We start from the raw sequence: 72,089 nt of genomic DNA on the forward strand, positions 1-72,089 counted from the left end.
CTTTCCTTTAATATTAATTTTCTGTTTGTGTCAACCCCAGCCTGTCACTGAACCTCTGCAAACCAAGATGCATTCCCTGTCTCATATTAATGCTGCAACATAACTGATAAGATTTTGAGCAACTTTACGAGGTAAATAAATTCCACTGGTTGGCTCCTTCTGCACTGTAAGAAACATGCCTTGCTAACTCTTTCACTTATTTACCAGCTTGTCAGAAATTTCAAGAAAGCAAATTTTCCCTTTGGGAGCAAACATTCCAATATTTTGGTTTCAGGGGCATGATACCTTGTCATGACTTTTTTTTTCTGTAAAGATATTTATTTGGGCCACATACATCCTACACCAATGATGCCTCAACTTAAACAGACAAAAAAAAAAGGAATTAAAAAAAGGAACTTTGAAAATGTGTGATAAGTAACACAACAGTCTCCTTTGTCATAATTTCCTGGTTTGATCCTGACTTTGTTTGCCAGGAGTGATCACTCTTCATATTCATGAAAGCATTGATCACGCTGGTGTGGGAACTATAAAGCAATACTGAGGGGAGTCTCAGCACTGGCATTTTCACTTACATACCTTTTGAAACTTGAAATAACCTTATGAAGTCGGTAAGTATGCATTATTATTATTATTATGTTTAATTTTTAGAAAGACAGTTTAATTTTTAGACTCTGTTGCCCAGGCTGGAGTGCAGTGGTGCGATCTTAGCTCACTGCAACTGCGAACTCCTTGGTTTAAGTGATTTTCCTGCCTCACCCTCTGAGTAGTTGTGACTGCAGGCGCTCATCATCATATCTGGCTAATTTTTAATTTTTTTGTAGAGATGAAGCGAGTCTCCCTATGTTGCCCAAGCTGGTCTGGAACTCCCGGCCTCAAGCTATATTCCCCTCTTGATCTCCCAAAGCTCTGGGATTGTGGGGATGAGCCACTGAGCCCGGCCAAGTCATATATTATTATTATTATTATTATTATTATTATTTAGAGTAAACGGAAACCTAAGTGATAGATCATTTGTCCAAGGTCATGGAACATTTTAACGATCTTGGATAAAATCCAAGTTTTCAGATTCTTCATCCACAACCCCTTCTCTTCTTCCACGCTGCCATTGTGAGTTTCTCTCTTTCTTTGAGGTGAACGTGTAAAAGATTTAAGCCATTTTAAAAATTACTTGTAGCTCCTTATCTACTATTTCTTTCAAAGTCTTTTCAAGAAACATGCAGTTGTCAATGTGGAGGAGACTCTCGTTGCCCTCTTATATCTCATACCTGCCAAATCTTACCCTTTCAAAGTGAAGGACATTTTCATTTTCAATTAATATTAAGACTACCTAAAAAGCATTTTGCTCTCTGAGGCAAGCTTTTCTTCAGTGTTTCAACAAACCATTTATTTTTTTTTATCATTTTTTTTCCTTACAAAAAAGTCTCCCTCATTTAAATTGTCACAGCTTGGGAACCCTGCCTGGAATACATAATAACTGCTTGTAACACTTAAAATGAAAACAAATTTACCAAGGATGGTGGAATGACAACAAAGAACAAGAAAAATATAAGTACATGGAAAATAGTCTCTCCTACGCATACATTTTCAGTGTTAAGTATTTTTTATTGAAATTGCTGTTTCCTATTCTCCTGCTTAGCTCCTCTTCATCCAGATTTTTTTTTTGGTGGGGGGGTTGGGGGGAGTTTAAAATCAAAACATCTAAAGAGAGAGAAGAATGAACCATTATAATTGTTATTTGATTTCTTGGGTTCAGAAAGTAACATTTGATGAAGTAATACTGAGTCTTAGCAGAACACTGATGGATAGGTAGGTAGAGCAAGGTTTCGTTCTCAACCTTGGCACTATTGACAGTTGGAGTGGGATACTTTTTGGTAGAGTGGTAGGCTGTGATTTTTCACAGTATCTCTGGCATCTAGGCACTAGATGGGGGTAGCACCACCTTCCCCAGTTGTGACAACCAAAGGATCTTCAGACATTTCCCAAGGTCTCCAGGCTTAGAACCATAGACTTAGAGGCAAGACTCTTAGGACTGTACTTGTAGATGCTGGTGGGGGCTTTGACAGTCAGCCCACTCCCACTCACAGGCTATCTGTCCCCATCCAGGGAACGTCTCAAGTCCTAGAAATAAATTCACCTCCAAGAAGGCCTGCTTGCTTACCTAGCCTTAGCTTATGCTCTATGTCCAGTGATTCTGAAAGATCCATTTACTCTCTTTTGCCTGAACTAGCTGGAGTTGACAAAAATACTTTGAGAGCTTCCCTATCGGTAGGGAGGAGCTCCTGACATTTCCTGAGAATTCCATGCTCCTCTCTTGTCTTATCCTACTGCTCTCCCTTTCCACCCAGTGCAAGCTCTACACTAAAAAAAAGAACCCCACTGGGAACCAGCTGACCTCGCTGACCTTGGACAAGTCAGTCTCTGCTCTGGACTTTTGTTTTCTTATCCAACTGTGAAATAGTTGGACTAGACGATACACCTTCAATTCTACTTAATTCAGTTCTAGAGCAGAAAGGAGCTTAGAATATTATGACCTGAATGTTCTTGTTTTTCTTGGCTTCTTTAATCTGCCGATTTAGACTTCAGAGGCAACCCTCTACTCCCCACAAGGGCACCAATCTATAACTTGTTTTTTGCGAAAATATTGTTTAGGGTTGATCTGCCTGCTTGATTTCACCTGTACTTACTCCCCCTCACTCACCACCCCAAAGCCTAACTTTGTTAACCCATAAATAAGAATAAACTTAGCCACATCTCTTGAAAAAGACAACTCATTTGTCATAATGATTACATCAGGAAGTTGTGAGTTCAATCACACCTTAAAAGACTACACAGTGCATTGAGATTAAGCAGCAAAATGTGTGAATGAAACCATATTTCAAATACATTGTGGGAATAGGTTATTTTAAGTAACCTGCTGGGAAAGCCTTTTGGAAAAAAAGATGAGTACTCTAAAAAAATATAAATGAAGTAACTATTACTGGATTTATCTGGCTGTATCATTTCAAAAATTACAAAAATCTGATTCATTCCTACAAAGGCATGCAACTTTTGCTGCTACTCTTACCGTGTTGCTACTATTGACTCTTGTCAAGGTCATGCCTGACTTTTACCAGACATATCTAGTGCTGCCAGGACAGGTGTCGTCAAGGTGGTGAAGGCTTCTCTGCCTCCGACTTGCTAGTTGTGTGACCTTAGCAAGTCAATTTCCCTCTCTGAGCTTTAGTTTTCTTTTTTCTAAAATGAGGAAGTTAAATTGTATTTCTAAGTTTACTCTAAAATTCTAAGAACTAAATAAGAAACATTAGTTAATGACAGGGCTGGCTTGAGAACACAGACTTCAGCAAGGCTGGGGAGCTGGATCCCAGCAGAACTGTCTCCCCTGGGTAAGCAAACCCTGGGCTCTTCCTCCTACCCCAAAGGGAGAGGTGGGCTGGAGCTTCCTCCCTTCCACCAAAGAGTCTAGAGGGTTGCACACCACAACCTGCTCCCTGCCCCTAGCTCCAGACCTTTTGATAATAGGCAGTGGTTCTAGGAAAATGGATGGAACTCTGCTAAGGGAAATGCCAACAACAGGCCCAGGGGAAGAGAGAGGAAGACCCCATGGAGGATTCAGATGTTCTTCTGGGTGGAAGAGCCAAAAGCGAATGTACCAGCGTGTTGTTAGCACACACACACCCTGCGTGGGAAGAGGAGCAGCTGAGGTGACCAGGAGGTGACGGATGCTCTCACTCTTCATCACAAAATATTCAGAGAACACCATTCCAGCTCCTCGGGATCTACGGTGTCCAGAGCAACCCCAGATTCCTCCATCATTATAAATCCCTGACTAAGAGAAAGCAGCCAGAAGATTTTCCCCTGTGAAATGGCCCAAAGTCATCCCATCAGTCTTTCTCAAAGGTGCACTGGGCACCTTTCATCATTATCACATTATAAATGAATTTGTTAAGAAATATGTGCTTGCTGACTACAATGTGCCAGTCACTGCGCTGGATGCTTGGGATGTAGCAATGAATAAACAAACCTATCAAGATTCCTGCCCTCAGGGAGGGCACAGTCTGGCAGGGGAGACAGACGCACAATAAAGATAATAAGTAAATTAAATGGCATGTTAGAAGGTGATGGAACTAAGGAAAGAAAAGAAAGGAAAAGCCATCATTTACTTCATCATTCATTTTTTAGTTTTTCTTTAGCTCCAACATTCAGAATACCCCCAAATATTTTCTTCATATTATAATTTCTTATTCTTTAGTTTTTTTCGTTGCTAGCGTGACTACAGTATTGCTTGAGACTAATTTCATTCTATATGAATACACTTTATGCATTGCGTAATGTGGAAGTGCCTTGGCTCTGTTCAGTGAAACATTTTCTAAATTTTCCTTTCAATACTACCACAACTTGGGCAGAAAGAGCATCATTACCCCCATTTTACAGACAAAAAGCCCAAGGTTCATGGAGTCTTTGAAAAGCTGGGTGTCTTGATTTTTTTTCTCAGTATTCTTTTTCAGACTTAAATGGGAAGTATTTTTGTTTTGCTTCAATTTTTTTCAAAACAATTATTTGGAGCAAACCTGGCTATTTGTTGGCAACTTCTTTTTTTTTTTTTTTCTGAGAGGGAGTCTCACTCTGTCACCCAGGCTAGAGTGCAATGGCACGATCTCGGCTCACTGCAATCTCTGCCTCCCGGGTTCAAGCAATTCTCCTGCCTCAGCCTCCTGAGTAGCTGGGATTACAGGTGTGCACCACCAGGCCTGGCTAATTTTTGTATTTTTAGTAGAGATGGGGTTTCACCATGTTGGCCAGGTTATTCTTGAAATGGCTGGTCTCGAACTCCTGACCTTGCAATCCACCCGCCTCGGCCTCCCAGCGTGCTAGGATTACAGGCGTGAGCCACTGTGCCCAGCTGGCAACTTCTAATATAGTGATTAAGTAGGTTCACACCTGATGGCATATTTCCAGTTTCGGGAAAGTGGTGGTTAAAAAGAAATCTGCTTACATTGTGTGCTCGATTGTCACCACTGTGGTTCCTGATACCGGGTTATCCTTACAGGCCACCTGTGATTTCTTTAGAGAGCTGGCAACCTGCCCTGCTCATCATGGTGGGGGGACATTTTTCTCCACAGCATAAAATTGGTGAAGTACAAGATCTGTTTTGGTTTCTCCCTAGACCCTAATGATACTGGTAGATACCAGCCTGCCTTCTGGGATTTAACATCAATTGCATCTTCTGGAAATGGGTTGCATCGTTTGATATAATCTAGTTAAGCCTTCTTCAGAGGGCAAATGGGACACATAGAGACACGTACACACACAGAGACACACCTGCATGTGATTCCTAAAGTGCCTGGGGAATTTGTCTGTGTACATTCAGAGTATATAATTTGACAGGCTATAAAGGTGAAAGTTTTATCTCTGAATTTCTTTGGTCCCCTGTTCCTGCCGCCAGACAATTTCCTCCTAACATTGCAATCCGTGACAAAGCTTTTGTCCCTAGGTTGGCTTTCTATGAAAGCTCTTGGTGCCTTTTAATCAGTTGCTATGTGGTCTGTATCCGTGGTCCAATTTCAGTATTAGTACAATCAGAACACATTAGGGAAGGTAACTTTACTTAGCAAAAATATTCTTATGTAATGCATTCTAACATCACATGTAAATGATTTTTTTCTGTACCCTATCCAAAATAATCTAGAATCCTGCTCTTACCAGTGATGTGAACAACTGAGGAACTTCTAGCTTAGTGTCTTTCCACACTCTTCTCTTTTTTAGAGTATGCTTTTTAGAGTATGTTGTAATTCAGTACTAATACGGAATTACAACAGGTTAAAATTAGGCAGTGTGGTCCCTTAAAGGGAAGATGGGCTTTCAAATAAGGAATCTTGGGTGCAAAACCTGATATAATATTTTATTAACTGTGTGACTTTAGCCTATTTAGCTTACTCTCTGAAACTTAGTTTCTTTTTCTTTTTCTGTAAAATGGGAGGAAAAGTTACACCTTACAAATCTTTTTAGGGATGTAAAAGGGGTAATGGAGAAAGTGGTTGAAATTTAGATAGAATATACTCAGAATATGTCGGTTTCCATCTTTCCTCTCCCCCTTCTACATTCTCCCCCTTCGTTTGGTGATGATGCTTTCTTGGGAATGAAGTTTTTATGTGACTGGTTTATTTCTCCATTAGAACAATCTCACACAGTCTGCCATGTGTCCTGGAGGTGTTGGCTCCCCATGTGTGTTATGGTGGAAAATGTATTCTCTTTCCCACTGTGTTGATTCCAAGACACACTCATTTAAACCTGTGGCTAAAAATGACAGAGTCTGCCTTGTGGGCTGATCTCTTTCAGTATTGTGGTGTGACTGTTTTGCCCTTTAAAATCTGTTGGTTTGGGAATTAGGAGGTCAGGTATGTTCATCTAATTTGAAAATGTGCTGGAGAAATAACTGATACTCTTCTGATTTAGTCTCTCAATAAATCTTCCTTCAGCTTGAAACTCTGGTGCCAGAACTTTCTTTGCCATCACCACCACAGGCGTGAGTTTCTGACAAATAACCCATCCTATAGTCAACTGCTTCTCTCTTAATTCAATGCCTGGGAAAAGCACAATGATTTCAGTACTGAGAAAATAAAGCTACAGTTTGGAGGACTAGAGGGCACTTTGAGAGGGCACAATGGTGCCACCAAGATGCTACCTCTTTCCTCTGAATCAGGTGAAAAGGATAGTATTTGATATCTCTAGACAAGAGCTTCTCCAGGTGACAAGTACAAATTACTCTCCTGTTTTTGTAATCTGACCGGTCAGCACCTGGTCCCAAACAAGGGCTCTGGAAATAGAGAACATTCCAAAACCACATCTCACACTCCACATGTTGCCTCCCTTCTGAAATAAAGAATGACTCTGCAAAGAAAATAAAACAGAGGTGAGGAAAGCTTACAAATAATTAGGGAAAGGAAGGTGGGAGTCAGATTCAACATGCTGTACTATCAAAAACACAGTAGAGAACAGCTCCATTAACTTTGTGTGAATAACTAGATGAAATATACTCATAGGACTTAAATCACTAGCAAAGTGGAAATTGCCCAGAGATGTAAATAATTTCCTGATAGAGCCTTTCATAAATAATCATGGTCTGTCTGTCTCTGCTGGGTATTTCATGTCTAAATTGCCATTAACATAGTTGTGATTTTACCAACAAGACATGGGATTGTTTCTTATAATATAAAAGAAAGCTAAGTACTTAATAGCATCCCTTTGGAATTATTTTTAACTCCTATTTGCATCCAGAATAGGCAGAGGAAACCCAGGAAACCAAACAAAAACCAAACAGGAACAATGTTGTAGATAATTTCAAGGGACTTGTGCCCCTGCAATGGTAATAATGACCCTTTTGTATTGAAGGCTAGCCTTCAATGTGCCAAGAACACATGGGTGATAAAACCTCTAAGCTAAAAGTTGATCTGGTCTGGTAGGGCCCCACAAAGCAGGGGTGAGGGGACCCCCTATAGTACTGCTGTGGAGAGTAAATGTGTACTCAGGAATAAGTACTTGCTGGATACAGCGAAGAGCCAATCGTTGATTTGCATGTGTGATCACTTTTTCAAATAGCAGAAAAGAAACAAAAAGCATATGCAGAGATACTCTTTTCAGTTCTCTCCCTGATTCTAATTCATCGTTGATACACAGGGCAGAGTTGCTTTTCAATTTAAAAGCAGACCTGAAATGTTCGAAAGAACCAAGGAGTCAAGTCCAATGTCCCTGGACATTCAAAACCTCCCCATCGCTGACCCCGATTGGCAGAGAAGCTGCCACACCCATGCAGAGCCCGGTTCCTCCCCACACCCTGTTCTGGCCTCTCTGAGCTGCCTCTGTCCTTGCTGCTCCTCTCAGAATCCCGCTGTCTTTCCAAGACCCAGATAGGGTGCCCTCTCTTCTCTTCTGGGAAACCTTATCCCCCTCCCCTGAAGACTGGAGTTATCTGTCCTGCTGCCCTTCACTTTTATTCAACGTTTGGCACGTCCCATACTAAGACGTGTGTTTTAGTTACCTGCCAGCCTTCCCAACCAGGTACAAACTCTTCAAGGGCCAGGTCTTGGCTTATTCATCTTTGTAAGAGAGTGCTGCAGGCACTAGAAGAGTTTTTCAGCCCAGGGGAGGCAAGGTAAATGTTGGCTGATACACCTTTTCCTCTCTATTTAGAGTCTGGTGATTCACAGTTTGAAAAGTGGAGTGAGTCCTTTAATGTTTAAATCCCTTGCTATCCTTGAGTTCTTGCTGAGGTATCATATTGTGTCCTGGTCTTAGATTCCACAAAGTGTTTATGCTTCTGCCAAGAGCTTAGGCTCTGGAAGCTTGAGCCATATTTTGTCTTTCATTTCAAATCCTATCCATCAGATTATATTTTCCACATTGGCTTTTCCCTTACAGCCAAAACTAATTCTAAGTGTGTTCATATTCAGTGCTCACTTTGTAAGAAGGGCCTCCTTTGTGCAGGAGGCCCTGGGCTGGAGTCTGCCAGAGGATTCCAGATTTGTCACCGCTCAGGACTGGGCTTTTGGTTGGTGCCTAGCGAGGGTGGTTGCTCCTGCCAGCCAAGGACCCTGCTGGAGAACTTGCCAGGGGAAGTATTTGCTCTTCTTAGGATTTTTGCAAATGGATTTTTTATGTAGTTCAGGGTGGATCAGTAATTTTCCACAGTCAGAATTTCTCCACCAGGTGGGCAGTTTCCCTTAGGTTGGTAGAGTGCCCTCTGATAAGATTCAGGGGCAAATAAATTACTTGCCCATTCAGGATGTTTGGGTATCAGCCACAGAAGAGGAGGGGCCCCAGGGTGCAGCAGAAGACCCAAGAGAGCCAAAGAACCCAAACAGATAGGTGAAACAGAGTTCCAACCAAGAAGTTACCTACTGAACACCCAGGGACCCATGGTTGCTACACATACTAATGCTCTAATTCATAATATGAAGGACTGAGGGTTCATTGAAAACATACTTGTTTTTAATACTGAAGTTAGGGTGATCTTTTTTTGGGGGGGGGGGGACGGACTTTTGCTCTGTTGCCCAAGCTGGAGTGCAGTGGCACGATCTCGGCTCACTGCAACCTCTGCCTCCCAGGTTCAAGCAATTCTCATGCCTCAGCCTCCCGAGTAGCTGGGACTACAGGCATCCACCACCAGGTCCGGCTAATTTTTGTATTAGTTTTAGTAGGGATGGGGTTTCACCATGTTGGCCAGGCTGGTCTCAAACCCCTGACCTCAAGTGATCTGCCCACTTCGACCTCCCAATGTTAGGGTGATCTTGCTGGTGTACTTCCAACAAGGCAATAAACCTTAAGGAAGACAACATATATACTCACATACACACTACATACACAACTATGGTTCATAGTCATTGAACTCTTTTGAGGTGGGATGCTTTATGCTTTATATTCCATAGCTCCTTCAGTTTCCACAGCCCTAAGAGATAGACGTAATTATCACCGCTTTATCAATAAACAAAATGAGGCTTTAGGATGTTACATATTTTAACCTGTGTATCTTTTTTTTTTTTTTTTTTTTTTTGAGACAAGGTCTCACTCTGTCACCCAGGCTGGAGTGCAATGGCATGATCACAGCTCACTGCAACGACCTCCCGGGCTCAAGCAGTCCCTCCACTTCAGCCTCCTGAGTAGTTGGGATCACACGTGCACACCACCACACCCAGCTAATTGTTTGTTGTTGTTGTTGTTGTTGTTGTTTTGTATTTTTTGTAGAGTTTCGTTATGTAGCCCAACCTAGTCTCGAACTCCTGAGCTCAAGCGATCCTCCCACTTCAGCCTCTCAAAGTGCTGGGATTGCAGGCGTGAGCCACCGCCCCAGCCTGTATACCAATATTTTACCTGATGACTTCTCCAAATGTTCTTTTTCCTTTGTTTTTCCAGAGCTGGAAGAAGCGAAGAACCTCAACAATTTTTATTTCTACTTTTGATCAAGGAAATGCGTATTTAGAAGGTTTGCTAGAGAAAAATTTAGCAGTTTGGAGGATTGAGATCCTTTGGCAGAGATATGGGAGTGTGAGCAGGAAATATTTTTTTAAAGGAAGAGCTGGTGTTTTAGGATGTCAAAGGTACAAATTATGATGGTGCCATGATTGACAGAAATTTGCAAGATCTCCATATCTACATTAACTCTTTGCTCCTGACTATTAGCTGACTGGTCCAGAAATTCTTGATCCAAGCTTGATATGTAAGCTTCTCTCTCCTGTGAATATGGCACTGAGAGACACAAGATTAGAAGCCCTGGGTGCTGATCAAACTCATAGCAAGGAAGAGTGGTGGCTCAAGACTGCCTGCTCCTGAGACTTCTGAGAAGGGTGTCTCTCTGTCTGTGTGGATGCCTGATGCTTCTGGTATTTCACAAATCTTGAGCCTGGCCAGGAGTTTACTAACAGGCACCCCTGTGTCATCTGAACAAGGTATGTTCAGCTCTCTGTTTTAATCCCTCTTCTGCCTTGAACCTCCCCGTCCGCAGGAAGAGGCAGAAATCCATTCTGTCTTTGTGTGTTGCAGGGTGAGCACAGAGGCCCAGAAGAGTCTCCTAGGCTTGTTCATGTTACTATGATAGTGCTTAGCAACTGCTAGCTCCCCCTTCCCTATCTGTTGTTGCTGCCAGGCCTGAGGCTGAAAGGGTGAGAGGATGAAGTGAGGCTGAAAGCAATGGTAGCTGCTGCTAACAAAACTTGCAGGGTGGGGATGTTCTCTTCATGGCTCCCTGTTGGGTAAGAAAGGAAAAAGAGGAAGGCCGGTATACTGCAGAGCGACAGAGTGTGTACACAAGGAGTGTGGTGGGGGGGGGCGGTGCGCATGCCCTAAAGACTAAAAAGCTCCTCTCAGCCTTGGCGAGATTGCATAACCACCTGAGAAACAAAAATAGATGATTAGTAGAAACACCTTGTAAAAATATCTGCTCATTAAAAGTAGGTGTCTGAAATGTAAATGCTCGGAAAAATCTGCAAGTCTAGAAGATAAACTTTCTGAGTTTATTATCCTTTACAATGCACCATAGAGCTGGGAGGAGATTCAGGAATAAATTTGCAATGGCTGGAAAAAAGGTGTCTGGAAATGACCTCCTAGTAAATTAGATATGATGATTTCACAAGACAATGTAAGAAAAATTGAGAGAAACAACAGCAGTACTGAACACCTAGCTATTCAGGAGGCCGAGTCAGGAGGATTGCTTGAGCCCAGGAAGTCAAGGCTGCAGTGAGCCGAGATTGTGCCACTGTACTGCAGCCTGGGCGACAGAGTGAGACTCTGTCTCAAAAAAAAAAAAAAAAAAAAAGATAAAAAGAAAAAGAAAAAGATCCCCCCTGCCACCCACAAAAACAGTTCAGAATATCTTTGTTGATGTAATCAAGGGCAATAAATAACATAGATTTCGAAGTGATCAATTGCGGCAAGCCAAACTGGTGGATTTAAGGAGACTTACAAGACTAACAATTGAGTCCGGCCAAACAGATGTTAAATATTCAGAATTTAGGAAAGCACTTTGGGTCAGCTTTCAAAACATTTTACTTGCAAAATGAGTTCAGATTCATTTGGATATGAGCATGCTGGAAATTAGACAGCAAGCATGGGCTTTGGTGAGATCCAGGGTGCCCAGCAGAAAGGGAGATAGGAGGAGGAGGACAAGGCTGTCCACAAGGAATACTTCTTAGATTTATATTTATTCAATAATTATAAGGAGCTGATTCAATTTTCCTAAACTGTGAAGGCATAAAATAAAACAGAAACAAATATATGCCAAGAAAAAGAAATAAGCAGATTGGATTCTGTTTTTTCAAAAAGCAATCTGAATCTGTATATTTTCCATGTTGAAGGGAATCATGGGTTGCAGTGAGGCAATCCTAGTCCTCCTCTTAAGGAAATCATGGGATGCAGTGAGGCAATCGTAGTCTTCCACTCATCCCATGAGCATATGCTCCCTGCCTCCTGGAGGCCAGGCGCCATTCTAATGCTGGGCACAGGCTGAGTAAACACAGCCTCTGCCCTGGGCTGCTACTTGGTGCTGAGGAACCTCAGTGGAGTGGCTTGGAGGGACAGTGAAGCTCTCCAGAATAGGCTGGGCCTGAGTTGAGTCTTAGGTTATAATAATAATAACTGCTTATGTTGTATCGTATTTTGTATTTTAGAAAGCACCTTTATATATTTCTTATTTGGTCCTTGTCACAGCTATGTGGGGCAGTGCAGACAGTGCCAATCCTTTTGAGTCTACTTCACATAACCTCTTTACTGTGTTTGACATGACTGGCCATGCCCTTATTTTTGACATTCTCTCCTGGTGTCTGTGAGACTTTGAACCAATAGTTTCTTACTGCTATGGTCTGAATGTTTGTGTCTGCCCCCATCCCTCTGGATCCCCTCACTCATATGTTGAAGTCCTCACCCCCAAAGTGATGGTGTGAGGAGGCAAGGCCTTTGGGAGATGATTAGGTCATGAGGCCAGAGCCCTCATGAATGAGGTTAGTGCCCTTATAAGAGAGGCTCCAGAGAGATTTCTTACCCCTTCTGCCATGTGAGGTTAGAGGGAGAAGACAGCTGTCAATGAGGAAGTGGGTCCTCACCACCAGATGTGGAATCTGCCTTGATCTTGGACTTCCCAGCCTCTAGAACTGTGAGAAATACATTTCTGTTGTTTATAAGGTATCCAGTTTATGGCATTTTGCTATAGTGGCCCAGACAGGCTAGGCATTTACTGTCTTCTTGGATGCTCCTTGGGATCTATTGCCACTCTTTTCCTTTATCCTACCCCTTAAATATCAGTGTCCCTAAGGAGACTATCTCCTGTTCTCTATCACTGGTGTTAATGTACTCCACTGATGGCTGAAAAACCCAATAACTGGAATGGCTTGCAGTTAGGGGATGGGAGGAAAGGCACTGGAGAATGTCAAAGGGTTGGTAGATGTAGTTGGAAATAGTTTCCCAGGTAAATCTGACAGCCCTCATTCCTTTCTGTTTTGGGAACCACCTACCTATAGATGCCAATGGTTACATTCCTAGCCGATCTCTTCATTGAACTCTGGATCTACTACCTAATCTTCTACAGGAACTTTAGGCCTGGCTGTTTTACTAGAGCCTCAATCAAATGTCCCAAACAAAACCCACTAGTTCCTGCTCCCCCTACCATGGCCAGGATCACGGCTGCATCTTCCACTTCTCCTTCTCCCCTCACATCCTTACCCATGGCTTATAATCCACCTCAAAACCTTCAATTATACTTTAAAAAGTCTCTAGAATATGCCTAATCCTCTCTGGCCCCACTACCACTGCATCAGTCTCTGGACTTGTCTTCGTGGTTGTAAGCTCTCCATGCACGTACTCTATACTGCCATTGGGATAACAGTTCTAAAATAAAAACCTGCCTGCATTACTCATTGCCAATGGCCAGACAGAGAGGATGCTGTGTGCAGTTCTTTGGTACTAGTGTTACTTACCAGCCTCATCTTCTGCCATTCCCACTCTGCCTTTTCCTTGATGTCTGTGCTTCATTCTGTACTTCTTTCCCCAATGCCCCCATGCTGTCCCTCGTCTGCCTGCAAAGCCCCACTCTGCTTGGCTAACTCTTCCTATACCTGCACCTTTACATTTGTTATGTCCATCTGGCAAGATTTCCCTGACCCCTTCTAGCTAGGCAGAGTAAGTTTTCTTCTCTTTATTTGCTACCATAATTCCTTGGGTGTTGCAGCTATTTTATACCCCCTACTAGAGTATAAAAACTTTTTTTTTTTTTTTTTTTTTGACAGAGTCTCACCTTGTCGCCAGGCTGGAGTGTAGTGGCACAATCTTGGCTCACTGCAACCTCTGCCTCCCGGGTTCATGCCATTCTCCTGCCTCAGCCTACCGAGTAGCTGGGATTACGGCGTGTGCCACCACTCCCAGCTACTTTTTGCATTTTTAGTAGAGATAGGGTTTCACAATGTTGGCCAGGATTGGTCTTGATCTCTTGACCTCATGATCCGCCCGCCTTGACCTCCGAAAGTACTGGGGTTACAGGAGTGAGCCACTGCGCCTGGCCACCTTTTTTTTTTTTTTTAAATAAAGAAAAGACAATTGTTAATACATCATTTTACACTTAGAGCCCAAACTGAGTAGACGTTCAGTTAGTGTCTGTTAGATAAATACATGTTGCATAATGAATTATTTCTCATATGAAGAAATAAAGGTTAATTCACATGTCTAAGAGGGACAGAGTGAGTCCTCTAATCTAGGGTTATTCCTAATAAATCATTTATCTGTGATTAGAGAGACTCTGTACATATACATGAATTGGGGTTAAACCTTAATGTGAGATACTATTTGATAGGCTTTTCTAGTTTTCTTTTAAAATTTTGCTACAGAATGATAGCATTCTCAAAGACAGCAAGGGAATAAAGAGCAAATGTGACTGCTTAGAAATGGGGAGCCCACTGCTAACTCTCTGTGTGCTTCTCTTACAGCACTTAGCTCCTCCCAGGCCAGGCTCCCTCTCCATAATATATGTGGGTAGATTAGATGATGTTTAAAGGTCTAACTCTGTAATTCTATTATGCTGCATGTGTCACAGTGCCCTTTAAGCTACTTCCTCCTTAAAAGGCTCAGTGAGCAACCAGTGAAATACACCAGGAAGTATGATGTATCCTGAAGCTTGACACAAAAATCTCTTGGCACAAGTATCCTGGACAACATGCAACTGATGGGCACACCTGGCCGGTCTCAGCTCCAGATGTTTTCCTTAATCCCTGGCCTTTCATCAGGAATGTGGATTTCTACTGCCATTTAATCCCTATCTAAACATACACCCACCTGAACGGTGTGGAGGACTGGATAGTAGATGGAATCAGTTCAAAGTGTAGATGGTGGCATGGTGTTTTTCACAGACAGCCTATCCTGGGGGTCTGTACTAGATATTTTCTCCCTATACCTATGTACAGGAAATTATCCAGCCCATGAGGAAAGGACCCTATGCTGGTCTAGTACAGAGGCATGTTCAGTTCCCTAGAGGAGTCCCCTATCTTCTCTGCCACCAGCTGCTGCTGATTGGATTAGGGGTGGTGTCTGTCAGCACAGCCAGACTATGAACTGGTTCAAAACCTGTGGCCTGACCTCATGCAAAAGACATCAGCTGCAACCAGACTCTTGAATTGAGAAATACTGAGAGAATGGGACCATTAACCCCATTAATTCCAGAGGAGGAAATGGTAGCTGTGAAGATGCAAGAGAGAAACTCAGGTAAAGTTAGAACCATGAAGTGTCATGGTAACCTGAAGTTATGAAGAAGCAGAAACTGGAATTTTTAAGAATTCAGAGGTTGCACTTCCACGTGGGAGTCCCTGAGGCGTGAACCATACAATCTGGAGTAAAGAATAAATCAGTTAGATAGAAGAGAACTGAGTGGATGAGCAGAGACAGATCACAGGGGTCCCACCACATACTCCTGCTGCTGCTGGCAGAGAATTGTCTCTGGACCTGCACAATCTTGTCCAATTTCATGCTCAGAAAGGTCTGGCCCTACCACAGTGCTTGTTCTTATTTCTGTGAGGTTCTCTCTCCAGTGTGTATTCTTACAACCACCACTCCTCCCTCATTTCTTGCAGTAACTGGAAGAACCTAACACAGACACCTGTAGGGCAGGACTCCTTATTTTCTGACTCCCTGGCTCTGACCACAGGTAGGACATTCAGGTGTCTAAGTATCTGGGTTGCTCTTTCTCCACATTCATGTAACATTTTCATTTGCAGAGCAATGTCTTTAGATAGTCAGCAATCAAATTCCTACACCTTAATACTTAAGGAAATATTTAAATAGGAGTGCCATAATTTAGGGCTTATGGATACCAAGGAAATGCTGGATGGTTTTTAAGGGGTTCTAGAAACCCTTATAACTGTATGCAGTGAAAATGTGTGTGTACGTGTGGGGGGGGTTGCATTTTCCTCGTGAGAGGTCCTGTAACTTTAACCAGTTTCTCAGAGAACTCTGTAACCCCTCATCCCCCTTAAAGTGAAGATCGCTAGTCTGTGTGGCACGAGCTCAGACTCTAGAATCAGACCTGTGACTGATATCCCAGTTGTACCACTTACCAGCTGGGTAGCCTTGTATATTTACTTTACCTCTCTACAGCATATGTTATTTATGTATGAAATGGGTCTAATACTTATAGTACTCAGTACTCACACACAGAAGTTTTATAAGGATTAAGGGAGGTAACCCACATAATGTGTTTAGCACAGCACCTGGCATATAGCAAGTTCTTACTGATGGTAGATATTACATTTTTGTTATAGTTAATAAATGTAAATGTGACCAATTCATCATTGTCATGTGTTTTCAAATTCTGAATATTTATGTTTTATTGTAGAGGGTGTATTTTTTGTCAGAAAATTATAAGACTAGAGGGAAAGACTAGTAACCAAATATAATTTTTCAAAAGTATAAATTTTATTCTCTAACAAGGCACATCAGAAAATACCATGAAAATTTCCTCATATTTTATAAAATTTATGAATATATAAAATACTGATGAGCTAAATGGATCTATTTTGTATTGATGAACATGATTTTATGTATTATCATAATAATAAAAATTAGATGAATTTAAAAGTCAATTGCTTGGAGGTTAGCAAAATATTGAAATGACTGAAGTTGAAGATTTATTACCACTTAACATACACTTATTTAATACCAAATATTTCACTGTGGAGGAATAGCTGAGAAACCAAATGTATTGACTAGAGTTTATATGAATGTTTCAATATAGCTGCTCTTACTTGATTATGTATTTTTAAATTTTGTTATTATTTTTTATTTATAAAATAGAGACAGGGTCTCATGTTGCCCATGCTGGTCTCGAACTCCCTGGCTCAAACGATCCTCCCGCCTCTGCCTTCCAAAGTGCTGAGATTACAGGAGCGAGCCACTGTGCCTGGCCAATTATATATTTTTAATGCCTAGTAAAAATCCATTATAAGGTACATTTTTGGCATTACCAATTAACTTGGGTGGGAAAATGTGTGATCCACAGCAGGGCAAGATTTCTATTTTAGAATAAAAGCAGATACAGTCAAATGAACCTTACTGGAACGAGTAGGAATGATATTATTATGATATTCTGCATCCAAATGGCAAGAGATGACACCATTTTCTGAATTTACTTCAGATAAATATCCTGCAGTGGAATCAGCCTTCCCAGGGACCTCCCTGGACTCTGAGAAGTGATTAAAGGGACTGTGCGGCAGTCATGGTGATGCAAGCAGCTGTGGCCATCGAACTGGTTCTAACAGGTCAGTCCTGATGAGAACTCCATGGTGGGGAAAATAAATCCTCTAAATTCCTGATGGGAGGCCTTTGACTTTTAATGTGACAAGTGATTAGTCAGGTGTATGTGAATAATCATTATACAGGAAACAACAACAGCAAAACAAAACCCAACCCAACTCACAAATGCAAAAAATGTCATGTTTTCAAAGTAATGATGTCCAGCCTGCCTTTTGCAAAGGGAAGAAGCACAGGAGCGGGTTTTACCAAGACAACACTGTGTTCTTATTCCACCAAGTGGAAGAAATAAAAGTAAGGAATTTTCTGGCCCACATCCAATCACTCAACCTCTGTTGACTGGGTCCAGATCTGCAGATGCCTCAGGCCACAGAGGTATTTGGCTGGACTCCACGTCTGTGTAGAAGGACAAAAGTCTTGCTATTTGCAGATTGTGTGGGTAGCAGGAGTCATGACGATGATGATGATGATGACGATCATGATCATGCTTTTAGTTGAGTGTTCTCTGACTTTTTGATAGCTATTTGCACATAATTTTTAATCTAAGGATCCCAGGTAGATCTGCTAGTGGGGCTTCCAGGGGCTATCTTGTCTCTGAGAGAATGTCCTTGGTGTCAGTTGCCTCCACCTGCCCTGGGCCATGCCCAGGCTGAAGGCCAGCAGCCAGCATTTTGCTTAGGTGTGAGGCTGTTGCATAGCAACTTTCTGTTCAAATATGCTAAGAATGGATTCTTATCCTTTTTCCAATCTTCTGTGAGACAGTCCCCATGTAGGACGCTATATTAGCACAGTGCCCAGCCTGCCCGAGTAGCTGGATAGGTACTCTGTAAATGTTTGGCTGCTGCTTCTTGTCGATGAATACATGAATGACTTCTTCATGCAAAGAGCAGCTTGCTACTTTTATCTTTCTCTCTGTCTCTCTCCTTTTTTTTTGGAGGGGAACAGAGAGGATTAGGAATTTGGAAAACTCCTTAGTACATTACTGGTAGTTGCTTTTAATTCAATAGAAGACATGATCATTAGTATAATTTCAAATAGTTCCCAACTCCAATCCTTCATTTCTTCTTGTTTCTGTAAGGATCTCCTATGTAGTTGACTTCTCCATTCCTACATTTAGACATGAGAATGAGACTCTTAAGCAAGTCTTCTGGAAATTCCAGAACCTTGAGATTTGGTGCCAAGCCTAGGATTAAATTGAATTTAGAATGATTATAGCTGTTGTTTCTACAAACTCATTCCAGGGAGAGAAATGGAGACATCTATTGTGTACCTTTGTACTGGGTCATCTTAGTTAAACTCCATTTCTCGTAATCCCTTTCGTTGTGGCTCCAGGTTACATTTAGGCACAAAAAAGATTTGAACAAGATCTGGAAGGAGAAAGTGAAGCAGCAGCCATATTTCACCCACTGAAGGTGGATGTAGAACTGCAGGTGCAGTGGCAGATTATGCAAACTGATGATGGTCATGAGTTCACATTGTGGACCACCCAGGCCACAGCTCCTCCAGCAACCACGGATCTTCCTTTGGCTTCTCTGAATCTCTAGCCTGATATATGCACAGCTCCATGGTAAAGTGTGTTGGCTTTACCATGCAGATTTCCTTGTCACTGATGCTGAAGCGGATGAAAGACAGACGTGAATTCCAATTTGTCCTCATGGGTTCCAGTTTATTCTCTCTTTCTCCTTTTTTTTTTTTCCTGATAAGGAGTCTCGCTCTGTCGCCCATGCTGGAGTGCAGTGATGCGATTCCAGCTCACTGCAACCTCTGCCTCCCGGGTTCAAGTGATTCTCGTGCCTCAGCCTCCTGAGTAGCTGGGATTACAGGTGCATGCCACCAGGCCCAGCTAATTTTTGTATTTTTAGTAGAGATGGGGTTTCACCATGTTGGCCAGGCTGGTCTCGAACTCCTGATCTCAAGTGATCCACCCGCCTCGGCCTCCCAAAGTGCTGGGATTACAGGCGTGAGCCACCACGCTCGGCCCAGTTTATTCTCTTAAGCTCTGGTTTGTCCTTGCGCTCCTGCACTGACGACCAGCTTTCCTTCGTAACTGTTGGCTCAGGTCCACAGCCACTCCATGCCCATGCCAGTCACAGAAGCCACAGACTCATGTAGACTTTTCCACTAGCTCCCATACTAGTGTTAAGACTTGAATCCCTATTTTACATCACTCACGGTAGTTCTGCTTCTCTCATTGAACCTTGATTCACACACCCATTCTTACCCTAAATGAATACCAGCATCCCTTTTAAAACGGTGGCCCTGGTGTTCAGATGTTGTTTATCCTCTCTTGGGGACCACCAACCCTAGTGGGGGAAGGCATGAAGATCCTTTTCTGTATTTTATCCGGTATGTTAGCTGAACTTGTAAACTTGAACTTGTTTCATGTAACTCAAGTATACTATCCACAGGAGAGAAGTAGCTAAGGTTTATAGGGAAAAAAAATAGACAATCCATTGCCATCGAAGAGCCCGATCGGGAGGGAAAGTATACACACAGGTGCAAATATTAAAGGACTGATTAAACACCTGAAGGCATAGGAGAGATGAGAAAAAGATGAGGGGAGGGTGGAGTAAACAAAGGTAAACACAAGTTAAGAGTACAATAAATGTTTGTTGAATGAGTGCATGAGAGGTGTTTTGACATTTTTATAAAAAACAAATATAACAAGAATATAATATTATTTTTTAATCTCCTACTTTCATAATACACCAATAAAACTATTTTCATTTTCAGCTGTTATTCTTCATCTCTGTATACATTTGTCAAATACTTAGAATTGCAGTGCAACAGTTTTTTGTAGTTTCTTTATTTTTCCCCACTTATTTTTTGATATATATATTTTTTTCCGTTGACCTGGGAAGCTATGATGACTTTTAAGGAGATTTTAAACCTCTGTTCAAAAAGGTTTTATGTTTTCCACTTCAACTTCTGCTTAGAATGTTTAGTTCTGAGAGGGATCTGAGCTGTTTTGGAAATCAGTCTGACAAACGATTGTGAAAGCAGTGTGTAGCCAAGGTGAGTCGTAAAAAGTAAGAGCTGTTGCTAAGGGAACCGCTAGAGAAACGGTGAGGGTATAAATTTTGCTATCATATTTAAATTTCTTGCAGCAGTCCTTGGTTATTGTACTTGAAAATTTAAACAGCTCCAGTTAAGACACAAATGTCCTAGGGGTGATGGATGTGGTCTGGCAGAGGCCATTGTCACAGAAGATAGTGCAGGCTGCTGGAAGGAAGGGAAGGAAGCCGTTTCTGCCCACAGACCAAGAAGAGCACTTTCTGGACCCAGGGATCTGTGGATTTGAATGAGAATTTAGTTTACAATTGGGAAAAGTCACCTTTGTGTGGCTGCACAGGTCCCTCTCTACCTGGGTGCAGGTGTTTTGTTAAGGTGGCTGGGCATAACTTATGTATACACAATTAAATGCAACCTTACATTGAACTCCAGTGCCTTCAACTGGTAAAAATGGAGCTGCTTTGATTGGATTTTGAGTGAGGTGACAAAATTTCTCACTCTTGGCCTTCACCTCACCCTTACTCTCAACTCTACTTCTTTACCGCTGCAGTCCCTGAGGCCCACGTGGCTATCAGAAAAATAGCTTGAAAAATGTTAGTTTAGGACCACTTTTATTCACACTTATGAGGACGTTGGAAGATTTAATTTGTGAATCAGAGATTTTGCATTTCTTTTTCCTTTTCATTAATCTCTTGGTAATAATAAAGATACTATAAAAGCAAAGTCTTCCATCATTCCTGTAATGTGCCAGGCATCATGCTAAGCACTTTACAGGTAGCAGTTCATTTGATCTTTCCAACAACCCTATGTGGAAGGTGCTACTGTAATTCATGGGTTGTAAAACAATTTTCTCTCACATTTTAACATTTGTGAACTTAGAATGTATCTTACTTTTGATGGTGTGACATAGTTTAATGGGCAGCATTTTAAAATTTCTTAATGGACCATAACATAATGGTGTGTTTTACAATGACAGCTTAGATTCCATGAAATGCAATATTAATATTCCCATTTTACAAATGGAGAATGAAGGCACTGAGAGGTTCAGTAACTTTGCCCAATAATACACCTTGGCATCCTGGCTCAGAAGTATGCTCTTTTCCAGGCATTTGGCCTGGGCTTTCCCCTGTTTATCTCTGAATTGACATTGAGGGTTGCTCCCTGGGCCTCAGAGGTCCCCTGCAGTTCTGACACTGGATTTCATCCATTGGGTGGAGGGCTTCCTGCAGGCAGACACCCCTGGCAGGGTTAACACATCAAGCATTTTTCATTCTATCATTAACACTGCTGGAATTTGCTTATTATATTGCTTTTCCAAATGAAAACCAATTCCAGAACAGTCCTTTGGAGATGAGGCCCAGATCAAGTTTTGATAAGGGAAAAGACTGGAAGGATAGATGGTGTGCTAGAACTGATTTCAACTGGCTTGGAAGAGCTCTTGCTATCTGGTTGTTTGAAATCATTCTGCCAATAAAATTGACCATGGGGGAACTATTTACATCATAGAAATGGTCAAACGTTATGAATCAAGACTTTTTTGTTTGTTTGTCTGTTCTTTTAGCTTAAAAAAATTTTTTTGGAGGCTATGCCATCCAATGTCTGTCCTTTTTAGAGAGCAGATTCAGAAGCACGTCAGCAGATAGACGCTCAACCATCTGATTTCCACAGAAAACCTCATTGGTCAAAACACAATAGTGGGAGGAAAGCAGGTAGACTGAGTGTGAAAAAATGAGCAGAATCCGAAGTTTTCAAAATAGTCTTAATGTCAAATAATTTCATTATTATTACAGTTAGATCTTGTGCATGTGTGTATCTGTTAATTTAATTCACGTTATCTTTTTTTTTTTTTTTTTTTTTTGAGACGGAGTCTCGCTCTGTCGCCCAGGCTGGAGTGCAGTGGCATGATCTTGGCTCACTGCAAACTCCACCTCCTGGGTTCATGCCATTCTCCTGCCTCAGCCTCCCGAGTAGCTGGGACTACAGGCGCCCACCACCACGCCCAGCTAATTTCTGTGTTTTTAATAGAAACGGGGTTTCACCATGTTAGCCAGGATGGTCTCGATCTCCTGACCTCATGATCCACCCCCCTCGGCCTCCCAAAGTGCTGGGATTACAGGCATGAGCCACCGCAGCCGGCCAATTCATGTTATCTTAATGTCATTATAGGTAGGAGAACATTGACACATATGCTATCCATATGTGTGGTGCTGTAGAGAAATAAAAATTATCCAAGGAGTGGCCAGGCACAGTGGCTCACGCCTGTAATCCCAGCACTTTGGGAGGCTGAGGTGGGTGGATCACAAGGTCAAGAGATCGAGACCATCCTGGCCAACATGGTGAAACCCCGCCTCTACTAAAAATAAAAAAATTAGCCTGGCATGGTGGCGGGCGCCTGTATTCCCAGCTACTTGGGAGGCTGAGGCAGGAGAATCACTTGAACCCGGGAGGTGGAGGTTGCAGTGAGCCGAGATCACGCCACTGCACTCCAGCCTAGGCAACAGAGTGAGACTCTGTCTCAAAAAAAAAAAAAAAAAATTAGCCAAGGAGAGAGCAATGATCACTTTTAATTTTGTGTTCATTGCTAAGAGCAGGAAAGGCTAGGGAACTATTTGCCAACGGCAGTGAGTGGCCAACGGGGCTTCCAGGATCACCCAAGGGTAGCCCAGAAACAATAAATATTGGATCTCAGAGGGCATCCATGATCACCACGTAAAAAGTGATCAGTGTATGTTCATTGCTGAGCTGAGCAATCATAGGAGTTCTCAAACAGTCACATCTCTTCCATATGAATTATTTTGGTTTTTTTTTTCCTCCTTGGTAATTCTCAGTAAAACCCACGAAACGAAAAGAGCTGTGGGCTTATCACGAGAAGGAGGAAGGAAGTGAGCAGAAGCACAGGAGGCCTCACTCTCCTCAGCCCGAAGAGAGGAAACTCCAGGGAACAGAATGGATTGTGGCAAGGTTAGAAAGAGACCCAAAGCGACCTGAGATCTCAGGTGTTTGGCAAAGAGGAAAGGAAGAGCCTGTAAATAGGCTGGGGTTTGAGGAGAAGCCGTTGGGGCGAAGAGTGAGGGGAGGGAGCTTGGGTCCTCAAACAGGAGCTCTTTGGTCATCTTGGGGACACAGAAGTCACAAGACACTGTTGGGTATTGATGGTGGGGAAATGAGACAAGGGCAGGTGACCCCAAAAGCTGACTGGGGGAAGGGTTAGGGATTACGGTTGCCTTACAGACAGCAATGGGCCTGCCCATTTCTCATTTTCAAATTGGGCTATTTTAGAAAGAAATATCTTTGTGATTCTCTCCTGTTTAGAGCTGCCAAGGATTCAGTTCAAGAAAGGTATCTTTATGGATGTTAGGATGGAAATGTTAGCAGCTGGGTTCTTGGCTAACTTAGAAGGAGGGGTTTGGCTTTTTAGGGTATAATGTAAGGCTGGACAACAACTTCTGAAATAGCCTTCCCTGATACCTGCCCCCACTCACGGAAAAGGGCTGCTCACAATTTATTAACAAATATGGCTCTTATTAATAATTCTTTGAGCTAGCAGAGCAATCCTAGCTGATTGAAAATAATTACCAGCCTCTCCAGTTGATTAAACAGCACATTTGGATTTTCATTTATATCATCATTTTGATTGAATGATGTGTGTGTACGTGGGGCTGTGTATTAACAAGGTGTCTCTTAAAAGTAATAATAAGTACTCAATGAGAAAGAGTTGCATATTGCTCAATATAAAAGCAAAAACAAGAAGTCTAAGGCAGGTGAGCAAAAGAACAAAACTGGGACCTAAAATAAATTATGAAAGGCAGACTGTGACAGAGATAAAGTCTCATGGGACGCAATGATAAACACATAGAAAAATACTTATGACGTTCCAAGCATAGCATCAGAGGACTGAAATTTCTGGTCAGCATCAACAAACAAGCAGTGTAATTAATCTGGAACAGAAAGAATACCACAGATGTTTAAAATTATTTTTTTTTCTACTGACTCAGTCTCCTGCATACTTACAAATTGAAGCATGTAGATTAATAGCTCCTGAGGTTCACGCCCAACGGGCCCAGCTCCAGGACTGTGTTTGCACTCAATGACATCCTTTTGGATTCAAACTATTTCCCCTAATCAGAATATAAGAATAATTAAAGCCTAAACTCTCTTTGTCTCACAGTGGTCACTCGTGTGTTCTGTTAGAGATTCACTCAACAAGAATAACAAACAAAAACTCCCACCAGAAACTGCTGCGTCTCACAGAAGGGATGCAGGCTGCTCTTCTTTGCTCACGTAACTTAGTTTGGAGCAGCCTCATTCATAACACGATAGTGCTAACTTGCTTCCACCTGGTTCATTTGAATTCGGATTTTGCTGCAGGTCTCCATCTGGTTTAGTTCCACAAACTTTAAATGCTAGAGAAAAGATTATGCGAACGTGGAAGTTCATAACACCCTGAGGCCATTTTATTTCACAACCTTGAGGAGTAGCGCAAATGTTTTCCTGGAGAGGTAAACCAAGTCACCAAGCTGTTCTGCTGGTGTCTTAACATTTCCTATCAAGTCAGAGGCAAAACAAACATGAGAATCTCGGCCAGAATTGAAAATTCGCAGGTTTGTTAGAGCACTGCCCTCTCTTAAGCTGGCTTTTTTTTACCTGCAGTGCTGGTTAAACATGAAATTTTTCTGAAAGGGCAGGGAAAGGCAGAGTGGCCCATATGGATTGGAAAGAGCCAGCTCTGCTGAGGAAGACCTCATCTCAGACCTGGCAGCTCTTCCTTTAAAGAGTGTTGGCTCGCCGGGCGCGGTGGCTCATGCCTGTAATCCCAGCACTTTGGGAGACTGAGGCAGGCAGATCACCTGAGGTCAGGAGTTCAAGACCAGCGTGACCAACACGGAGAAATCCCGTCTCTACTAAAAATACAAAATTAGCCGGGCGTGGTGGCTCATGCTTGTCATCCCAGCTACTCAGGAGGCTGAGGCAGGAGAATTGCTTGAACCCAGGAGGCAGAGGTTGCCGTGAGCCGAGATCGCACCATTGCACTCCAGCCTGCGCAACAAGAGTGAAACTCCACCTCAAAAAAAAAAAAAAAAAAAAAGGCTAGCTCACGGATCTCCAGGTTACCCTCACCATGGATTGTGCAGATCTCTGAGTGTACCAAGTCAGAAACATGGCCACCCCTGCCAGGCCCTTTTTAACCTGGAGAGTTCACCCCACGCCTTTCGTTGGACCCACCAAATCTCATATGGGGTTGACACAGGCAACAGCCATCTCACAAACACTGAAATTATATATAATGTACCAAACTGTGAGTTCCTGGATAAGGCCTTATACTTCTTTGCTATGAGATTGATCAGGAGCAAAATCCCTAGATCTCTTTCTGTTTGAGCTATTATTTAAAAAAAAATCTTTGTTATCTATCTTTAGCTGCCAAGGATTCAGCTAAAGAAAGGTATCTTTACAGGTCTTCAGGAGATTTTGGCAGTCAGGCTCTTGGCTAACTCAGAAGGAGGGTCTTGGCTATTTTGCTAAATAGGTTAGTAAAATAGAATATGGAGAGAAGACATGAAACTGTACTAAAAAGACAGTGTTCTCATCTCTAAAAATTGTGTATTCACAATTTAAATGTTATTTTAACTTAGAAATGCATTTTGTCCACATTTACGTCCAAGATGCAAAAGGTATTCTGACATACATACTTACACACACATAGAAAAAAGTATTCAAAGAGAGGCTGAGAAGTCACCTGTCCACTTAGTAACCAGAATAGAAATAGAAATAGAGAGCAGGTACAAAAATAATTTCTCAGAGTCTTTGGCCTACAAAAGATATATTTAGTTGTTCCATGTGAACTAGCCCTTCCCCCATTGCCTGTATATCCCGTCTTAATAATTCCCATCTCTTTTTATTCTTCCCAAAGTCACTAGGCTAAGAGAATGTTTCTAATTATCTCTAACAAACCCACTTAGGTTATGTTTACATAACAATAAGAAAATGTTTCAGGGAGGAATTAACTACTGCACTGGGGCGTAGGCATTAATTTCTTCATGTAAGATCCAGTTCTTCTTTACTGAATGTTTCATCAAAATGTTTATCTCAAACTAGTAGGCTCAGCCTGGTTAAGGGGTGTTTTCCACGTAAAAGCCTCCTGATTGGACAAAAACTGGCCTCACCCAGGGTGTCCTAAGATGGTCTTATCTTTTAACACACTTTCTGACTCCTTTTAGACAAAAGAAGGAAACTAAAACAAAATTGGGGCTAACAATATGGTTAGGAAGATAGGACATTAGTATTAAACCAGGGACAGATATCCTTGTGAAAATGAAAGAAATGTAAAGGACAGAATCATTAAATTTCATAATAGAGCTGGAAGGACTTAAAACTAATCTAATCTTCCTTATTCTACAGCTGTGGAAATGGAGAACCACACAGAGCAAAGTGACTGACCACATTTTCTTTTTTCTTTCTCTTTTTTTTTTTTTTTTGAGACGGAGTCTTGCTCTGTTGCCCAGGCTGGAGTGCAGTTGAGCGATCTCAGCTCATTGCAACTTCTGCCTCCTGGGTTCAAGCAATTCTCCTGCCTCAGCCTCCCAAGTAGCTGGGACTACAGGCGCCAGCCATTACGCCAGGCTAATTTTTGCATTTTTAGTAGAGATGGGGTTTCACCGTGTTGGCCAGGCTGGTCTCGAACACCTGACCTCATGACTGATCACATTTTCTAAAAGCACTGGCCTATGGTCCAAGAGCTAATGTAAACATTTCAAGGCAGATTTTTCTAGATATGCTAGAAAAAAAACTCATCCAATATTCTCTTTTATTCGAAAATCCAATCATTCATATTACAGTCTTTTCCCATATTTCTCTCAAATTTCTCATGCTGACTAGTTCAGGCCAGGTCTAATTTTTGGTAAACTGTCTTGGGGGGCAAATATTCCAAGAGAAGGACCTAGAGTCTGCCCCTGGGTAGAGGGAACCATACCTGCAGCTAGAGATAAACCACTACAGCTGCCAACGTAGGCCTTTGTGCTTAGCAGTTTGCCCGTGACTTGTAGCTAAGGCTTCTTTAGCACACAGGAGACAGAATTCTAATCAGGACCATGTTTTCTGGGTTGACTATACCCCGGCTCAGTCTGAGGGACAGAGAGGAGTGGTTTTGTTTTGATCACTTTCATTTGTGGCAGTCTATGCCTGCCTCTTGCTCTTTCAGCAAATCCATGAGATTCCTCATTCTCCTCTTTCCTCTTTTTTAAAATCTTAATTTCCTAGTCATTTCAAATTTGCTGTTTTTCAATTTTCTGCTCCACCTGTCCTTCACCTTAATCCTCTAATCCCATTCGAGCAAAGTAGTAAGTTCTTTTTCTTCTTTGTTTTCTCCCCGTAGTTTTCTATTTTTTATTTATTTATTTTTATATCTTGGGAAGTTTACCCTTTTTGCCAAATGTGAATTATGCTCATTTGGACATTTAAGAATTCATCTTCTAGTTTTGATGAGGCTAAAATACTATGGTTTTTTCACTTTTTTTTTTTTTTTTCTAAATCACTAAACTTCTTGAAAGAGGTCTACACTTGGTCTATACTTAGTGTCTTTACATTTCATTAATTCCTCAACCCAATAATGTCTGGCTTCCACCAACACCACTCAATTAAAAATACTCTCTGACCAACATCCTCCCAAGTGGGCAGTTCAATGGCCTCACTTTCTCTTGTTATCCTACTTGACATTTATGCAACATTTGACACGGTTGACCAGTCCCTCCTTATTGAAACTCTCTCTTCTTTCTCTGCCTCTTTTATTTCACCAGCTTCTGCCTCTCTAAGCTTTCTTCTTGGGCTTCCTTTGCTGGTTTCTCCCACCCTTTGATGTTGTTTTTCTAGGGGATCAATTTATGGTCAGCTCACACTGCACACTCCTGCCCTATTCTAATTTCTTTAATAGCTCCATAAGCATTGATAAAGTTCTGTGGCTCATAACTTCTCAGCTGAAGTCCAGTTCATATTTCCTAGGGCCTATAGGACATCTCTTATTTTCTCTGAACAGGCTGTATTATTGTTATTATTATTACCATTATCATGATCATCATGATTAAATTCTCCACCAGTTTGCACATGCTGTTTTCTTTGCTTCCTACATCCTTCTTTCACCACACCAGCTTGGAGCACTCCCGCTAATTATTCAAGACCAGCTCTCCTGCTATCTGTTCTTTGTCACTCTTAGGAAGAGTTAGTTGTTATTTCCTTTCTTCTTTTTGAAGCATTTTGATAGACATAATGACTTACATTAATGGAATTCTTAGGTGCCAATTGCTGATCTAAATTTTTCACACACATTATCTCATTCATTCTGCCTGGTAGCCTCTGATAAAGTTACTCTACCAATTTTGGATGAGGAACCTAAGACTCCATGTAGTAACTTGACCAGGGTCCCATAATAAAGTTTCAATTCCAGGGAGTCTGAATAACCTCCCCAAATAATAGTAGCTAACTTTTACTGACTGATTACTTTGTGCGTGGATTTTCTGTGTTGTCTCATTTAGTCCCCAGAACAGTTAGGAAGGAGTATAATCATGATACCTATTTTATAAATGAGGAAATTGAGGCGTATCTTGCTCAAAACTGCATAGCCTATGAAGTAGCCAAGTGAGAATGTACTCTGTATTATTTATCTCTATGACAAAACTTCCCAAATTGTTCTATGAGTAACCACTTAGGTGCTTCCATCTTGCACACTTCCTTCAGCTCCTTGAAGGCCCAGATGATGTCATTTTCAACTTTAAAACCTTTTATCTAGTCACAAAATGCAAGTTGGATCAATGTGGAGAGAAAGAGAGACCGATAGACAGATTGGCTATTGTTGTCTTTGGGTTGTTTTTCCAGGGCAACTGATATGCACCCACTTTATTATATGTTTTCCATTGCAAATCATTTGTTTTGTGTAGCATTATGAAGTCTAATGTGAAAATGCTGTCTCTGCAAACTTTCTTTTTGAGTAAAAATAGTTTCAGTTCCCAAAGGTAAAATAACTGCTGCCCTGACAATCTGTATCTGCTTCTCTCTCCCTTTAGCAGTTTTTTAGCTGTTGTGTCCAGATGGAAAGTTTACTTGAAAAGACCCTTATCTATTCAGAGATAAATACCACATTTCACAGAATATAAGCTGACAACAAATTCAAGTCATGTCATAGTCTGAAAGAGGACTTTTTTTGTTGAGTGAGACTGTACCCATCTCAGGTACTTGACAGCTCTATTAGTGTTTGTGAAATTACAAAAGTAATACATTATATTGTAGAAAATATCCAAAATACAAAATTGTATATAGTAAAATTTTAAAATCTCCTTTGCTATATATCCTCAATTATTTTCCTTCATTCATTTTGCTTACTATACTTTTTCTAGGCATTATAAACACAAATGTGCATATATGCGTACATGTTGAGTTTTTTAATTTCATAAACTGAGATCACAGTATACACTTTCTTTAGCACATTTTTCTTATAACAATATATCTTCACGTGTCTGTATGAATCAATCTGCTTCAATCTTTTTAATGGCTACATAGTGTTCTATGTTAAGGAATGCATACCCTGTAAACCAATTCCATTTAGAAGAATACATGGATTGGTTTCCACAATGCTAACTACATACATATCTTTGTGCACACATGCAAGATTTCTGAGGCTGAGTTCCTCAAAGTAGAGCTGCTGGGTCACTTGGATAGACTCTTCTTGTGGTAGCTGGCCTCCAATAGCTGCCCCCACCACACCACACCTTCCAGATTCACATTCTAATGTGGAAGCTGCCCACATGAGTCTGGGCTACCCATCTTTACAATTTTAGCAAACATAGTAAAATCTATCTACCGTATTTTAATCAACATGGAGAATTTATCTGAATCTATAACTTCCTCTTTCTCCTGAACATGACCAAACCGGTAGCACGCTTTTACTTTTCCCTCTCCTCTCCCATTTTCTGTATTTAATGAAATCCTCTTGCACCATGTCATTTCTTTTTAAATTGCTCTTTTGTAGTTTTAATTTTTTCCACTGGAATAGACATCCTGGTGGTAAGGATTATAAATCATTGCATGTGTAACAATATCTTTATATTTTCTGCATTCTAGATTGATGTTTTCTCTGGTTATGGGATTCTGGGTTCAAGAGAGTTTTCTCTTCTCTTTTTAAAGCAATTTCTTTGTTATGTAGTACTTGTTGATATGAAATGTGATGACAAACTGATTTTTGTTCTTTTAGGTTACCCATGTTTTTTTCTCCTTGGAAAATTTTTAGATTTTTTTTCTCTTTGTCCTTGTAACTCAATAATCTCACTAAGATTCCTTTCTGTTTTTGTTTGCTTTTTAACATTTTCTGACTCAGCAGTTTGTCAGCCATTATCAGGAAGGACATTCAGATTCTGGAATCCTAAAGCTCTCATAGCAAGGAGGCTGAATTTTCTTTTGTGATTATTTCCTGCCTGATACTCCCCCCAACCTTTTTTTTAAATTTTTTTTTTTTAATTTTAAAGAACTGTCAAGCTGTGAGAAAAACCAAAACAATATTATAGAGAAGGAGAAAAATCGGATGTGCATGATTTTAAAAAAATCTTCAACAGTTACATTATTTGTTAATAGCTTTTGATGACCAATCATTCTACTTTTTCCTACTGAATAGGCTTGAATATCTGAAAATAAGATATGTTATCATTCTTTTTGGTCATGAAGGCTACATAGTTACAGCCAGGCACGAGAAATTTAAATTACAGAATTGATGTATTCCCAGGGGTGAGGAAAATCTGCTTTCTGTGTCCCAAAGCCTATATTCTCACTCATTTTCTTGATAAAATTGGAGATGGGCTTGTCTGGAATAGTAATTTGGCCCCATTCATTATAAAATCATTTTCAACAGTTTAACAAGTGCATTTAGATTACATATTTAGATTGCATGAATTTCTAAAAAATATTAATAATATATAAAACTAATGTAAGCTGTCAAAATAAGTCCCTAGCCTAAATAAATAGCTTAAATGTATTAAAGGAAAAACGGTGGATCTAACTGAATATCCATGGGCTAATCTTCAATGAATGTCTCTCTGTGCCAGGTACCTCTGCTATTTTGTATAAGCATTGCTTCTTTTAATCTTCTCAGCAGTCCAGTGAGGCAAGCAATGTTATTACTCTATTTTACATAGGAGGAAACTAAAGTTGAGAGAACTTGCCTAGGATCGTGCAATTAACGAACAACTTGCTGTGATTGAATCCATTCTGCCTAATTCCTCAGGAGTGTTCTCTTATGGTGCACTGTGATTTGAGAAGTGTTCAGGGGCCAAGTGTGGTGGCTCATGCCTGTAATCCCAGCACTTTGGGAGGCTGAGGTGGGAGGATCACTTGAGGTCAGGAATTTGAGACCAGCCTGGCCAACATAGTGAAATCCCATCTCAACCAAAACTACAAAAATTAGCCAGGTGTGGTGGCAGTGCCTGTAGTCCCAGCTGCTTGGGAGGCTGAGGTAGGAGACCCGCTTGAACCCAGGAGGTGGAGTTTGCAGTGAGCCGAGATGGTGCCACTGCATTCCATCCTGGGTGACAGAGCGAGACTCTGTCTCAAAAAAAAAAAAAAAGAAAGAAAGAGAGTGTTCAGGAGCTCAAGTCTCTGCATCTCACAATCAGAGAAGACATCCTGGAGGTGGAGGCTCCTGAAGGGATCAGCAGGTGAAAAAGAGAAAGGTATTTTAGGAAAGGGCAATTTTTATAATGATACCCAAGAGTGAAGGGTGCGGCCCATTGGGGAGGATTGTAGGTTGTTGTGTATGGTTTTAAGCATCCCTGTATAAGCCATCAACTTTTCTGAGGCCTGTGTTTAGTACTTTAAATTTTATCAACATTTTGTCTTTTGTCTACACAATTGTCTATTCAGTGATACTCATCAATGAATAAGTGGTTGAAATAACGGAGTGAATGGAGATCTGGTTATTTCAATCACATGGACATAGCTGTAAGATTCAGTTTCCACTATTTAGAATTGGAACCTAAATTACCATGGACTTGAGATAAAATTTATTATAAATGCATGATGAGATTCATTCATATTTATTTATCCAAACAACAGACAGTATGAGATCTTCATGATTCTGGACCATAAGGATTCCAAATAGGCTGTTCACTTATGAGTAGGCCTGTAACACGGACGTGTGAGAATAAACGCCAGAGAAAGATTTTCGGTAAGTAATGTACTTTCAGTTTTAAACTTTCAGAGTGTTTCTGTGCACATGAATGAATCAAGAGCCAGTGGATGGTTAAGAAAATGCTTTTCACAGAGCCCTTTAAAATTTAACAGGTGCCAAAGAAATTCTACCAAAGAAGCTGAAGTGCATTTTAAGTGTGTATTATCTTCAGTGTTATTGCCCGATACAAGGACAGAATATGAGACCAAGTATCTCTATCCAGGGAATGCATAAATTCCAACTCTGGGTTATATTTCATTATGCTCCAGAAATATCCTGGATGATTAAAGTAATTCATTGTAAAAAAAAATGCACCAATTCCTACAGATTTTTGGTTTTCATATGACATAACAAAAAACTTGAAGTAATGAGTTGTATTGTGATTTTATTACATCAACCTACTACTGGTTGTTATATGTCATGTTTATCTGTGGGATCCAATGTAATTGTGTGTGTTAGGCTAAATTCCTTCGTAATTTGAACTCCTCTCTATTGGAATGATCTCTGAGCACTTTAAGGCCTTGGTATCTCTTCAAAAACAAAGGTCTTATCTCTTTAGATCTCACCCTGAATTCCATTTGCCTCTGAATCTCAATCAAAGACAACAGAATAATCCAATTCCCTTTGAAATTTTTGATGCAATCTGATATTGACATGGATCTCAAGAGTAGTCTATGTGAAAAGCACGCTCTCATACTGGATCATTGCCCACATTGTTTTTCTGTATGTGATTCAAAGCTGTTGAGACCAAGGTTTCTCTCAAGTCCCTCATACTATCACAGCTTGGATAAATTCACTTTAGTGTAAAAACATCTTGGTATATCAGCTTCATGAATTTAGGAAATATAAGGGTGTTGTCAGGAAAAAGTGGTATGATTAATCCTTGATATAAGAAAAAGAAGAATGTAATTTGAGACCAAGCTATTGTTCAACAGATGGGCTATTTCTAAGGGCTGACTTCTAGTTTGGAGACGGGCTTGCCTGTAGGACTTGTGATTCTTGTGCAACATCAAAGAGGGAACGGAGGATGTAGGGCTGAACTTACAAGTCACAACATGTTTCCTGGGGCATGAACATTCCTCTTTCTACTCTGGCCCCTAAATTTTATCCTTCAATGGCCTTCTATTACACCAATTCTCTGAGCCTCTCATATGGGCACTTAATCTATTTATTCTTTTGTCTTGTTTTCAAATTGTTCATGTGTTGTCTTGCCTTCACAACCAGATTGAAAGGTCCTGGAGAGCAAGGGTCATGGTTTTTTCTTTTTTTGTTTCTTGAGACGGAGTCTCATTCTGTCACCCAGGCTGGAGTGCAGTGGTGCAATCTCGGGTCACTGCAACCTCGGTCTCCCGGGTTCAAGCGAGTCTCCTGCCTCAGCCTCCCAAGTAGCTGGGACTACAGGCATGTGCCACCACACCCGGCTAATTTTTTATTTTTAGTAGAGACGGGGATTCACCATGTTGGCCAGGCTGGTCTCGAACTCCTGGCCTCAGGTGATCTGCCCGCCTCAGCCTCCCAAAGTGCTGGGATTATAGGCGTGAGCCACTGCACCTGCCCAAGGCCCCTGTTTTACATCGCTTTTGTGGCCATTACAGCATCTGATAGTGTGCTGAGGTCACAGGAGACTTCTCTCAATCCTTGTGAAATGGATTCAAATTGAGTAAGGAACCTTGATAATCTTGACCCAGTGCCAGCACAGATTCCGCAAAATCTATTCTTTCTCATTGGCAGCCACCTCACATCTCATTGTCTGCCCAAGTGCTCTCCGGTGCCTCAACTACCCACATGCATTCTTCTCCTCAAAAGGCATCTTCATTTTTAGCACACCTCAATGGTTTTCCCATTTCTAGTCATTTTCTTCTTCTTGAATGCCAAATTCAGTTAGAGGGCATTAAATGTTTTTTTTAAATAAATAATTAACAGGCTAATAGTTAACAAAAACAGATTAACAAATTAATAATTAACAAGTTTAATAGATTATACCTGTGTGATTGCCTCGTCGCAACACGGAATTTAATAATGATATGCTTAAAGGCCTCATAAGTGGATTTTCAGTGTATGAATACAGTTTTTACTTACCATGGCAAAATTCTCATCTTTGCTTGCAAAGCCCAAGCTATTCCTTTATTTTTTTCATTTCCTCTTTTCTCTTAAAAATGTATATTATCTCTAATTCTAAAATTGATAAGTAGGCCGGGCACAGTGGCTCACACCTGTAATACCAGCACTTTGGGAGGCTGAGGTGGGTGGATCACCTGAGGTCCGTAGTTTCAAGATCATCCTGGCTAACACAGGGAAACCCCGTCTCTATTAAAAATACAAAAATTAGCTGGGCGTGGTGGCGGGTGCCTGTAATCCCAGCTACTCGGGAGGCTGAGGCAGGAGAATCGCTTGAACCCAAGAGGCAGAGGTTGCAGTGAGCTGAGAACGCACCACTGCACTCCAGCCTGGGCGACAAGAGTGAAACTCTGTCTCAAAAAAAAAAAAAAAAATCGATAAGTAGTTACTGTAAAGATTTTGTCAAATGCAGGAGGACAACAACAGCAAAAATCTACCCATAATCCCATCATCCGGAGATAAACATGACTAAAATAATTTTCTTCCAGGCTTTCTTATGCGTATGCATGTGCATGACCCTTGCTTCATAAGCTTGGATATATGACATGTTTTCTAATTTCCTTAAATCCAAATGAAATCTGGCATTATCCTTCCAGAGGATACTACAATCACCTTGCCAACTTTGAGAAAACTTCACTGATGTTTTTATTATAATTGACTGGAAATGATAAATTAATGCATGGAAAGTAAGTATTTTGATAATATTTAGTCTCATCTAAGAATATGGTATATGAACTTTATTCAAGTTTTCTTTTGTCTCTCAGTAAGTTGTTGTAGGTGTTTTGTGTGTATGTGAGGTGGGGAAATACAGAAGTCTTACCCTTTCTAAGTTATTTCTAGGCATTTAACATTTTTTAAAACTGCAATCGTGAAAAGAATCTGTTTATCCTTACATTTACTGCTATTGCTGGCATTATTTAAGAAGGTACTGATTTTGGGGGTATGTACTTTGTTTTCGATCATATTAGGTGAACATTCTTATTAGTTCTATCATAATAGTTTTTCAATGTATTCCCTGAAAGTTCTAAGTAGACCATAGCATCATTTATGAATAATAATAGTTATAATTCTTATTTCCATTTCATCTCTTACTGCATTGACTAGAATGCGTAGAACAAGATTAACAATGCTGGCATCCCTGTTTTAAAAGGAATGGATTGAGTGTTTTATGAACATATTTTAGCTGCTTTTTGAGATAAATGTTCTTTTTCATGCTAAGTAATCAATAGTTGCTTTTAAAATATGTTGTTCGGATTAAGAGTTTCTTAGAATTTTGCAGCCACCTGTTTTAAAAAAAATCCATTGTCTTGATGGTAAAAGTGTGAACTTAAGCACAATTTACTAAATATTGATCACTAATGGGTAGTAGTAGGGTAATTATAATAGTTATTAACACTTGTAACATTTGTTTACATTATTCCACTTAACTTAGACTTTATTGTCCTATTTACATTTTTGTTTTTATCAGTTATATTTGCATTTTTCTTTCTTCTTCCACTGCATCATAATCTTCTTGGTAAGTCATATTTTTCTTTTGGAAAATCCACAGTGTCTTCTAAAGTGTTCACAATCCATGAATATGTGTTATTGATGACCTATTTACTTAGCACTAATAAAAACAATAATAGCAACTTAATATTTATTGAGCACTTAGTATGTACCAGACAGTTCTAAACACTTTATACACTACCTTTTTTTTTTGAGACGGAGTCTCGCTCTGTCGCCCAGGCTGGAGTACAGTGGCACAATCTTGGCTCACTGCAAGCTCTGCCTCCCGGGTTCACGCCATTCTCCTGCCTCAGCCTCCTGAGTAGCTGGGACTACAGGCGCCCACCAACACGCCTGGCTAATTTTCTGTATTTTTAGTAGAGACGGAGTTTCACCGTGTTAGCCAGGATGGTCTCAATCTCCTGACCTCGTGATCCACCCACCTTGGCCTCCCGAAGTGCTGGGATTACAGACATGAGCCACCGTGCCCGGCCTACACTAGCTTTTTAACCCACACAGTAATCCTTAGAAGTATTAGATATTATTATACACTTTTTTCCATGTGAGGGAACTGGGAGAGATTAAGCAGATTGTTTGAGGTGTGCACCTAGGCAATTATAGAGCCTGAATTTGAATCCAGGCAACCTAACCCCAGAGCAATGCTCCTTTCCATAGATGGCCATGTTACTGTATAAATCATGCTGGTAAAACTTCTTTAAATACAATTTTAATCCTGCTTTATACCTATGCAACACTGAGCAACCAATATGGTAGGGTAAGACTCGAAAGATGTTTCTCTGGAATAGCATTTAATTTTTGCTTTTGTTTGTACTTCTCAAGATTGAATTTTTGATTCATCTATGTGAAATGGCCCTAAGAATGTCTTATTCTGTAATCTTCATAGTTTAAGATAAATTAATCCATGAAACTAAAGCCATAAAGTTATCTCTTTACTAAAGAATTATCTCTTGAATCTTTGTTTGGCAAAATTAATTAATTAATTAATTATTTACATTTTTTTTGAGATGGAATCTCACTCTGTCACCCAGGCTGGAGTGCAGTGGTGCGATCTCAGCTCACTGCAAGCTCTGCCTCCCGGGTTCACACCATTCTCCTGCCTCGGCCTCCTGAGTAGCTGGGACTAAAGGCTCCCGCCACCACACCCGGCTACTTTTTTGTATTTTTAGTAGAGATGGGGTTTCACCGTGTTGACCAGGATGGTCTCGATCTCCTGACCTCATGATCCACCCGCCTCAGCCTCCCAAAGTGCTGGGATTACAGGCATGAGCCACCGCGCCTGGCCAATTCTTTATTTTTATTGAAAGCAAAGATTATTTTATCTTTGTGGCAGAATCAATATTCACTGTTAGTAAATTACAATGATGCATACCAGATTTGAAGAGTCTACACTGAGACAGATTTCCCAGGATTTTCTGGCTAACTAGTTAAACTGTCTGTACTCTGTTGAGTACAGGGTGGACTCACAGGGGCCTGGAGGAAGTGTGGAGCAATGGGGCTGTGGTCCAACTATCACCAGTCACTTGTGTGATCACTGGAAAACCAGCAAAGTGTTCTTGTGTATGAAAGAGTATGTCCAACTAAGTAAAACAGGATTAAATTTTCTTCTAGGGGTAGATGTTTATTGTTTATATGACTGAGAAATTCAGAAGTTTCAAAAATATATTTTGATATACATAAAGACAATTCTACTTTTTGGCCATTTGAAATCTCTCAATATCTTGTTTAATCAATATACACACTATCTGAAAATCTTAAACATTACCAGTTTACAATATACATTAAACATCTTCAATTCTGAGTGACAGAATCATCATTCTTATGCTCCTTTAGAACATAAATTTAATTGACTCTTCTAGATATACTGTAGCTGCAATCACATTCATGTTCCTTTTCTTTATCCCATATGTTCAGAAACAATTAAAATAATAACAAAATAGTAGCTACCCCTGGTTCCACTATAAAAATAGTGCTTTAGAAAGAGTTTATTTCAGGTTATCAAACACTCTACTTATTTTCACAGTTTCAAGTCTATCGGCAAAATTCTATTTTCCCATAATTTTAATTTCTACCAGCTTAGATTATAGTCCTCGGAGTTGATGTTTCTCAAACTAATCATGCTTCTTTATTGAAAAAGAACTTTTCCCCACATCTATTTTGTATCTCCCAGTTGTGACTACTTTCAGTGTTTTAATTGCAGGTTAGTTTGGGCTATCTGCATAAAGATGAATTAGTTTGGAAGCCAAATTTCATTACTCCTACTACAAAGATAGGCTCAATAACAGATGCAACAAATTTTAACTATCATTTCCGTCGGGATCACAGATGGTATTGACATGGAAGGCATCTGTGGCACAGGCCAGTGAAGAGATGGTTGGCTTCCTCTTCGAGTCAGAGCAAAAGGATGTGGCAAAAAAGATCTAAGGATGCCATGAGGAATTCCATGTGTGCATGCAGGTCGTGGTGAGTCAATTATAACAGATTCAGAGCGCATCTGTGGGGAACCTGGGGAAAGACTGGGTCCCGGGTGAGCCACAGTTTTTCTATTCCGTTTCTGGCAGAATCTAGAACGAAGCATACATGTGATAAAGTGTTTACACTTAAAGAATAGATAGAAAAGACTTCTAAGTGGGACAAGTGTTTTAGCAAGCAGGAATATGGTCACAGTAAGTGTGAATCCCGTTGCACTACTGTCAAGGAGAGTTATGCATCCAGAGATAAATGAAGTGGCAAGGTAAATAGATAAAACCTATATGTGAAAGATAAAAAGTAAAAATAAATGTGAGGCAGGATTGTACTATTGAGTATATAATTGAGTATATTGACAAGGATATACAAGAGGGCTGAGATTAGCCAGTTGTTAATTTAACAAATACTACTGGGCACCTACTATGTGCTAGAAACTGTGAGAGTTCCCAAGAGACAACAACGTGCAAACTAAACATGGTTCTGAATTTTCCAGAGTTTATAGTCTTGTTGGGGAGGCTTTATGCATGGTAAAACACTAGCACCAATGTAAAGGATAAATATATCATAGAAACAATCTTTTTCTTTTTCTTTTGCTTTTTCAAGACAGAGTCTCGCTCTGTCGCCAGGCTGGAGTGCAGTGGCGAGATCTCGGCTCACTGCAACCTCCGACTCCCGGGTTCACGCAATTCTCCTGTCTCAGCCTCCCGAGTAGCTGGGATTACAGGCACGTGCCACCACACCCAGCTAATTGTACTTTTTTTTTTTCGGTAGAGATGGGGTTTCACCATGTTGGCCAGGATGGTCTCGATCCCCTGACCTCATGATCCGCCTGCCTCAGCCTCCCAAAGTGCTGGGATTACAGGCATGAGCCACTGCGCCCGGCCCAATCTTTTTCTTTTTATCATTCACAATATTTGAACTTGTAGATTCCATCCTTTTCACTATCATAAACTATTAGTGCAACAATAAGCATTTTACACATATTAACTCAATTATTGCAATACTTTCTGCAGCAGAACTATTAATATTCTCAATTTTACAAATGAATATGCTGAGGTGTAGAAAGATTGGAGTTATCTGCTCAAAATTGAACAGCTTTTAGCTGGGGGGCTGGGAACCAAACCCTGGCAGTCTAGAGGTCCAGAGTGTGTGCTCCTAATCATGACTGTATTGCAGTGATGCAATTCTTCACGTTAAACTTCCTGTAAAACTTTATGCAGAGTGCTACTATTTATTAATTTCCCTTTCATGGGATCATAATGTTCCTGTGCCATTTATGTTTTCTGGAATGCTCTGCATACAATGAGCCTTTGGAATATGTTATTGATAAGTGGCCTCATCAGCCAGACTAAGAGGGTCATTTTGTTGCATAAATGATGATGGTAAACTTCATTAAATGTAGTTTTAATCCTGTTTGGTAACTGTCAGTTAACCTCAGTTGACAGGCTTTTAAGTAAGAATAAACCCTGGGGAAGTAAGGAGGACTTATCTCGGGAAAGTTCCTGGCATGTGCCATACAGTGACGCTTCAAGGAGGCTGAGAGGATAGATGGTGACCAACAGCATCTCTCTGAGGAGGCTATTCTTGGGACAAAACTCCTCTACCTTCTTCTTTTTTTTTTTTTTTTCTTTTGAGACAGGGTCTCACTCCGTCGCCCAGGCTGAGCGCAGTGGCATGATCCTGCCTCACTGCAACCTCTGCTTCTCAGGTTCAAGAGATTCTCATGCCTCAGCCTCCCGAGTAGCTGGGACTACAGGCGCACACCACCACGCTTGGCTAATTTTTGTATTTTTTGGTAGAGACAGGTTTCACTGTGTTGTCCAGGCTGGTCTCGAACTCCTGGCCTCAAGTGATCCACCCTCCCGGCCTCCAAAAGTGTTAGAATTACAGGTGTGAGTCACCGTGCCCAGTCTACCTGCTTTTTCTCCATAGTGCAATTCTCTCTTCACTTTCATTCTCCATAGAACGTGCCTTGTTATTACACTCTGCTTCTATTGCTTCATGGCACTGACTGCACACTTATTTCCACAGTGCTTTGTATTTGCTGACATACTTCCGAGCCTCAGTTTTAAATTTCCCATAAGATAGTATCCCATGAGACCTGGTTTAAGGCACCTGGTTTAGGGCAGAGGTTTGGTGCTGGTGTTCCCATGAGTTGATGACCAGTCTGGACCTCGACTCAGAAGTTGACCCTGGTCCACTAATTTGTGGCCAGGTTGTGATATGTCAGGAGCTTCTGCAGGGAGAATCTGGGACGTGAGTAGTAAAATTACTGAAGAATTTGTGTAGCTTTTTCAGTATAAACAATTATTAATGTATTTCCACATTGAATACCTGACTTATGATCCATGTCAGTAATTTGTGTGGCCAGTGGGACAGGGAACAGAGAAAGAATCTGTTAGAATGAAAAGAGAATTAGGGAATATGGACCATGAAACTGTTAGAATTTCATAAATATTAAATTTTGAACAAATTTCTAAAAACAGAGTTGTTCATAATGTGGTTAATTATGAAGTTGTTGATAATAAAGTAATAGGGCAGAAAGGAACCTTAGGAGATTAATTAGATCATTTGCTACTCTGAGAAACTAAAACAGGTGGATGCCAACCATTTAAACATTTATATCCAGAGGAAAACCTTCTAAAAACTGTGGAACAATGTGCTCTTGAGAAGCCACTAAAATAGGTGGCCTGCGCCTCCTCTCAATCTCTTCATCTCTGTTACTCCTTTTAATTTCTCTTCTTTGCACCTATCGCTACTTGCACAGTACGTATCTATGCCTTTATTTGTGCTTGTGTCTGCTGCTAGAATATAAGGTTGTTCTAGCTGCTTGGTCTCTTTCACTCAGCACTCTATTTCCAGTGCCTAGAAAGTACCTGGCCTGTGGTAGATGTTTATAAATGTTTGTTGAGGCCGGGCGCAGGGGCTCACACCTGTGATCCCAGCACTTTGGGAGGCCGAGGCGGGCAGATCAGTTGAGGTCAGGAGTTTGAGACCAGCCTGGCCAACAGGGTGAAACCCCAATGTCTACTAAATACAAATATTAGCTGGGTATGGTGGCGGATGCCTGTAATCCCAGCTACTCGGGAGGCTGAGGCAGGGAGAGTTGTTTGAACCCGGGAGGCAGAGATTGCAGTGAGCCAAGATCATGCCGCTGCACTCCAGCCTGGGTGACAGAGTGAGACTCCATGTCAAAAATATATAATAATAATAATAATAATAATAATAATAATAATTGTATACATTTATTGAGGGTAAGAATATTAACATGGATTGAAACACAGCATTAATTATTTCTCTACCTTTTTGGACTCAAGAATCCTTTTCACAACAATGTATAACATCTCTGGTCCAGTTAATTCTTTATCTCTGTATTATTTTAGCAACATATTATGGCATCAAAAATAAACACATATTTCTTTACTCACTTGATATTAGAAATTTTCATACATGTGCTCAAAAAATCAATGTTTTAAAAAATGTATTTTCTGATTTGTTTCTAATTGGTGAACTGAGTGAGAGACTTTGCGGCTCTATTTGTAAATATTTCTTGTAAAAATATCTTTTTTTCCCCCAACCCCCCAACAATAGATTAAAAGCTATATTAGACATAACTGTCATTATACTTTTATTTTTTTAACTTTGGCTTTTGAAATATTGGAGATATTTCAATGTACTATGTAGGAATTTAAATTAAATAAATGAACCTTGTGGATCTGTTGAGGATCATCTCGAGGTGAATTTGCAGAATTATTATCATTTATTGCTTTTCATCAACTATATAATTGAGAAGGTTTTCCCAATGATTTATACCACCATAAAACACTTGGTCTTATTTCTATTAATTATGATTTGGAAGATGTAGTAAGTATAATGTTAATGAACATGTTGAATGATGTTAGTTTAATTGGAATGACAAAAACGCCTTAAGCAAAGAGTGATAGTTTGAGAGTATTGGCCAATCCAAAGATAAACTATTATTTACTTTGTGTACTGCCCTGTCCTTAGAAATCTGATCCTCAGCAAGAAATTAGAGTCAATCGCCGATCATAATTTCTTATATTTTTTAAGAACATTTTTTATTATGGAAATTTCAAACATACACAAAAATAACTCCAATATTATTCATCTAACTTCAACCATAATCAACTCATGACCAGTCTTGTTTTCATATATATTCCCATCCAACCCCTTTCTCTCTCCATCTGAACACCACTGGATTATTTTAAATACAATCCAAGACATATCACTTCATTCCTGGTTTTAATGGGCCTTTTGTTGGGAGAGAAAGGGGGAAGAGAACTAGTAGCATTTATGTAGCGGTGTGGTAGGAAGATCAGCGCAAAGTTCGTCTGTTTTCCAAAATGCCTGATATTGGTGGCCCATGGGTGTTAGAAATTACCAGGGAATTATGTATCTTTGGCTATTGCTCTAAACATAAGAATTAGGTAAATGACCTTGCAAAATGCACATCTTTCTGAGAGTGGAAAATACATTAGTTTTCAGAAATTATAGGTATGCATTTTAAAATCAGATTCACATACAATCATCTGATCCAAGGTATAACCATAATGAAGCAGAATTTTGGACAGATATGTTTCAGAGATAATTAGAAATGTCACAAAAAATTTCAGAAACTAGAACTTGATCTTCACCAGCAATGACAACAGTACACTAGAATTTTTGTTGGGGGACAGTAAGGGAAAGAGGAGAGAACTTTGTGCAGAAATAAGCAGGCGGAAGATTCTCTTCTCACTTTTCACAACCTTCTTGGCAAATATTAAATAATATCTTTGTCTGTGGCATCAATTATTCTCTGTGTCGGTGATTTCTAGGTCTGCGTTTCTGTAACTTTCCTTAGTTTTGCTTCAAATATATAACTCCTTTGGTCCAAATATACAAATAGCTCTTTCTACATAGTTGTGTACAAACTTCCTCATATTCAACATGTCTGGAAGAGACCATTCTGACCCCAAAGCATATTTTCCCTCCCATTTTTTTCATCTGTATGACTAGCATCATCATCCAGGTAGGTATCCAAGTTAGAAACAAGAATCTTAGTCTTCTCCTTCCTCTCCCTTACTCTTTAGATGAATCAGTCATTAGTTCTTGTCCCGTCTGCCTCTCAAAAAACTCTTACTAGATCTGCCTTAATTCCACTTTTTGTTTGTTTGTTTTGGTTAGAACTAGTAAACTTGTCTTAGATTGAATCCATTCTTCACCCTGCTGTTAGGCTTAATCTTAGCCAAAAGCCTGAGAAGTGATCACCCTGCTGTTAGAGACATGTTGAATGTAAAAATCTGTTATCTCTCCACTCTGCAATTCTTAAACTTACCCCTTTATTTATTTATTTATTTTTATTTATTTATTTTTTGAGACGGAGTCTCTCTCTGTAGCCCAGGCTGGAGTGCAATGGTGGGATCTCGTCTCACTGCAGCCTCTGCCTCCTGGGTTCAAGCGATTCTCCCACCTCAGCCTCCCGAGTAGCTGGGATTACAGGTGCGTGCCCCCAAGCCTGGCTAATTTTTGCATTTTTAGTAGAGACGGGGTTTCACCACATTGGCCAGGCTGGTCTTGGTCTCGAACTCCTGACCTCAAGTGATCTGCCCGCCTCGGCCTCCCAAAGTGCTGGGATTACAGGCGTGAGCCACTGCGCCCAGCCAAACTTACCCCTTTATATGGCAAATATGACTCTTTAGAATCTAGCCCTCCCTTACTTTTTTGGTTCGTCTCTGGCTATTTTTTAATGACTTTACCGTCTAACAATATGGAAAGACATGTAGTTCTCTAAACATGCCACGATACGGATTCTGATTCAGATGGGGCTGTAAATTCTATTCAGACACTCCTCAACTGACAATGGGGTTACATCCAGATAAACTCATCAATTTACAATATTTTCAATTTATAAGAGATTTTTCCAGACCTAACTTCATCATGAGTAAATGAGTGAACGGAATGCATATTGCTTTTGTACTATCGTAAAGTTGAAAAATCCTAAGGAGAACCATCATAAATTGGGGACCATCTGTATTTCCTTTTCTTTTCTTTTCTTTTTTTTTTTTTTTTAAGACGGAGTCTCACTGTGTCGCCCAGGCTGGAGTGGAATGGTGCCATCTCAGCTCACTGCAACCTCCCGAGCTCAAGCGATTCTCCTGCCTCAGCCTCCCGAGTAGCTGGGATTACAGGCGCCCGCCACCACGCCTGGCTAATTTTTGTATTTTCAGTAGAGACGGGGGCTTCACCATGTTGGACAGACTGGTCTTGAACTCCTGACCTCAGGTGATCCGCCCACCTCAGCCTCCCAAAGTGCTGGGATTACAGGCATGCGCCACCACGCCCTGCCGACCATCTGGGTGATGACGTATGCCTGCAGTCCCAGCTACTCGGGAGGCTGTGACAGGAGAATAGCTTGAACCCAGGAGGCGGAGGTTGCAGTGAGCCGAGATTGAGCCACTGCACTCCAGCCTGGCAAAAGAGTGAGACTCCATCTCAAAAAAAAAAAAAAAAAAGACTATCTGTATTTCTAATAAGATGTCAGCTGATGCTGCTGGTCCACAGACCACATTTTAGCAGCAAGGGCTACAGGATCTATGCTCATCCTATCTCTTAATTACTAGAGGAGTCATGGTTGTTTCTTCTCCTTGCTGTTCATTCTGTTTTAACTGCTTTATGGTTTCAGCCATTTTATTTTGCAGATCAGTCAGTTTCTCTCCCTAGATCACCAACTTGGCCAAATCCTTCTCCCCTTTAAATCTCAACTCAGATACAATTTAGAAAACTGCCCTGTTATTCTGTTATTGCACTAGCGCATTGCATTCTGGATTCTTACTTGTCTATTTCCCCATTCAAAGTGTTCTCAGAATTACTCACAGTGCCAGGCACATGGGAGAAACACAGAAAATATTTGTTGAAAAATAGATAGGTGAAAATTTCCCCTTGATGACTTTATGATTGTGCTTTGACATTCCCATGGTATTCCCAGCATTTTATGGAGTAGTAAGTAAATATTTCTTTTTCTTTTTTTTTTTTCACTTTTTAAATGTGCATTTAATTTTTAAAAATATACACAGGAGAAGCCATATGTTTTACATAGGAATACACACATTAACAAAGCATTTCTTATAGTTTTCCAAAACTCTATTATATCAGTCCAAAATTTATAAATTAAATATATCAGAATTCTTAAAGTTAAAATGAATTCCCTGAAACTACTGGATATGCTAGACTTTTTCCAAAATCAAATGAACAGAGGATATGGATGTGGTTTGTGTTAAATAAGGTTTATTGTTAGCTTTATTGCCTATAGTCTATAAGATGCAACTTTATTGTGCCTTTGCAAACAGGATACATTTCTAAATATTTCTAAAGAGTCCTGAAAGTGGCTGGGTGCGGTGGCTCATGCCTGTAATCCCAGTAGTTTGGGAGGCCAAGGCGGGCAGATCACCTGAGGTCGGGAGTTTGAGACCAGCCTGACCAACATGATGAAACCCCGTGTCTACTAAAAATACAAAATTAGCCAGGCGTGGTGGCACATGCCTGTAATCCCAGCTGCTGGGGAGGCTGAGGCAGGAGAATCACTTGAACCTGGGAGGTGGAGGTTGCAGTGAGCCAAGATTGAGCCATTGCTCTCCAGCCTGGGTGACAAGAGCAAAACTCCATCTCAGAAACACACACACACACACACACACACACAAAACAGAGTCCTAAAAGTTTCACGAACCACAGACCTTAGAGATTTATTTGTAATCCCATTTTCATAATAGTATGGTAACCACAAACTAAGGGGCCCAGGTTTATCTCTGGAGAAGCTTCATAGAGCAGCCATTTGGGCTTTGATTAACTTATCATAGTTTGTCTTTAGCCCTAAGGCTTGTAGGCCCAGAAAGCTGAGGTGTCAACATTTTGAGCAAGTGTTCCTTTCTCAGTGGGGAGAGTCACGTTAACCCAGCTTTTAAGATTGATGTATAATTTAGAAAGTCAACCCATTTATTGACTGTGACAAGTTACGGCCTTAAGAACCAGAATATTAGAACCTCCATGATTAGCCCTTTCCTTGAGTACTCAAACTTTAAGGCAAGTCAACCCATACTTCAAATTTGTTTTGTAGGGCAGAATCTGAAAAGTAGGATTTAGATACATTGGATATATAGTGGCATCAGGTTAAGTTGGCTTGAAACATCTAAACAGCATTGGGAATAATCTTGCCAATAGGACCAGAAATTGTTAAGGTCTAGCAGCATGTTTTGCATTCATCTCTACTAAAAGAATGAATTTTCAGTGGGTCCAAAAATGCTCAATCAACCTCGAAGTCTGATGAGGGAGCGGACATTCCCAGAGCACCTGGATGGGCCCTGCCACTGTTTGCCTCTGGGAGTCTTCCTTTACCATCCTTCCATGGCAATGAGCCCCCTTTAGGGTAGACTTATTTTTTTCATGGAGCAATTCTTCCTTTTTAAAGGTGACTTTGCATAATTCTGCTCTGACCCTTCATGTCTTGTTTTCCATTATTTCGAAGACCTAGGAAGCACTTTCCAATAAACTTCCAAGTGATGCTTAAAAAATAACCTTCTGCCTCTGCAGTGAAGGCAGGGCTGGCCTTGTAAACAAGGCTGATGCTTGTAAGACCTGATAAAGGGAACGTCCTCCAGCCCAACTTCTTGGCATAAAAAGGAAAAAATAAAATTTCTTTTCCTCTGCCAAATACTGTAGATTCAGTCATTTCTTTTACTCAAATAAAAATGCCTCTGGGAGAGTAATACTATTCTCACTCTTCTCTCTCTCTGTGAAGTTTCACTGGGTGTGATGGAGGATGAAGCACCCATCACAGTATTAAATATCTGAGTGGGTAGAGAGTATTGGGGCCTTAGGTCTTTGTTCCAAAGCCCACCATTTTAGACTGTAGTCATCCTTTTTTGTTGTTTTGTTTTTTTGAGAAAGGGTCTCTGTTGCCCAGGCTGGAGTGCAGTGGAGCAATCTCGGCTGACTGCAACCTCCATCTCCCTGGTTAAAGCCATTCCCCTGGCTCAGCCTCCTGAGTAAGTGGGATTACAGGTATGTGGCACGATGGCCAGCTATTTTTTTCTTTTTTTCTTTTTGAATTTTTAGTAGACACTGGGTTTCACCATGTTGGCCAGATTGGTCTTGAACTCCTGACCTCAAGTGATCTGCCCGCCTTGGCCTCCCAAAGTGCTGAGATTACAGGCGTGAGCCATCTCATCCAGCCAGACTATAATTACCTTACATTGCCATGAAGTTGTTGGGAGAATAGGAATCTGCACATAGAGCAAAAAAAATCCCAATAAATTATGAGAAGGCCGATGGGTGAAGGGTGAGAGTGCAGCTGCATCTTGATTACTTAGGCTAATAGTTCTTGGAATATGTACCCAGGGAAGTTATGAGTTTTCTCCCCATTGGATATAAATATTTAAATCATTGACAAGCGTGTCTTCAGTGGAGATTGACACAGTGAAATGTTTCTCTGTCTTTAATGTGCACTCAGTAGGTCTGATGCAGAGTAGGCATTTTTCTTTTCTGGAGATGGGGGGGGGTCTCACTATGTTGCCCAGGCTGGTGTTGCACTCCTAGGCTCAAGTGATCCTCTCACCTCAGCCTCCTGAGGAGCTGGGACTACAGGTGTGTGCCACCATGTCTGGCTAATTTTTAAATTCTTCATAGAGATGGGGTTTCTCTATGTTGCCCAGGCCGGTCTCAAACTCCTGGGCTCAAGAGATCCTCCTGGGGTGCCGTGTACACTATTCGGGTGATGGGTGTACCAAAATCTCAAAAATCACCACCAAAGAACTTATCCACGTAACCAAACACCACCTATTTCCCCGAAACTATTGAAATAACAATAAAGAAATCTGCTGGACGCGGTGGGTCACGCCTGTAATCCCAGCACTTTGGGAGGCCGAGGTCGGCAGATCACCTGAGGTCAGGAGCTCAAGACCAGCCTGGCCAACATGGCAAAACCCCGTCTATACTAAAAGTACAAAAATTAGCCGGGCATGGTGGCGGGTGCCTGTAATCCCAGCTACTCAGGAGGCTGAGCCAGGAGAATCACTTGAACCTGGGAGGCGGAAGTTGCAGTGAGCTGATATCCCGCCGCCACTGCACTCTAGCCTGGGCGACAAGAGCGAGACTCCGTCTCAAAAAAAAAAAAAAAAAAAAAAAAAAAAGAAATCCTCCTGCCTTAACCTCCCAAAGTGCTGGGATTATAGTTATAGCCACCATGCCCAGCTGAGAGTCTGCATTTTTGACAAGCTCCCAGCTGATGCTATGGGTCCATGGATTGCATATTGAGTAGCAAGGGCTACAAGATCCCCTGAGGTTTATTCCCACCCTCTCAATTACCAGCCAAGTTAAAGCTCTTCCTTTTTCTTGCCATTTGTTCTGTTTTACCTGCTCTCTGTGTACAGCTATTTTATTTCACAGAATCAACCATGTCATATGGTAGAAAACCTTTCTCAGGCATGTGGATTTGCATGGCCTTGGAAACATTCAGTAATGGGGAAGTGTTGAACAACAAGGAAAAAATACTAGAGGGGGATGGTACTGTGTGGGTGGAGAAGGAGAGAGAGTGGTGGTGTGTGTGTGCACGCTGCAAGGGTGGGGTAGGGAGGAAAAGGATATAATAGGTCTCACTGGAATGTGGAAATGTGTGTATGTAAAGAGACCTGTTAACTCATGTCTAAAATAGCATAACACCCCAGCATGGTTGGGCAAGTACAGTAGCAAAATGGAAAAAAAAAAAAATCTAGGGAATGTCAAAGAATATTTTGGAATAATATAACCCCACTTCACGGTTTCTTTTCTCTTCTTTGCTGTTGTTGGTTGGATGTAGTTCTCTGCTGTTCAGAGTTTGCTCCGTTCCCTATCCTGTTTTGCAGGGATGAGGTGGAAGGCATTACAAAGGGAGAAATTTCTACTGTTTGTGGCCAAACAGTATTCAGGATGTCATTATTCCAGTTTCACTTAAGTCGTCTATCCAAAGTGTTATTATATAATTTATCTGCACAAATCCGATGTAACACCCTGACCTTCCTGACTTTGCTCTTTCTTTTTTTTAACCTTGTCTTTGTGCAGATTACACATTAATGGTGGAGAATTTTTTTCCCATTAAAAATAAAACTGCTTGAAATTTCACTTGTCAACTTTTCTCTTCATTTTAGTCACCCTCTCCTCATTTCAATTCTTTGGAGTCAGAAATTCCATAAGTATTTTATATTGTTGTTAGTTTTCTCTTATTTATTAAATTGTTTTCCACAATTATGCATTCTTTTACCAGCCTTTAGAGTACGAAGATATTTCAAAATAATGCAAATAACAAAATTTTAACTGATCAAATGGCAGTAAAAACACTTCAAAGAGTTTCCCTTGGAGAAGTTTTTTGAAAACATAATCTTTCACCAGAAAGCTCAGAAAATGTATGTTAGGCCTGTCTTTAACATCATTTTCTGTGATATCTTTTCTTCATGATGGTAAGAAAAAGTATAGTAACTAAAACAAAGAAGACTGTTAGATGTATTGCAATTGTGATAAAACTCCAATGTTCAAATGCAGATTTTGTTTCGTTTCTCTGTTTCTCTATAGGGCTTACATTTCACATCTGCCTGTGCAGTTCTGTGGCTTAGACATCTCTGGAAAGTTTGTATTTGTTCAGAAGAAAGTGGCTTTTATGGAGATGTCACTGGAAAATGTTACTTTTGATTGCTTGGACTACTTAGGATTTTATGTGTGTAAAGTGCCACATAATCCCATCAGTGGTTATTCCCCATAAACAATTTCATGACTTAATTTATTATTGCTACATCCATTTTATAGATGGTAATACCGAGGAATGAGTTACAGGACAGTTGAAATTAGCACCTACAATCACAAAGGTTTCCCAGACAGTTGTTTAGTTTAAACTATAGACTGCAGAAGTGTTTCTTTGTGCCAAATATCTGATAAAAAGTGAAATATCTGCGGGCTCGGCATCTCTAGGGTTGTGTCTGGGTATGTAAAGGAAAAATGAGATCTGAATCAGTTATATAATGTCATTGAGAAAAAAAAAATCTCTTGAAGTGGGAAAATTGTGGGTCCCATTGGCTCAATGGTCCTCCCTGGCAAACAAAATCTGCCAGATCATTGCTCAACTTGAATTTGTTTTCGTAAACATGGCTATCTGTTACAGTGCCACAAACAGCTGCCTTCCACGTTCTTTTAATTTTACTTTAAATCCTGAAAATGTATCAATCAGATCTTAATGGTCACCTTAAGATTATACTGCTGTGACCTCAGAGAACCAGACAGTCTATGTGTAGAATGAACTGGGTAGAGGTATCTTGACCGTCCTGCTCTATTTGCCTACAGCCATTAGTATTGGCTTTAGAAAGTGTGTTCTAGTGAATGAGCTGGTAGGATCAGTGTGCATTGCTGTTCTCGGGGGAATTTTTCATAGCCCTTCATCAAATGGTGCAGTATCAGAGGTTCTCAATGACAGCCAGACTCTTAACTTCAATAAGGACATAAGCAGCATGGGGCAGAGGACATAGAGAGGCAAAGGAGGGTTATGTCTTACTACAGTGCTCTTGCTGCTCCCTAACATGATGTAGGATCCTCAGTTCTTCCTCCCTGTCGACATCTGGATTTTAGTCGTGTAAGACCCATTTCGGACTTCTGACCGCCAGAACTGTAAGATAATGAAGTCACTAAGTGTGTGGGAACTTGTAACAGCAGTAATAGGAAACTAACCCAGGCACTTTTTGCCTTCATGGGCTCTTTCCTCCAGTGAAAAAGTAAAAAATTGTATTTTATGATCATGTTGGTATAAAGATGAATATGGTATATATTAAAAAGGCTTTCTAGGCCAGGCGTGGTGGCTCACGCCTGTAATCTCAGCACTTTAGGAGGCCAAGGCAGGAGGATCACAATGTCAGAAGTTCAAGACCAGCCTGGCCGAGATGGTGAAACTCCATCTCTACTAAAAATACAAAAAATTAGCCGGGCGTGGTGGCAGGCGCCTGTAATCCCAACTCCTGGGGAGGCTGAGGCAGAGAATTGCTTAAACCTGGGAGGCGGAGCTTGCGGTGAGCCAAGATCGCGCCACTGTACTCCAGCCTGGGTAACAGAGCAACACTCTGTCTAAACAAACAAAAAAACTTTCTTTGACCTAAAAGTTCCTTTTTTTCTTCTGATTTTAAAAGAAATTAAAACATTTTCATGGGCACCTAAAAGTATCACGGCCTCTGAGCACGATGTCAGGTGAGCCTCATGGATAGCTCTGCTCTGCGTAGGAGTTGCTCTGTCCAAATCTTCCCCACCATTCACCGCTCCGGATCTAGCGTAGCCGGGTGCATGCCAACTGAGGGATTTCAGAGACACTGACCTCTCATTCTGTTGTCTAGTTTCCTGATGTTTGAATGGGAGGGCACTTTACATGGGTGGAGATATATATTTTGAGAAAGAAGAAGTTATTCAGAGTGTGTCTTCAGTCGCATGACATCAGGATTGCCCCCTTACTATACACACAGTAACCAGACAATACATTGTAGTTGAGTGAAGAATTGTTACAAGATTTTTGTCTTTTAGTTCTGTTTCTTGGAAGATTTTGCACAATCAATATACCTTTGTTTACCTATCTTGCAAATAAAAGATAGAACAGATTTTTTGTTTGTTTATTTGTTTGTTTGAAAAGGAGTCTCACTCTGTTACCCAGGCTGGAGTGCAGTGGCGTGATCTTGGCTCACTGCAATCTCTGCCTCCCGGGTTCCGCGATCTTGGCTCACTGCAACCTCCGCCTTTCAGGTTCAAGCAATTCTCCTGCCTCAGCCTCCCGAGTAGGAGTAGGAGGCATGTGCCACCATGACTAGCTATTTAATTTTTATTTTTTTTTGTAGAGATGGGATCTCCCTATGTTGTCCAGGCTGGTCTCAAACTCCTGGGTTCAAGCAATCCTCCCATCTCAGCCTCCAAAAGTGCTGGGATTACAGGTGTGAGCCACTGCACCCAGCCCTTAGAATAAATTACTTGTTAAAATTTCGAGAGAGGCTGGGCGCGGTGGCTCACTCCTGTAATCCCAGCACTTTGGGAGGCCAAGGCAGGAGGATCATGAGGTCAGGAGATTGAGACCATCCTGGCTAACATGGTGAAACCCCGTCTCTACTAAAAAATATAAAAATTAGCTGGGCATGGTGGTGGGCACCTGTAGTCCCAGCTACTCGGGAGGCTGAGGCAGGAGAATGGCGTGAACCCAGGAGGCAGAGCTTGCAGTGAGCCAAGATCGTGCCACTGCACTCCAGCCTGGGTGACACAGCAAGACTCCACCATAAAAAAAAAAAAAATTTGGAGACAGATGTGATAATAATGTCAATAATCTTTATGTAATAGCATCCATAGTTTGCAAAACACTTTCATGTACATTATTTCTTTTGATAATCTGTAAAGTCATGTAAGATCTTAGGAGGAAAAATGCTTTATATTTATATAAAAATATTAATAGTAACAGTGGTTTTAATTTTAGATAAATCATTTGTCATTTATAATTCTATGAAGAAAAATGCTATGAAAGACAATTATATATCTGACTTTTGTCACTCTATAATTTGGCCTATGCTCTCAGATGTAAGCAAAAATGCAAAACAACATTTGTACTCCTTACTCATATATACTACTTTCCACACTTTGCCTCTGTGAAAAATGCTACATTTCAAGTTCATGACTACAAGCGTTAATGCTGTGAATTGGAAATTACAACATACCTCATTGCATACTCCATTAACTGTTTCCACTTCTCCGACAATTGGAAGCCAGAAAGGCTTGATTTCTAGCTAAAAAGCAAAGCTAGATTGAGGGAAGTTCAGAGACGCCATGAAGGAACCGGTGACCAGAGTCCCTTGCTGCTTATGGGACCCACAAGAATAAAGATAGCCGCTGTTCGGAATTACGATTCTAATTCAGGATTTGTGGAGTTTACTCTAATTTGGTGCTGTTCTGGAAAAGGCTATGTCGAAAAGAATTTGTTTCTAGAGATTTTCAGGAAAGTAGCCAATTCAAACTGCTCAACCCTGTGAGATCATTCCTGGCTGGTAGCAAGAACTTTCTGTCATGTGGGGCTTGCTTGAGAGTGAAGAGTACCCGCATATCCACTGCTTCTGAATTCATACCTGTTGGGGCTTATATGCACACGTACACACCAGCATCTGGGTCTTCATACCCGCTTTTCACACTGATCGTGTGAACTGATTCACAAGCCTTCAAGTGTCCTAGTTAGACCAATTTAGTCCAGCTCTGAAAGAACAGATAGGTAAGATAGACTGTCACATTCCATCAAGTTAATTTCTAATTTCACAATTGAGGTTTTAATAGGACGTCTGGCCTATTAAGGTCTTTTACTCTGTTCAAGAGCAACCAAACACCGCTGCCAATTCTATCATTAAGATCAAGCTGCTGTTCAGCGACCCTCCCCTCGGCTGCCCTTCCGTCTTGGGGCCTTCCCAGCCTGCCTATGGTTAGGAGCCGTTTAAAAAGTTGCACTCATTCTAGTTACACCCTGCCACACCTCCAAGCCTGTGGATGCTTTCGTCTGAGTTCCCAGCAGTCTTAAAGCTTTGCCAACAGCAGACGGAGGTATCACGCTGAGCTCTGTGGAGAGAAAGCTTTGCACTGTGCAAGTGACCCATTTGGCACCAGAGAGGGGGAGGGGAAGAGAAATCCTGATGGGCTCCAGGGACTCCTCATCCATCTACTTCCCCCCGGGATCCTCTCCTGGAGGGCTCTTGCAAACACAGTTGCCCCGCCACGGTGGAGGATCATCAACAGAAACCCGCGAAACAAGGCCATGCCCCGTGGCACTCTGAGTCAGTCCCGTAGCGTGATTTACCAGCTCTCTGAAAAAACAAATCTGCTAGGACCTGGGCTGGAACCGTAAGATGTAAAGATGTCAAGTTGAAAAACCTAGGGTGGGCCCAAACCTCCAACTCCCCAGCCCCGATTCCCACCCTGGGAAAATCATTCCAGTGTAAACATTTCTTTTTACATTTAGTATATCTGTGCAAGAAAAACTACTTTATTACTCAACATTAATAACATTCACTTTGAACCTTAATTCTGAAAACCACAGAATTTTTTAAATGCTGTAAATAGCTGACACGGGTGTTCTTCCCTTGCTTTCAAAGGAATTGTTTTTGTAATTACTGATCAGGGGGAAGCTGAATTTCCCCTGCAGTAAACAGGAGAGTGTGTAATGAGATATCTTAACTAAAAACATTAATCATATTCAGATTAATTGATAATAGAAAACTTTCAGGACATTCTTAATGCTTTAAAAACAAAAAAACTTTTATTTTTTGAAGTTGTTAGGTCTCCATTCTAGTTCTGAGTACAAATAAATGCCTGACATATGGTCTAAGCCAAATTCCAAAATGTAGCAAAAACAGTGCCTGCATATTTGGCAGGAATTTAAACCAGTTCAGGTCAGTGTCTGTTTCTGCCCAAAGAAGAGTTTCTGCATTTACACTGAGCTAGGAAAATAACACAGGAAAACATGGGGAACAACACGGAATATTGTAAGCTCCAGTACCCGGCTGGCCAAAGAATAATGTTTGGGGCAACTCTGAAATTACCGCCCAGGCTGCAGTTTGGGTTTGCATAACGTCTTGGAGGACTGTGAGCAAGACAGAAAGTACCGATTGCATTGTTGTAAGGAAATTGCCTTCCCCCTTCCAAAGCTCTCACCTTGCAAATCACCCCCTCTTAGCAAAAGCACGTCTTACTTGTTAACTCTTCCCCTGCTACTAACCTTTTCAATCATCCCCCTTCATCATTGCAGAATGGCCTTTGGAACAAAGCAGCATTTTAAAGCCTTTCCCACTAAAAGTTTGCCCCTCCCCCCCTTTAAAGAGGCAGTGTGGGGGTAATTTTCTTTCTTCCTTTCTTTTTTTTTGTTTGTTTTTTTTTGTTGTTTTTAAATTTGTTTTTCTGCAGTGTACTCTTGTGAGGTTGTCATTGTTTGGGGGTTGATGGATATTTCTTCAGAGATACCATCATATCGCTTGTTATTGTAACACTTATTGGTGATAAAGTTCAGACTAAAAATTAAGCAGCTGCAATGTAGCAGCACAAATTAGTTTAATGTAAGCAGTCAGGAGCAGCTGGCTGGCTCAGGACTTGAATTTAGCTGTGGGGGGAAGGGTTCTGTGACGCTGACAGTGTTTTTTTCTCTACATAAACATTTTTGGCTGTTGCAGCTTTTGTGCTGATCATGTGACAGTGTCCCTAGGCAGATAATTTATTTCTGTGGCCTTCATGAGCAATCATTAACCTTCAGACACCGAGTTTGCTTTTGCTTTGTGGCATTTGTTATTATTATTATTTTATTATTATTATTATTATTTTTCGTATACTAACTAGTTTAATTCAGAAAGTGTCAGGAGAAAATTACAACCAATTTACAATAGACTGCAATGCATAATACTTATGTTTCTATTAAAGCAGACCTTGCTTATAAGACCATTCTCATAGCTTTGAGGGTGTTTGTGGATCAGGATAATTATTTTCAGTGTGTCTGTCGTTAGGATGCTCCTTTAGTATCCTCTTCTGATTGCCAGGCCTCTGCAAGCTGGCCTTGGAGAAACTCAATTTGGAGATCAACCTTTGGCAGTCTTCGTCTACTCGCTAGGAGGCTGGAACCCCAAAGGGGTTAGAAATTGGGCTTCTGGAGACAGGCACTACTTGGGTCCCTTCTTCCTTCAACAACTGACACACCAGCCTTCAGTAAACAGTGTGGCCATTTGTAGTGATTAACTGGAGCTGGAATATATTGGGGTTGAAAAACAAAGGAAATTAGAAACAGTGTCCTGCATAAATCAGAAGGGGGTGGGGGACAGAAAAGTATCATTTCTGACATCTACTAATCACGCTGACCTGTTTTCTGAATTTATCTGTTTTGTCCTTCTCAGATCTGTTTGTGTTGCTCAGCCATTTCTGCCAACCAGTAATTCAGGAGTGAAATGCACAGGGTCACTCTTTGGTGTCTATCATACATGATATCTTCAGACACTTTCAGAATGCCGATTATCTCGTGGGTATTGTGTGGGCCCTGTTAGATATTCATTTATTCATTCTCTCATGGTGCAGGGTTGGTAGGGGGAGCACTCGGGACTACTTGCACAGAGGGATTTGATAAAGTGTATTTATAAGCCCCAGTGTACTGCGTTTGGTGAAAAATAACAGAAAGACGTAACTCCTTTTCTGTTTTCTTCATTTAGAATATTCCAATCATGAGAGTTATTTCATAATTAATACATAGAATGCAGCATGAAAATTCAATGTTTCCAAATGTTTGATTCAAAAGCTAAAAAAAAATAGGAGAAATTGATCATTGTCATTCTTTAAACATTTTAAAGCACCCTCAACAGACTAGGTACTACGTACGCTGAACGGGAAGAAGAGCTTGACCACTGAACGATAGAAATGAGGATGCCTCAGTAGCCGGGTGATCTTTGATGAGTGAATGCGTCCCATAGGTGTAATGAATGTGATAGGGCACAGAATGTTCTATGAGTTGCATTGTTGCTGGGGTGGGGGCAGGAGGGTGGGTAGGATATGGGAACTTCTTTGTCCTCACCCAAAAGAGAGGGATTTCTTTCCCAAACATAGGGCGCTAGCGTTCAGGAATTTTCTGTACTTCTTCCTAATGTTATTTTCTTGCTCACTGGATTCCAGCTCACACAATTGTCAGCGCTGCATTATGACTTTTGTGGCTTGTCTGGTGGTAAGTGGTTCACTTGCTTTGCTTTTGCCTTTGTGGGCCTCTTCCTCCATAAAAATATTGATAATCATATTTTATGACTGTACTGGTGTAAGATCATATAATCCAGGCTGGATTCATGTTTACATATTCATTATTATTATATAGTTTTTTCTTATGATTTTAAATAAAATGAAAACATTTTTTTAAACCCCTAAAAGTATTGTGGGCCCTGGGTACTGTGCTTCCGATGTGCCTAAGGGAGAATTCAGCCCTAAGGGTGGGCACAAACACACAACTGACCTTTGCCCAAGGTGAAGATACCCTGGGGGAACAGAGCAAATAGGGTAGAGAAGTTGCAGTCTCTTTTCCTCAGGTTAAAGCATTCACGGTTAATTCCAGACACTCCCAGATTCGACTTTCTATGGGGGGCCCTTCTTGGGGAGCTCACCCTTATCCTGCCCTCTTCCCCCAGTGGTGGAGGCCACTCTTACAGGGCCCAGAAAATACAGCAGTCAGAGGTTTGGGGTTAATGGGAGGGTAGCTGGGAAGACACCTTGGAGAAGGAAAAGTTTAGACCCTAAAGGAAGGATAAATTGTAGATAATGGAAAAAAGGGGGAGGGAGTTTCCATGTCAAAGCAAAGTCTTGGGCAAAAGGCCAAATATTTTTCTGGTTTCATCCATAAGCTTTAAAATAGTCAACACCTGGCAGTTATAGAATAGCCCAGAAACCACTGCCCTCTTCGCTGAGTGGATAGTTACTAAATTATAATGACTTTAAGCAGGTAGAGAGCTGGGGCCAAAGATGAGGTTCACCTAAGACACAGGAGAAAAAGTCAAAGTGATGTCTGTGGGAATCATCCCATTCATTTGTTCACACATTTGATTTTTCACCATCCTTTACTGAATACCATTTTCCAAACAGTATAGGAAACTTCTCATGAGATCAAGCTTGAAAAGCCAGCCCTTGTTCTCAACGAGCTCAGTCTAGTAGGGCAAAGGAGTAGGAAAATGTAAATAGTTACTCTTAAATATGACCAAGGCAATTAGAAAATTATATACTGGGGCAGAAGTAGCACTGAACAAGGAGCTCCTGCCTCTTTCTTGGGATCAGAGGAAGTTTCATTTTGGAGGTGTGGGTTGAGTTGTGTCTCATAGATGAATAGGTGTTCCCCAACTTAAAAAGTAAGAAAAGACATCCTAGGTAGGGAGATCAACATATGCAAAGAAGAGGTGAGAAGTTTGACAAATGCAGAGAACTCCAACAGTTTGTTATCACTGGACCTTTAAGTTTTCCCCTGGGGAATTTGGAGTTGTGGTCTCAGGCATGGTGAGATTGCAAAGGTAAGGTTTTTAAGCAGAGAAAGTCACAGTCACTTCACAGGGGCAGAGGATGAACTCCAAGGTAAAAGAGGGAAGAAGGAAGACAGGTTAGGAGCCCATTGTGATTAATTTCCATGCTAGATAATGAGGACCTTATTCAAGGTAGTGGGGATGAGGACAGAATGTGTTTATTTAGGCTGAGGACTGATGGGGTGTGTTTAGAAGGAGAAGGTTAAGATAACTCCCAGGTTTCTGGGACATTAATGGAGCTTATGGATACTGATGGAAAATTAAGATGGAGTAAAGAGATAGTTACAGTTTGATTTTCATTATTTACTGTAGTTACTTCTATAAAGTTGCCTAAAACACTGAATTAAGGAACATTAAACTACTGTTCCTAGGGGGAATACAGGGTTAGGTTCCTTTGAGCCTCTGGTCACAACATTTTCATCAACTGATGATACATAACCTTATTTTATGTGTTTCTGTTTAAAGACACCTTATTTAATATGTATTGTTGATTCATTAACATCACAGTCACAGCTAAAAACACTATAACTCATGCCTAAATGAAGGTAACCCAACACATGCATTTTCTCTGCAAGACACATCACACTCTTCATGTGCTTAGGAATACTAGAGAATATTTCAGCACTACGCTTGGGAATAGCATTTAATTTAATTTAATTAATTTATTTATTTCTTCTTTTGTTTTTTGAGATAGAGTTTCTCTCTGTTGAACAGGCTAGACTGCCGTGGCACAATCTCGGCTCACTGCAACCTCTGCCTCTCGGGTTCAAGCAATTCTTCTGCCTCAGCCTTCTGAATACCTGGGATTGTAGGCATGCACCACCATGCCCCATTAATTTTTTGTATTTTTAGTAGAGACGGGGTTTCACTGTGTTGGCCAGGCTGGTTTTGAACTCCTGACCTCAAGTGATCAACCCGCCTCAGCCTTCCAAAGTGCTATGCTAGGATTACAGGTGTGAGCCACCACCACTCCTGGCCAAGGGGGTAGCATTTTTTTTTTTTTTTTAGACAAGAGTCTTGCTCTTGTAGCCCATACTGGAGTGCAGTGGCATGATCTCGGCTCACTGCAACCTCTGCCACCCAGGTTCAAGCAATTCTCCTGCCCCAGCCTCCCAAGTAGCTGGGATTACAGGCACCCACCACCATACCCAGCTAATTTTTGTACTTTTAGTACAGATGGGGTTTTGCCATGTTGGCCAGGCTGGTCTCAAATTCCTGACCTCAGGTGATCTGCCCACCTCGGCCTCCCAAAGTGCTGGGATTACAGGCGTGAGCCACCGCGCCTGGCCGGGGGTAGCATTTTAAAAAGTGAAATCCCCAGCAAAAAGCACAAAAATATGAAGAATGTGGCAATACATAGACTGCAGAAAGGACACTTGTTGACTGTGTAAGAGCTGAAAGAAGAAAGTAGAGCATTGCCTTGTTTGACCCCGCTTGGAACATGTGTGACCAACACACTACCCAAAATTTTCACTGCTCTCTGAATGTCTGGAAATGAGTGTGGAAACAGTGTGAGTTTTTATTTTCAGGTTTTCAAATAAATTTTAGGAAGGAGAAAAATTCACAAATATGGGATCTGTGAATCATAAAGATTGACTGTAATCGTTTGGAATTTGGAAATTTTGCTTTTGATATGCCTTGAAGACATGCAGCTGCAATGTCTTAGAATGAAAGTCGGGAGAGATGTTGAACTAGAAAGTAGATACTGACTTTGTGAGAGACCATGATGGAGTGTGAGATTATTTACATAACGTAAACACAGAGTGTTAGGATGGAGGAGGGGTGGGGAGGGGGTTGTTACAATGCTGGGGCAAGACTGGCAGGGTGCGTGAGGCATTAAAGGAGCTTTTGATCGTCAAGTGGTGAGTTTCTACCTGCGCTGCTTCCCTTCACATCTTGCAGTAGAATCTAGCGTTAGTTGAGCTCTGGCTGACATCCTTGTGAGAGGTCCAGGGAGCTGGATTCAAAATTACTACTGCAAAGGTCACTTTTTGAGCTATGCTTCATGGAGAATAAAGTCTTCTAGAAGAGGAGCATGGGTCAGAACTCAGTGGAGAGGAGAGCTCTGGGAAGTGTCCACATCTCATGCTCTGGGCTGCTGCCTTGGTAGGGAAAATGAGTGTGTCAGCTGCTCTGTCCTGGATCTCTTGTGTCCCCTTCACACTCACACCCACACAACGTCTTTGAGACATGTGACTTCAGAGAGCCATACTTTGGGGCCAGATGTCCTGCTGTGATGTTCTTTCTCCAGTTATAAGTTTCTGGTATTTCAAGCCAACCCCATCCTTTCTCTTCAAACCTCATAACCCACTCCCGATGTGGTCCTTTTGTCTGAGTCTATCTTTTCTCCACCATAATCTCATTCTCACAGATCCCTCTAACTAAGCTAAAATATTTAAGACAGAAAAATGAGTTAGATTTGGAACTCAACTGCTGAATACTCCTTCTTTCTTTCCTTTCCTCTGTGCTATGTGTTAGACACTGTGCTAGAATCTGCGTATGTGGTGACAAATGAACTAGGTGCAATTCCTGCACTCCTGCACCTTACAGTGTAGGACATACGATACAGTGAGAGGCAGGCTGAAGCCAGGACACCCCAGGGGTCAAGGCCCAGGTTGTGTCAGTATTTGCTGATGTAAGATTGCACAAGTCACTTTAGCTCTTAGAATCTCTTCTCTCACTTGTAAAACATTTGGATTTAGGTTTCTGGGTTCTTTTCTGCCCCTTTATGTTCGATGATTCTATAAAGTAAAATTCTCTCACGTTGCGTTTCAGGGTGGTGGCAAATGTTATCTTTGAACTTGATTGTTGTAAGCAAGACTCAATCAAGATTGTCTAAGTTGCTGAAAGCTTTGAGCCACCAGCACTGTGTATGCGTATGCCCTGCAGAAAGTACAGGGTGATTGTCAATGCTTACCATGCAACTGTTGAACCCTGAAGTATTTGGATTCTGTAGAGAAATTTACTGAATTGAAGGGAAGATGCAAGCCTTGGGAAAAGGATTTAATAATACCTTGCACAATTTAACACCAGCTGGAGAGTAGATCCACCAATCCCATTGTTGTGCTTGGGTTTAACTGAATGACTGCATTTGAAAGCCACCGCTGTGCTGTTGTGAACAGTAGCAGGAGCTCATGTATTGTTCAGGGTCCCCAAGAACAACTTAGAGATATGAGAAGACCCTATTTGAAATACCGAAGTTGAGTTACTTTACCAGAGGCGAACACAGAGCTGAAAATCGGTCTCATGTGCAGTAATTTTTACATCGCACTCTGTGCTTTCTCACATGCAGATCTAGTGAAAGCATGAAATGAAGCATGAATCCCAATAAATTTTTGTTGTTGTTGTTGTTTAGAGGGAGTTTCGCTCTTGTCACCCAGGATGGAGTGCAGTGGTATGATCTCAGCTCACTGCAACCTCTGCCTCCCGGGTTCAAGTGATTCTCCTGCCTCAGCCTCCCGAGTAGCTGGGATTACAGGTGCCTGCCACCACACCTAGCTGATTTTTGTGTTTTTGGTAGAGACAGGGTTTCACCATGTTGGCCAGGCTGGTCTTGAACGCCTGACCTCGTGATCCGCCCACCTCAGCCTCCCAAAGTGCTAGGATTACAGGCATGAGCCACTGCGTCCGGCTTAAAAATTGTTTTTCAAATAAATATTAGGTAACACCCCAGCAGAGGCTGGTGGTTCCTCTACTATACAATGTACACCTGTGGTTCAGATTTTCACTCTCAGCAGAAGAAAGCTTAGAGAGATGTTATACGTGAAAGAACCTCACACCTGCAATGAATGGCTCAAAAACTTACAGGAAGAGTTTTACTACACTCTATTGTGTTAATATATTCCTCCTGCAAAGGGTGTTTTTTTAAGGAAAAAAATTACATCCATCACAAAAGATCCCCGTTTGGTTTGCTTTATGGCTAAAGAATGGTTCTATTTAAACTAATCATCTATTATAAGACATTGAAGTTGAACCCACAGAGTGGGGCATGGCTCTTGGGGTTGGCATTGCCCTTGATTGGCCATGTGACCTTAGGCATTAGAATAAATTTCTTTGGCACTTCCCCTGACTAAAATGTGCAGACAGCAGCAATTTCTATCCTTTTTTCTTACCCTATATGTTGATTACTATGTAGTAAAGTGGATGGAGTTCTTCAAGAGAAAGGCTTGCTTTTAGTACGGGCCCACTGTGTCGTATTGATGGGATGCACCAGTATATTTAGAACTGTGATCAGAATTGAATTGAGTTACTAAAAAATGCAAGGCACTTAGACTCTTGGGAATACTTGATCATTATAAAATGTGGCCAAAATTATAATGAAATTACTGCTTAGGCTTTTCGGACTTCAGACACTCTGGTCACCTCTGACAAAGAAGGGGCTTGAGTTCATGGGCATTCTCTTCTCCTGGCTGTTTTCTATAGTAAATTGTTTTACCTTTTTCCTTTCCAGACCTCTTGTTTCCTGCCTCTTGTTTTCTGCTTCCTCCACTTCTGCTTCTTGTTCTTCTTTACTCAGTGTTCCTCTGCTACTCACACAAGTGAGGGAATCGGTATTTAAACTCAAACACTTGGGGTCTAAGGAGTCTGTGGGAGTCAAGTGACACAGTCTTTTGTTGGGACCCAGAGAAGGATTATATTACAACGTTCCAGTTCCCCAGGGAAAAGCTGAGTTTGCTATTCAGCGGTTTAATTAAGAAAGAGCTGATACTGAAGGTCATGTCTGAAGAGACAACAAACAAAACCCCAAAATGAACATCTTCTAGAATGCCAAGCCATTGTAAAGAGCATACTATCAAAGTTGCAACACTCAGGAAATGCTGAGATAGTGTGGTTTCCATTATTAGCATTATTTTTTAAAAAGGTATGGGATATCTGTCATAAGGCCCATATGTACAACTGGGTCTCTTGAGATTCAGCAGATGAGAGCTGCTAAATTTAAAAAGTTTGACTGAAATGTAAACATGGAGTTTTAAGAGAACACACTTTCACTGAATTGAGAAAAACAGTGAGTTGTAAAAAATTAAATGAAATAATACTGAATCACTTGGATTTGCTTTTAAAGTGACATGAAATTTTTTTTGGCGTATTAATTTAATTTTAGGTATAATTCAACTTATTTCTCTTCTAAAAAATGTTTTAAGGTTTTCTTATCAAAAACAATGATAAGAAAGCACACTTTCTGGTTTGACAGTGAAATATGCATTCCACTATGAATCGACCATCACGGTAGGTGTGTTAATACCAGGTGAGCAAGATAGTGTTAGCCCCCGGGAGGCTTGCGGTTCAGCCAGAAGAGGAGGTTGACAGACCATTACAGGAAGGAGGAGCAAGTCCTGGGAAAGGGGCTAGGACAAAGAGGTAAGACAACCCCAGAAGGGGCCATTAACTTCAAAGGAGGCCTCCTGCGGAAGTGGCATATAATTGGAGATGTGCTCTATGGTAAATGCTACAATAGCAGCCTCAGCAAAAGCTACAGGATGGCTGATGGGAGATTATTTTGCCTGCAAATGTCAAAGAGCCTGGGAGGGCCTTGAAGGAGGACAGAGTACGAAGGAGGCATTTGAAAGGGATGGAGAGCATATGACTGCGCCCGGCCTGAAGTAAGCACATTTTTAAAAAACTTGCATTTTAAGTTTTCAATCAAATTTATCATAGGCCGGGCACAGTGGTTCACACCTGTAAACCCAGCACTTTGGGAGGCCGAGGCGGGCGGATCACCTGAGGTTGGGCGTTCAAGACCAGCCTGGCCAACACGGAGAAACCCCGTCTCTACTAAAAATACAAAAATTAGGCGGGTGTGGTGGCACATGCCTGTAATCCCAGCTACTCAGGAGGCTGAGGCAGGAGAATCTTGAACCTGGGAGGTGGAGGTTCAGTGAGCCGAGATCGTGCCATTGCACTCCAGTCTGGGCAACAAGAGTGAAACTCTGTCTCAAAAAAAAAAAAAAAAATTATCTCTGAATTATGGTCTTATAAATTGCAAACAGACCTATTCCTCCGCACATGGCAACATTGAAGATTCCTCTGTTTACTTCCACATGATATTGCTTCTGCCTAGAATTCTGCATTGATCAGTTTTGTTGATTAACTCCCACACATCCTTTAGATATCAGCTTTAAGGAGGCTTCCTTTCCTAGCATCTCCCTCTCTCCTCTTGCCCACCCAATCTGAAACAATTTCCCCTAAACTCATCACTCATCACACCTTTTATTTTTCTTTCACAACACTTATCAAAAGTATAGATTTCTTTTTTTTTTTTTTTTGGAGACAGAGTTTCACTCTTGTTGCCCAGGCTGGAGTGCAATGGCACAATCTTGGCTCACCACAACCTCCACTTCTGGGGTTCAAGCGATTCTCCTGCCTCAGCCTCCCGAGTAGCTGGGATTACAGGCATGTGCCACCATACCCGACTAATTTTGTATTTTTAGTAGAGACAGGGTTTCTCCATGTTGGTCAGGCTCTCAAACTCCCGACCTCAAGTGATGTGCCCACCTCAGCCTCCCAAAGTGCTGGGATTACAGGCGTGAGCCACCACGCCCAGCCAGATTTCTTTTTCATGATTTGTTTTTTCTATTAGACTGTAAGCTACCTATAAATAGATAACTAATATATTTAGTTTAATATTATATCGTTAGGACCTGGCACAATATCTGGAACAAACCAAGTGTGCAATAAATATTTGTAAAATTATGATATATTTTGCTTTTTCTACTGTATAAGAGATACTATAGGAATACATAGATAGATAATTGTTGTTAGCCCTTATGGGGACGCTTAGTGTCTCTATTGCCTTCAAGATGAAAAGATACATTGTATTAGGGATAAAAAGGAATACAAAAAGTGTAGTGATTGACTATGGAAATATTTTCTTATCATAATGTGTGTGATTTTTTTTCCCTTTTTTTTTTTTTTGAGACGGAGTCTTGCTCTGTTGCCCAGGCTGGAGTGCAGTGGCATGATCTCAGGTCACTGCAACCTCCACTTCCCAGGTTCAAGCGATTCTCCTGCCTCAGCCTCCCGAGTAGCTGGGATTACAGGCGGCTGCCATCATGCCCAGCTAATTTTTGTATTTTTAGTAGAGATGTGGTTTCACCATGTTGGTCAGGTGGGTCTCGAACTCCTGATCTCATGATCAGCTTGCCTCAGACTTCCAAAGTGCTGGGATTACAGGCGTGAGCCACCGAGCCTGGCCAATAATATTTGTAAATATTAAACATTAAGGAAATTCATGATGCTAGAGAACTATATATTTATTCAGTGATGTCATTAAATGAGTTTATACATTATTAATTACAGTATTATATAATTTTGGGGGATGATATATATGGTGAGAGACATAGACTATTATTTATTTCTATATTTATTTTTAATTGACAAAAATTGCATATATTTATCATGTACAACCTGTTTTGAAATAGGTATACATTATGGAATGGCTAAATTAAATTAATTAACATATGTATTATCTCATATGCTTATTTTTGTTGTGATGAGGACACTTAACATTCACTGTCAGCAATTTTTGAGAATACAATACATTGTTATTAACTACAGATAACCATGTTGTTTAATAGATCTTTTGAATTTCTTCGTCCTATCTAGCTGAAATTTTGCATTCTTTGGCCAACAAATGTACAACCTTTTTGGTAGCTGGATACATATATCACACCCCTTGCAATATTAGCCCCAGAGTCCCCACGCTTTTTGGTTGCTGGGTGTCTAGAGCTCAGGTTGAGGAAATTAAGACTTCAGGAATATTTCTAACAGGAGAAGAAGACTGAAAGGATAATTGAGAGGATTCAAGGATTTGTTGATTTCTAGTGCTGGTGGAATTTATGTATGCCCTTCAATTTTGTATTGTTTAAAAATTTTCATCTTCCTTTTCAAGACTACGTGGATTAATTTTAAATACTCTTTAAATAACCAGCAGTTGCTCTGGCATGTGTTCACTGATGACCATATTTAGTTAAGAAGACACTGTTCTTCTGTATTTGCTTTCAGCTCTGATAGACAGTAGGGAAATAAGCACTTTAAAGTACAACAAACCAAAGCATTATGTAATAGGCAGAAGCAAACACATAATCAGATAAATGTATAAATATTTACAGAGTTTAGCTGCATTGGGCATTAAAACAAATAAACAAAAATCCACACTGTCACCCTTCTTTCAAAATTTTAGTCAGGCAGCCTTCAGGTAAAGCAAAGAAACTTTCTAGGCAGTGAAACTGATGTGAGAGCTAATACTTACCTTGGGCTAAAATATGCCAGCTAAGTGATTTATAGGTAATAATTCATATAGTGCTTATGCTAACTGTAATGGATGCTGTGGTGTGTCACACAGATGTCCCCCTATAGGCCCAAGGCATTGCTCCCATTTCCGGAAGTGTTGTCTGCTGACAGCTCATAGCTAAATCCTTCCCTAGAAATTGCTCTTGGCAGGGAGGAGCTGCCTGTCCAAGGCTACAGACTTTTTCAGGCCTGTATCCAATCACTGGTCAATATCTCTTCAGGGCCACGCCAGCTTCGGAGCTGGAATTAGTGGGATCAGCTGAGGCCTCTGTTGCCACTGCCTCACCGTTCAACTTCTCTCTCTCCTCAATCTTGCTTCTCTCACTGCCTTACTGGTGTTTGTCCTGAGAGCATGCCCTCCACAAATTTAACATCTCTCAGAGTGCTATTATCAGGATTTATGAGAAAGTTGAGGTGCAGAGAGGTCAAGGAACTTGTTGCAGCTCACTGAACTGGTAAGTTGCAGAGCTAGCACCTGAACCCAGACTGCATGACCTTAACTACCATCTTTTGGAGCACAAGGTTTGTGGTGATATAGTAGATCAGGTGTGCCACATCATGAGGCTATTTAAACTGGAGGTTGGAAGAGTTTTGATAGCTCCATTAGGTAATTGGGGGCCTTTGTAATCAGGGGAAAGCATGGGTTTGGAAGTCGAACTGATGAGAATTCTAATTTGAGCTCTAGTCATTCCTGGAAAAGTTGCTTATTTATTTTGTTTCAGTTTTCTCTATTACAAAATGGTAATAACGACACCAAACTTATAGGGTGATAGTGAAGATTAAATATAATGTATGAAAAGCAACTTGTATAGCACCTAGGATGATTGCAGCAGGTAACCAGCTAATGCATGGTCATTGCTGTTGTTTTAGGGTAGGTTCTTTTTTTTTTTTTTTTTTGAGATGGAGTCTCGCTCTGTCACCCAGGCTGGAGTGCAGTGGCATGATCTCAGCTCACTGCAAGCTCCACCTTCTGGGTTCACGCCATTCTCCTGCCTCAGCCTCCCCAGTAGCTGAGACTACAGGCACCCCCCACCATGCCCGGGTAATTTTTTTGTATTTTTAGTAGAGACAGGGTTTCACCGAGTTAGCCAGGATGGTCTTCATCTCCTGACCTTGTGATCAGCCCGCCTCGGCCTTCCAAAGTGCTGGGATTACAGGCGTGAGCCACCACGCCCGGCCATTTTAGGGTAGGTTCTTAAGCTAGGGTGGAAATTTATGGAGAAGATGGGAATAGAAGTCAAAATACTGAAAAAGGTATTTTAGAAAGGTAGAGATGGCTGCATGATGTGTGATGGTGTATGATGGGATGGAAGAGCTGGATGCAGGTATGTTAAGTACCAATAATTAGAATTTTCTAGTAATATAAAGATATGTGGTAAAGAGGGTCAAACCTTGGGCAGTGGCTGTGGAAACACAGAGGAAAAAAGTAAACCTGGGTGATATCTTAAAGAATTGGCGAGATTCTGTGCATACAGGGCAAGCAAAGAGGCAGTGAAAAGCAGCCAGGCAATTTGAAGAACAAAAGGCTGAGGAAAGTAATACCATTGAGGGAAAATATAGGGAAACCAAGGAAGGTGCAATAGTTGGGGCCGTGGTGAAAAATTCTGATGTTGAGGTGAGAGTGAGTAATAGATGTGAAAAGGATTGAGAAGAATCTGAACGAGAAAGGAGTTTTTCTAGAAAGCCAATGGTTTTATTAATTGTGATCTTTAAAAGGCAAGATTTCTGGTTGTAGCTTTTCTGGCTAAAATTTTGAGGGACAGAGGGGCAACAGATGTGGCTGCCTGGAACAGGTGCCATCCTTCTATAAAAGGGAGACGAAGACATTGGAATGGGGAAGGACATCAGAATTGGGTTTGCAAAGAAAAGGGTCAAGATAGATTCATTCATGGAGATCACGTGAGGGGTGGATGCTGTCTTTTTACAAACGAAATCCCTTTCTATGTGGGTCCTATGGGAGGTATTCCGTGAAATCTACCAATTCCAAAACTGACTCAGTGATTTTGCTACGTTTTCACTTTTGGGGGTTGTTTTAGAATGAAGTTTCAAGGTCATTGTGTCTCTTCTGTTCTTTCGCTTAAGAGCAACATGGTAGAATGCCTAGGCAACACCGAGGGGTTCAGAAGAATTATTTCTGTTTTTCCACAAGGCTTAATAAGAAAGCAGCGTATTCTCCCTGAGGAAAATGACAGTTCATGAGGGCCAAATATATTTCTGTAAATTGTGAAGGATAATAATATTGTTCCAATGAAGCTCTTCATGCTCACAGTATAGAGGCCAACCTGACCTTATACAAATAGGACAGTAGGAAAAGAAAGAGGTGCTATTGCCAAAATACTCTCACCTGGAAGATAAATGTCTCAACTAAGCAGTTGCCAAAAAACTCTAGAGAAACTAGGAGCATCATTTTATTGTTTCAAACAGATGACTAGATGAATTTTTAAACTGAGAAACTATAGGGAGCTGGAATCAGGGAATTTGAAAGTATCAGCCATGCTTAGCCAAGTGGCCTTTCTCAGGGTCTAGGATTTCTTATGTTCCAATAACAAAGCTGAAATCCTTTAGGCAAACAGTCCTAGAAAAAAAATGTATTATTGGTTCACTAGATGAATTTAATTTTGAGCTCCTAAAGTATATTTGTTTTACTGAGTATTGCTGATGTTTTCTAGGAGGCTTCCCTATAATTCATTTGCCCTAAAAATGATCAAGGCCAAATTTTATTGAAGGTCCACCTTTTCTTTTCTTGCAGACTTCGTAAGATGAAGAACAAAAACCTGAGAAGTAGGCTTTTCTTAGTCTGTGAGCAATAATGTTGTCTATTAATGCACTTTTAAATATACAGTGAAAAAAATTATCTCTACAGTCAGTAAAATATACTAGAGGTGGGAAGAAAGAAGAACTCACAACTGTACTTAAAATTCAATTAGATGGGCTGCAGGCTTAGCATGAGATTAGCTTGCATACTGATTTTTTTTTCTCCCCTTAAATGCTTAAATTTTATCCTTAACCATTAATATAAATGTTCATGCTAAAGGATCAATACATGCCGTGGAAGCCGCCTTTTTTTTTAAGTGAATTTTTGCCTTATTTAAGGAAACAAAATGCATTTGGGAAAGAAAGAAAGAAAGTACAATTTCATGCTCATTGAGCAGACATATACTCATGCTACCTGTGGCTCTTTTGGGAAAAGCCTCTCTTTTGAAGATTCCTAATTCTTATTCTGTGACATGGTATGCTTGACTCTATAGGGCAAAATGTAGCTATATGGCTTTTTCTCATTGATGATTGAAATGTATGCCAGTCAAGTCTATGGTGGTAAAAACCTTGATCCATCATTTTATAAGGCCGCTTTCTCAAGTGACACCCTCACACTACAGCAGTTTTCAATGGAGACTTACTCCTCCAACTTCTTTCCTTCCAGGGGAAAAACTTCAAGATGGTTCATTTGATTGTCTAGAATTTCTTAAACTTGGTTACTGATGATAAACTGATCATCAGTTCAAATGTTTAGTCCCCAGAATTCTTTTAAAAAATGACATCTGGCCAGGCACAGTGGCTCAGGCCTGTAATCCCAGTACTTTACTGAGGTGGGAGGATTGCTTGATGCTAGGAGATCAAGACCAGCCTGGACAACATCATAAGACTTATCTCTACAAAAAGTAAAAAAATTAGCCAGACATGGTGGCAGGCACCTATAGTCCCAGCTATTTGGGAGGCTGAGGTGAGAGGATTGCTTGAGCCCAGGAGTTTGAGGCTGCCGTGTGCTATGATTGCACCACGGCACTTCAGCATGGGTGGCAGAGTGAGACACTGTCTCTATTTAAAAACAAAAAACAAAAACATCTTATAGGGAGCTCCACAGAAAAAGGAGCTTATGAGGCTGAGGCTGGTGAGAGGATGAAGGGGTGAGGAGGTAGGGAGAATAGAGTTAAACTTTTGCGATTTTAAGGCCCAGTTAGTGCTATTCTATACTGCTGCTATCTGGGAAAGAGGAAAAATATCACCCAAATTCTTCTTGCCTCATGGGTTTCTGTTTATGAAACATGAAGAATGATTGCATCTCTGAGAACAGCCTTTACCTCTCAGGTGTTATGCTAGGAATGGGTGCTAACTCTTGTTACTTCATCTACCTGTGCATGCCCCAAGTCTCTTATGCCTGGAATGAATTAGCAGCAATCCCTGACTTTTACTCAGTACTCTACACTGTATGAAAGATACCCTGCTCTTATAGAAAGTAACTAAGCCATCATGGACATGGTGTTCTTTCTTTGGAGACAATAAAAAGCACATTTCTTATGTTAAAAGAAAAACTTTAGACTAGTTAAATTTAACAGAATTTAATTGAGCAAAGAACAGTTCAAGAATCAGGCAGCCTCCTGAACCAGAATAGACTGTGGCACTGCCGGGTGGTGAAGAAAAATTTATGAACAGAAAAGGAAAGTGACAGACAGAAAACGGAAGTGAGGTACAGAAACAGCTGAATTGGTTACAGCTTGGTATTTGCCTTATTTGAACACAGTTTGAACAGTTGGCTGCCTGTGATTGGCTGAAACTCAGTGATTGGTGCAAGAGTAGGTTAGTCTGTTTACACATCCAGTTAGATAACAGTTCACTATGTATGGAGAAACCTTTATGGCAAACTTAAAATGTGTAAGGAAGCAGCTTTAGGCCAAACTTAATTTAACACTTAAAGGGCCAATCGTTTTGAAAGAGTTGACTAGGATTCTACTTATAAATATTCTAGTTATTTAAGTGTAGAATGCTGAAAAGAGTCCAATCTTAAAAAAAAAAAAAAAAAAACAACCTCCTTTGCTGTGAACCTATTTCTTTTTACTACATTGTGAATTGGACACTTTTGTTTCTTTTAAGCTTTTGTATTTTATTTTGCTTTTCCAACTTGGTTCTTTGATGACAATCATGTCACACCTGAAGACTCTCTTTTTTTCCTTCATGCTCTCTTTCATTTGCTTTCATGCTAGCTCAAGGGCAGCTTCATTCCTGCATATATTTGTTATTTATTTATATAATTATTGATTTAGCAATTTGGTTAAAAAATGTTATTTTCATATACTACTTTTCCTTTCAATCACTTATCTGGTCTACTTTTTATTTCTTTATAGGCCTGCACTTTCTTGTTG

General features: G+C 40.9%; 1 long non-coding RNA gene across 1 annotated transcript; it reads right to left on the reverse strand.

The window, feature by feature from the left end:
* Window positions 1–37,486: 37,486 nt before the first annotated feature.
* LOC100971977 (uncharacterized) lies at window positions 37,487–56,033 on the reverse strand. The gene is made up of 3 exons (XR_608721.4): window positions 55,359–56,033; window positions 53,725–53,848; window positions 37,487–38,670 (listed from the first exon to the last, which is right to left on the reverse strand). It is a non-coding gene; the product is annotated as an uncharacterized LOC100971977 (long non-coding RNA).
* Between the last annotated feature and the right edge of the window lie 16,056 nt (window positions 56,034–72,089).

This window comes from Pan paniscus, chromosome 5 (assembly GCF_029289425.2).
Source record: "Pan paniscus chromosome 5, NHGRI_mPanPan1-v2.0_pri, whole genome shotgun sequence".
Lineage (NCBI taxonomy): Eukaryota > Metazoa > Chordata > Mammalia > Primates > Hominidae > Pan > Pan paniscus.